This window comes from Microcaecilia unicolor, chromosome 1 (genome assembly GCF_901765095.1).
Source record: "Microcaecilia unicolor chromosome 1, aMicUni1.1, whole genome shotgun sequence".
Lineage (NCBI taxonomy): Eukaryota > Metazoa > Chordata > Amphibia > Gymnophiona > Siphonopidae > Microcaecilia > Microcaecilia unicolor.
In genome coordinates, this window is record NC_044031.1 from 692,201,165 (window position 1) to 692,273,253 (window position 72,089).

Sequence of the window (72,089 nt, forward strand, 5' to 3'; positions counted from 1 at the left end):
ACTCCTTTGTTGCCTTGGCTGTATGTTTTGGGTCATTGTCGTGCTGGAAGACCCAGCCACGACCCATTTTTAAGGCCCTGGCGGAGGGAAGGAGGTTGTCACTCAGAATTGTACGGTACATGGCCCCATCCATTCTCCCATTGATGCGGTGAAGTAGTCCTGTGCCCTTAGCAGAGAAACACCCCCAAAACATAACATTTCCACCTCCATGCTTGACAGTGGGGACGGTGTTCTTTGGGTCATAGGCAGCATTTCTCTTCCTCCAAACACGGCGAGTTGAGTTCATGCCAAAGAGCTCAATTTTTGTCTCATCTGACCACAGCACCTTCTCCCAATCACTCTCGGCATCATCCAGGTGTTCACTGGCAAACTTCAGACGGGCCGTCACATGTGCCTTCCGGAGCAGGGGGACCTTGCGGGCACTGCAGGATTGCAATCCGTTATGTCGTAATGTGTTACCAATGGTTTTCGTGGTGACAGTGGTCCCAGCTGCCTTGAGATCATTGACAAGTTCCCCCCTTGTAGTTGTAGGCTGATTTCTAACCTTCCTCATGATCAAGGATACCCCACGAGGTGAGATTTTGCGTGGAGCCCAAGATCTTTGTCGATTGACAGTCATTTTGTACTTCTTCCATTTTCTTACTATGGCACCAACAGTTGTCTCCTTCTCGCCCAGCGTCTTACTGATGGTTTTGTAGCCCATTCCAGCCTTGTGCAGGTGTATGATCTTGTCCCTGACATCCTTAGACAGCTCCTTGCTCTTGGCCATTTTGTAGAGGTTAGAGTCTGACTGATTCACTGAGTCTGTGGACAGGTGTCTTTCATACAGGTGACCATTGCCGACAGCTGTCTGTCATGCAGGTAACGAGTTGATTTGGAGCATCTACCTGGTCTGTAGGGGCCAGATCTCTTACTGGTTGGTGGGGGATCAAATACTTATTTCCCTCTGCAGAATGCAAATAAATTCATATACTTTCCACAATGTGATTTTCCGGATTTAATTTGTGATGTGCTATCTCTCACTGTTACCAATAACCTACCCTTCAATTATGGGCTGCTCATGTCTTTGTCAGTGGGCAAACTTACAAAATGAGCAAGGGATCAAATACTTATTTCCCCCACTGTAGCTCCCTTACCTTGTGTGCTGAGCCCCCTAACCCCCCCCAAAACCCACTACCCACAACTGTACACCACTACCATAGCCCTTACAAGTGAAGGGGGGCACCTAGATGTGGGTACAATGGGTTTTGGAGGGCTCACATTTACCACCATAAGTGTAACAGGTAGGAGGGGATCAGCCTGGGTCCGCCTGCTTGAAGTGCACTGCACCCACTAAAACTGCTCCAGGGACCTGCATACTGCTGTGATGGACCTGAGTATGACATTTGAGACTGGCATAGAGGCTGGCACAAAAGATTTTTAAAGATGTTTTTTTGAGGGTGGGAGGGGGGTTAGTGACCACTGGGGGAGTAAAGGGAGGTCATCCCCAATTCTCTCCAGTGGTCATCTGGTCAGTTTGTGCACCTTTTTGTGCCTTGGTCGTAAGCAAAACAGGACCAGGTAAAGTCGTCGAAGTGCTCGTCAGGGACGCCCTTTTTTTCCATTATGGGTCGAGGACGCCCATGTGTTAGGCACGCCCATGTCCTGCCTTCGCTACGCCTCCGACATGCCCCCATGAACTTTAGTCGTCCCCTTGACGGAAAGCAGTTGGGGATGCCCAAAATTGTCTTTCGATTATGCTGATTTGAGCGACCTTGTGAGAAGGATGCCCATCTTCCGATTTGTGTCGAAAGATGGGCGTCCTTCTCTTTCGAAAATGAGCCTGAAAGTTTCCCAAGTGTCATAATAATAGAGCCTGATTCTCATAACATCTCTAGGTATTGCACTGCATCTTTTTGGATGAATTTTTAAAAATGATAACACATTTCCAACTCTGTAAATTCTGCTCCAGTAATAACAAAACAGTAATCGTGACCAAGAGTAACAAATGTATGATGGTGCTTCCTCTTTCTGCTCAGTATTATAGGAAAGGCTTGAATTGGACCATCTCATTTTTCCTCTAGGCCTTGTGCAGTTTTCCTGTATTGTCCCTCCTTATTTGCTCAGCTCATCTCCTGAATTACCTCTTGACCTCATTTTTACCTTCCATTGTTACCTTTAACTGAGCCAGTTCACCTGAAAAATAACTAGTTCAGAAGATGAGTCATCTATCACTCCAGTTCCTCTCTGTCCATTAGCCTTCAAGATACAACATTTATATTCAACGTGAACTTAAAGAACATGCTTGCAATTTAGAAATGATTTTGCTGGATGCCTTATTAACTGTTCAATGAATGAACCAATTAAGAAAAACTGAACCCTTTCATACTGAACCAGAATATTACAGGGTTTTGTTTACATTTCAATTTAACTCAATTTTTTTTCTTTCTAGCAGTTGCAGTGAAACTCTCTTTAATGGGATGATATCTAGCTTCATGTTTACATATATTAAGGGCCCAATTTGCAGCAGTTTGTAAGCCACTAACAACTGTGAGCTGAATTAACCTGGATATTATGTTTTGACGTGCTGATTTAATGTATTTTTATTGTGTTTGTTTCTTGTAACCTGCCTAGTTCATTTTATAAATGAAAATAAATAAAATATTCAATGCCAGGGATGTCCAGCCTCTGGCACCACTATTCCCTCTAAGCTGAGTGGGAGTTCTCCATCTACAGTCCTACCAGTGAGGGGCACTGTTTCACTATCACATTTTCAATAGTGAGGGAGAGGGAATCTGCAGGACTCCAGGGATCCCACCTGTCTCTAGAGATTGAAAACACAGTATTGAAGCACCATCCCCTACTTATATCAAGGACAGCCGCTCAGCTTAGAGGGAACAGTGTCTGGCACTGACTATCTGGGTTAGTGCAGTAACCTGGGCAATATTCAAACTGGTGCCCAGTTAACTTGGCAGGTAAAGTTAGGACAAACATTTTTTTAATTTTTTTTTATTTATTGAATTTGTAAAACATTCCACAAAACAAAGTAAACTGACAAATTAAAAGGTCCAACAATCCAACAAGGATTAGATGACTAAACATTACATTCTATATGAAATCAGAAATACAAAATCAGAAAACCACCCCTGTCCCCATCCCCCACCCCTAACACAAAAGAAAAGCCATTCTCCCAAGCAAGCACATCCTATATAATAAAACTCACCTCCAACGTTCTAAAGTGCTTGGGACGTGGCTCCCTCAGCACGGAGGTGGTCTGCTAGGCAGCATCGAACTCAATGACGTCAACAAACAAAGCTGAACGCAGGAACTGGCCCTCCGGTCCCCCGCACTAACCAAAAAAAAAAAAAGTGAACACACAGGCTCCGGGCACCTCAGCAAGCAGCAGGAAGCTGAACAGCCCTCTGGACCTGCACTAACAAAACAAAAACAAAGGTGAAGACACAGCCTCCAGGCGCCTCAGCAGGGGATGTCAACTACAAAGCAAGCTGCATAAAGCTTAGCAGAGGACCAACTTTCCTAACAGCAGGTACAGGGCAGGAAAAAGAGAGCACAATCGCGAGATTTAAAAAAAAAAACCAAACACGGAGGGGCAAACACACACGGAGGGGGGGGGGGGGGGGGAACGGGACGACCCTGCACCTCAGACAGAAGGAAGGGGTCATATACACACACACACAACACAACACATGGAGAGGGGGGGAGAGAACAGAACCGGAGGGAAAGGGGAGAGGACAAATGTTAAACAAGGATGGATGGAGGGCATGGGCAAAAGAACACAATCACAGGATTAAAACAAGGGAAAGTTACTGAAAATCCAAACACATGGGCGGGAGGGGTCGACCCTGCAACTCGGACAGAAGGAAGGGGTCATGCACACACAAAAACACACACACAGACAGACACACTCTCTCTCTCTCTCTCACACACACACACACACACAGTCTTTCACTCTTTGTGTGTCCCTGTGACACACTCTATCAAACTCACACACTCTGTCTGTCTGTCTGTCTGTCAGACACACACTTTCACACATACTCGCACTCTCTCAAACATACACTGCACCTGGAAAGACAGTGGCTTCACATGATAGTACAACACAGCAACAGATGATTTACAAATGTAACAATTATTCCTTCTCATTATACCGTAATACTTTACTAACAACTCTACAGTTACCAAAAAAAAAAAAAAAACATTGCTAGCACCCGTTTCCTTACAAACAGAAACGGGCTTTTTTTACTAGTAAAGAAATAAAAGGGGAATAAGGTTGAATAAAGTTGAGGACAGCAAACCCACCATCATAACCAAGTGAAACCCATAAGCTACCATTCTCAAAGGGACACTGTTTGATACCATTCAAGAAAAGGCTTCCAAAGACACTGGAAAGTAACCACATGCCCTCTCCTCTGTGCAGTAAGTTTACTGAGATAATAAGCATCCCACAATGCTCTCTGGATCTGCAACATTGTCGGAACTGCCTCAGATCTCCAGCGTTTCGCTATTTCACAGCGTATTATCACTATGCAGGGAAGAAAACCCCCCTTACTGTATCCAGGAACAAAGTCTTAGGTGGGATCTGCAGTAAGAAGAATGCAGAATCTGCTACAATATGAGTAGAGAATATCGTGGAACACCCCCCCCCCCCCCCCGCCCCCATAGTCCAGAATGGTTTAATAGAAGAATAGTCCCACCATTCATGAAAAACATCCCCTCTCCCCCACACCCTCTCTAACATTCCTTCACAGCTCCGGGGAAGAAACGGGCAATCATTACAGGTGCTCTATACCAGCAGTATAACAACTTATCCTCATTCTCCTGTAAATTTGCTGAGATAGAGACATGAGATAAGTTGGCATACGCACACTCCCATTCTTGTGGGGTCAATGCCCTCCCCACATGAGTCTCCCACTGACTAACAGCTGGGGCTGAGGGAGATACAAAAAATCATATAGGGATGATATCATTTTCGGTTGATGGAGGACTTAGTTATGAACTCCTCAAAGAAGGTCACCTGTCTCGCAATCCCTCCCTGTAGAGCTCACTACCTAGCAGATATCTAAGTTGCAAGTACAGATAAAAATCTCTCCCATCCACTTGGGAAATATGCTGCAGCTCTGAGAACGCTTTCAATACCCCATCGTCCCTAAAGATGTTGCTCAGAGGTGCCAAGCTTCTCCAATCCCACTGATAGAGCACACGTTTAGACCAACCCTCAGAGAGGAGCTAGAACAGATAGAAAAGCACAACGTGGAATATGACCCCCACACACACACACAAGATACGATACCACCACACCCATAGAGCCAATGAGCCATGAATAATGGAGTTTAAAATGTGCTATCTACCAGATACCTCAAAGGGAGTCCAAAAGAGCTGCTGGCACAAACTCGTCCCCAACATTGCTTCCTCAATGCGTACCCAAGGCGTAGGGGCCCGCATACCCCAGGCAAACGAAGTTGGGCTGCCCGGTAGTAGTGCCTCAAGTCTGGAACTTCCAAACTTCCGTCACTCCGCCTTCTTGTTAATACCCACTTAGCAACTCAAGAAGGTCTCTTCTTCCAGATATATTGAAAAAATTTACGTTGAAGATTGCCCAATACTCACTGTGGGACCGGCACTGGGAGAGTTTGGCATAAATACAAAAAGCTGGATATTCAATGCTGGTCACTGAAAACAGCCCGGCATTGAGTATCTGGGCTCAGTGCCAACCGTAGGAGTTAGCTGGGCTCCCACAGTCTGAATATCAGGCCCATTGTCTTTAAAAAAATAATAATAATAATTTGCTTTCACACCAATCTGGCAGATTAAATACTACAATTTTTGAGGTAGCAATGCATGCAGTATTCTCTTTGACCATAAAGATATGCTGAAGCAGGTTAAGATATTAGTTAAAGATGAGTTCATGAATTTGCACACTATTTGCAAAGAAGGTTCAGTCTTAATGATGTTGCTCCTGTAATGACAAAATGACCACAAAATAAAATAAAATGAAAATCCCTGTAAATGACATGGGAAGTGACACAAAATGAAAAATTTCCAGCTGCCCATTCCTAGTATCCAGTCTAAAAGAAAGACTGTGGAGTTGGTCAAATTCCAGACTCACTGCTAAAGGCCACGGCCCTCTAGGTCTTCTCCTGAGGTAAACTATAGCTAGTCTGAGAAACAAGATGGGTTCTTTGGACCAGAATTTCCTACAAGAACCTGTTACCCTGACTGGGCTAAGAATAAGTAAGAAGTAAGCTAACTCCAGCTAAAGTCCCATTTTTAGGAAATTGCCTGTTGCCCACTTAGCCTCAGACAGACAGTGCTGCACACCAAGGGGTCCTTTTACAAAGGCACACTATCAGTTTTAAGGTGTGCTAATCATTAGCGTGCGCTAAATGCTAGCAACGCCCACAGAAATATATGGGCGACTCTAACGTTTAGCGCATTCTTATTTGTATCGCACCTTTGTAAAAGGACCCCCTAGTGATTTACCATCCATGGTAAACTGAGTCTTGTTTCATTAATTTGGAAAACTGAAGTGAAGCTCCTGTTGGCTGTTTGGTTTTTTGATGTTGAAAAGCTGCTTTCTTTTTCCTGTTGAAGACTGTCTAACCTAAGCCCATTTTGCACTGTTTCCTGTTGTGGTTGAGCTGTCCTGCTAGCTCACTCCCCCCAGTCTATCACACACACACACACACACACACACACACACACACACACACACACACACACACACACACACACACACACACTTTCATCTGGTTCACTTATCAACTCATTAAGGCAGAGAACATCTTTGCTTACAGTACTGCTTACTGTACATGTATCTCTTGTATTAATCATTCATTGTTTGGGTCTGATCTAGTGGTCAGTAGCAGTATTGCTGTCTCCCAATCATAAGGTTTCCAGTAGCTGCTTCTGTGAAATGTGACATAAAAGCAAAAGTTAGCACTAGGTAATCATTCAGAATATTATTTCCCTGGATTGCTGCATTTCTTAAGAAAGCACTGTAAAGCTTTAAGTGCACTATAAAGCCTTCAGTTTCAGAGCCCCCTAAATTATCCTTTAGGCCTTTAGGCCCACCTGAGCTTTTGATAATTAAACTTAATCATGGTTACTCTACTACTACTATTACTATTTAGCATGTTTTATAGCGCTACAAAGCATAAGCAGCGCTGCACAAACTAAAACTACCCTTCCTAGAATGATTGAGTAAAAATTTGTAACTTAACATCATGCTTTAAGTTGTATGTGTATATATGTAGATAGATAGATAGATAGATAGATAGATAGATATGTGACCACCTCTAGGAAAACATGACTAAAGTCATCAGAAAGAAAAAACGAGGCTTAATGAATTCTATTACAGCAATTTGTAACAGTCCAAACCCCATCCTTTTCTGTGAAAAAAAGTTACAGAAGTTCAAATATGTGACTACTTTTGGACCCATGATGTGAAAATCAGCCATTCTCAACATTATAGATCCACAACTTAACTCAGATTTTCCGAGGCACAGATAGATATAGCTATAGAAATGGATATAGATATATGGGGATAATTTGCTGTGCATAACTCATCTTTTACATGAGATAAGGGCTCTTATAAAAATAGCTGAATAGAAGTATGCACCAACAAGATGGTCTGTGCTCTTATGCACACTACTGGGTGCATAATTTATATTTGATAACATATTTTTTATATAACATATATGAGAACACACTAAGCATACTTTACTTCTGGGGAAGATGATTGGTGCTCGGTGTAGAACCAAGGTAAGCTGCATTTTGACATCCTCTGTCCTCTTTCCACCTCATCTGTCCATGTGTACCCCTCGGGTACTCCGTTCTGTAGTTAAATCTCTCTTATCCGTCCCCTTCTCCTCTACTGCTAATTCTAGACTCCATTCCTTTTGTCTTGCAGCGCCTCAAGCCTGGAATAGACTTCCCGAGCCTGTGCGTCTAGCCCCATCTTTGGCCGTTTTCAAGTCCAAACTTAAAGCCCACCTCTTTATCACTGCTTTTGACTCCTAACCACTACTCACTTGCCCTGTCCTTTAACCTCATCTTTTATTCCCTTACCCTTAATTGTTCTGTCTGTTTACCTGTCTTATCTGGATTGTAAGCTCTTTGAGCAGGGACTGTCTTTTTTGTGTATGGTATACAGCGCTACGTATGCCTTGTAGCGCTATAGAAATGATAAACAGTAGTAGTAGTAGTAGTAGTGTTATGCATCTACAAATGATGTGATGAGAAGGTCTATGGTACTGACCTGACTGCACTATTTGATGACACCTTCCCAATAGGTTCTATCGTTCAGGCAGAACATGAAACAAATTTTAATAAGAACTGAAAATTTCTTCTATTGCAGACCCTTGTATGTTTGTGAAATTCTCTAATGTTTTGAGAGAAGTTAGCAGTAAATTTAAGAGTTGACAACACATTTGAGATATGTATTTATTATTTCTTAGATTTTTATGAACAAAGCAGTCAATATGGTTTACAGAGCAAACAAAACAATTAAACAAATGTACAAAAAATTAAGATGAGAGATCATACTCCATATCCCCTGATTTAGGAGTAAGGTTCATCCCCCAGATTCTGTAGCGCACCTAGAGATCTGTGCTGAAATCCAAGTGGATTCTATAACAATGCGCATAACTTAACAAGCTTAGGGCCCTGTTTGCTAAGCCGCACTGTAGGCACGCTAGCTTTTTAGCGCTCATAAAAAATTAGCGCACGCTAATAGAGACACCCATTATATTTCTATGAATGTCTCTAGCATTAGCGTGCTCTAAAATGTTTGCGCACCTACAACGTGGCTTAGTAAACAGGGCTCTTAATAGGCTAATGAACGCTGATAACATAACATAAGAACAGATGGTTCACAGTAGGCTCAGGCAGACTTCGTCATGTGACACAGAAGCATCCGCCCGCACAAGTGTTGCCACTAAAGAATTCTTTTGCTCCATTACAGCACTGTAATGCTCCTGAAAATAGAACTGAAGCAGAGGAAAAAGCAATAAAGTTGGAACAAAAAGACATGAAGGTACCCAAAGTGAAAAGACACCCCCAAATCACTAATGTTGAAACACATACCAAGAAATATAGATGGAACGCGATGGCCACAAATGCTCGTAGTCTAAGCAATAAAGTTCATGACCTTCAAGCCCTGATGTTGAAGGCAGACTTAGATTTTGTTGCAATCACAGAGACATGGCTCAATGGTTCCCACGAATGGGATGCAAGCATACCAGGCTATAATCTATTTAGGAAGGATAGAGAGGGTCGTAAAGGTGGAGGAGTAGCTCTGTATGTGAGGAATGATATCATGGCAACTGAAACGACAGGGACCTGGGGAAAAGAAGAAGCGATATGGATCACCTTAAAAAGAGATGATAGAACCTCTGTCCACGTGGGTGTTGTCTACAGACCCCCCATGCAATTAGAGGAACTAGATAAAGATCTGATCGCAGATATTCAAAAATTAGGAAAGAAAAAAGAGGTTCTGTTGATGGGAGATTTCAATCTGCCGGATGTAGATTGGAAGGTTCCGTCTGCCAAATCGGAAAGAAGTAGAGAGATCGTGGATGCTTTCCAAAGTGCTCTGCTCAGACAGATGGTGACGGAACCCACGAGGGAGGGAGCGATGCTGGATCTGGTGCTCACAAATGGGGATAGTGTGTCAAATGTGCGAGTGTGTGCACACCTGGGAAGCAGTGACCATCAAACGGTTTGGTTTGATATAACAGCTGAAGTGGAGGGCGGCAACTCTAAACTCAAAGTCCTGGATTTCAAGTGTGCTGACTTTAGTAAAATGGGGGAATACCTGAGGAAGGAGATGATGGGCTGGGAGGACGAACATGAAGTGGAAGGGCAATGGTCCAGGCTGAAGGAAGTAATAAATAGGGCCACAGACCTTTATGTAAGGAGAGTATATAAAAGCAAGAGGAAAAGGAAACCGATATGGTTCTCCAAGCAAGTGGCTGAGAAAATAAAGGCTAAAGAGTTGGCGTTCCAGAAATATAGAAAATCTCAAGAAGAGGAACACGGGGAGGAATACCGGATGAAACTGAAAGAAGCCAAGAGAGAGGTACGTCTGGCGAAGGTGCAAGTGGAAGAACAAATGGCTAGAAATGTAAGGAGGGGCGACAAAAATTTCTTCAGGTATATTAGTGAAAGAAGAATGACTAAAAAGGGAATTGTGAGACTAAAAGATACAGCGAACCGCTTTGTAGATAATGATGAAGAAAAAGCCAATTTGCTAAATAGATACTTTTGTTCTGTTTTCACTGACGAAAATCCTGGAGAAGGACCGCAAGGGACTGGCAAAAGTACACCTGAGAATGGAATGGATATAGCACCGTTCACGGAAGAGAGTGTGTATCAACAACTTGGAAAGCTAAAGGTGGACAAAGCCATGGGACCGGACGGGATCCACCCCAGAATATTGAGGGAGCTCAGAGAGGTCCTGGCGGGTCCTCTTAAAGATTTGTTTAATAAATCCTTGGAGATGGGAGAGGTTCCGAGGGACTGGAGAACGGCGGAGGTGGTACCTCTTCACAAAAGTGGTGATAGGGAAGAAGCTGGAAACTACAGGCCGGTAAGCCTCACTTCGGTTATTGGAAAAGTAATGGAAGCCATGCTGAAGGAAAGGATAGTGAATTTCCTAGAAGCCAACAAGCTGCAAGATCCGAGACAACATGGTTTTACCAGAGGGAAATTGTGCCAGACGAATCTCATTGAATTCTTTGATTGGGTAACTGGAGAATTGATCATCGACGTGCTATAGACGTAATCTACTTAGATTTTAGCAAAGCTTTTGACATGGTTCCTCACAGGAGGCTCTTAAATAAACTAGATGGGCTGAATATTGGTCCCGAAGTGGTGAACTGGATTAGGAACTGGTTGACGGACAGACGACAGAGGGTGGTGGTAAATGGAGTTCGCTCGGAGGAGGGAAAGGTGAGTAGCGGAGTGCCTCAGGGATCGGTGCTGGGGCCGATTCTGTTCAATATATTTGTGAGTGACATTGCCGAAGGGTTAGAAGGTAAAGTTTGCCTATTTACGGATGATACTAAGATTTGCAACAGAGTGGACACCCGGGAGGGAGTGGAAAACATGAAAAGGGATCTGAGGAAGCTAGAAGAATGGTCTAAGGTTTGGCAATTAAAATTCAATGCGAAGAAATGCAAAGTGATGCATTTAGGGAGTAGAAACCCACGAGAGACTTATGTGTTAGGCGGTGAGAGTCTGGTAGGTACTGAGGGGGAGAGGGATCTTGGGGTGATAGTATCCGAGGATCTGAAGGCGACGAAACAGTGTGACAAGGCGGTGGCCGTAGCGAGAAGGTTGCTAGGCTGTATAGAGAGAGGTGTGATCAGCAGAAGAAAGGAAGTGTTGATGCCCCTGTACAAGTCGATGGTGAGGCCCCACCTGGAGTATTGTGTTCAATTTTGGAGGCCGTACCTTGCGAAGGATGTTAAAAAAATGGAAGAGGTGCAAAGAAAAGCTACGAGAATGGTATGCGATTTGCGTTCCAAGACGTATGAACAAAGACTTGCTGACCTGAACATGTATACCCTGGAGAAAAGGAGGAACAGGGGTGATATGATACAGACGTTCAAATACTTGAAAGGTATTAATCTGCAAAAAAATCTTTTCCGGAGATGGGACGGCGGTAGAACGAGAGGACATGAAATGAGATTGAAGGGGGGCAGACTCAAAAAAGATGTCAGGAAGTATTTTTTCACGGAGAGGGTGGTGGATGCTTAGAATGCCCTCCCGCGGGAGGTGGTGGAGATGAAAACGGTAACGGAATTCAAACATGCGTGGGATATGCATAAAGGAATCCTGTGCAGTAGGAATGGATCCTCAGAAGCTTAGCCGAAATTGGGTGGCGGAGCAGGTGGGGGAAGAGAGGTTGGTGGTTGGGAGGCGAGGAGAGTGGAGGGCAGACTTATACGGTCCGTGCCAGAGCCGGTGATGGGAGGTGGGACTGGTGGTTGGGAGGCGGGAAATACTGCTGGGCAGACTTGTACGGTCTGTGCCCTGAAAAAGGCAGGTACAAATCAAGGTAACGTATACACATATGAGTTTATCTTGTTGGGCAGACTGGATGGACCATGCAGGTTTTTTTCTGCCATCATCTACTATGTTACTATGTTACTATGTAAGCAATAATGAGCACTAATTGGCAATAATTAGAATTTACGTGCAGAACTCGCTAAGCGTATTCAGTAACAAAGTGTGCCAAACTAACACGCTGGAAAAAAGGGACATGGTTATGGGTGGGAAATTAGCGTTTTGTGGGCGTTCTGAAATTTATGCATTTAGGGGCCCTTTTACAAAGCACGCAAGGGGCTACATGCATGCAGTGCATGTCAAATCGGCTTTGCCACCTAGCTAGCATGTGCACCTGACGGTAATGCTGAGTTTGGTACACGCTGAAAACCTGCAGTAGAAAATAATTTTCTACTGCAGGGGTGTTCCCAGTGGAAATCAGCAATTGGCGCACACTGGACGGTTACCATGTGGGTAATGCATGAGCCCTTACTGCTAAGTCAATGGGTAGCATTAAGGGCTCAGGCTGGCATTAAGGGCTCAGGCTGTAAATAGACACGTGCTGGTTTTCATTTTGCTGCACATCCATTTCCCGCCCCCACCCCCACCCCTGAAAAAAACCTTTTTTCCATACACGCTGGAGAAATGGTCCAGTGCGCATCCAATACACACGCCCACACTACTGCAGGCTACATTTTGGTGCACTTTTGTAAAAGGGCCCCATAGTTATAGAATATGGCCCGGTGCACCTAAATCTACGCGTTGGGATTTACACCACATTTCCGTTGATGTAAATGGATGTGCGTAGTTTTAGATGCTGAGATATCAACTAAGCATAGTCTATTATACTGTGCCTAAATCTAGGCGCCGTCTATAGAATATGCTTAGTCAACACTATTTCTGCACCGATTTTTTAGGCACCATATATAGAATCTTCCCCCATGTGCACAAAACTCACTCATTTGGAGATCTTGCCCCCATACCTTGTCCATAGTACAATTGTATTATCCATTATGCAGGCAACTTTCACTCTAGTCAGATTTCCATGACCTCTACAAATTCTGTCTCATGAAATTTACCACAAGAAGAGTGTTAATAATTTGTATTACACTCTCTGTCATGCCATTGCACTTCATTATTATCTCTGCAGTAAATTTTCAGACTGCATCTCTTCCAACACCAAAAATATTCATATGGCACCCAGACAAAAAAAGGTTGTAGGGGTAAGGGATATAAGAGTATTCACAGCATCACTGAAAGAGACGAAATAGCAGGTTTCTCAATAGTTTGCACTTTTCTTCAGAAAAGAAACCTGCTAAGATGCCCTTCCTTGCAGAATTCAAGGTGTTGTTTTGTTGCACACAAAGGACATAAATGTGACAATTTTCAAAGGCATTTGCCTTGGTAAATAGATCTTTATCCAGGTAAAATGACCTGACTTGGAACTGCCCTGCACAACTGCTAAAGATATACATAGATTCCATCGAAAGATGTTTTATAAATTAATAAAACACCATCACCTTTTTTTGTCCAGTTGGGGTTGATGAGCAAAAATATAACCAACTGGATGGACTTGATTTAAAATCACTAAAAGAGTAATTCTGTAACTGTGTAGCTGCATTTACACATGCTTTATGCATATAACTTCATGGTTAACGGCACTTATACACATAGAGGGGCATTTTCGAAAGGGACGTCCAAGTTGCGATTTGGACGTCCTTGCAAAACAGCAAAATCCAGGGGCAGGGAAACCCATATTTTCGAAACAAGATGGATGTCCATCTTTCGTTTTAAAAAATACTGTCAGAGACGTCCAAATCCTTAAATTTGGACGTCCCTAGATTTGGTCGTCCCTAGATATGGACGTTTCTGACTTTTGGCAATTTTCAAAGCCAAAGACGTCCATGTCAAAAATATCCTAATGCAAACCATTTGGGCATGAGAGGAGCTAGCATTTGTAGTGCTCTGGTCTCCCTGACATGCCAGGACACCAACCAGGCACCTTAGGGGGCACTGCAGTGGACTTCAAAAATTGCTCCCAGGTACATAGCTCCCTTACCTTGTATGCTAAGTCCCCCAACCCCCCCCCCCCCAAACCCACTACTTGCAACTGTACACCACTACTATAGCCCTTACGGGTGAAGGGGGCACCTAGATGTGGGTACAGTGGGTTTGTGGTGGGGTTTGGAGAGCTCGCTCTTTCCTCCACTAATCTAACAGGTAGGGGGGTATGGGCCTGGGTCCACCTGTCTGAAGTGCACTGCAGTACCCACTAAAACTGCTCCAGGGACCTGCATGCGCTGTCATGGACATCTGAGGCTGGCATGACATATTTTAAATGGGTGGGAGGGGGTTAGTGACCACTGGGGGCGTAACAGGAGGTCATCCCCAATTCTCTCCAGTGGTCATCTGGTCATTTCGGGCACCTTTTTGTGCCTTAGTCGTAAGAAAAACATGTCCGGGTGAAAACATCCAAGTGTTCATCAGGGACATAGTTGTTTTTTTTTTCGATTATGGGTCAAGGACGTCCAAGTGTTAGGCACGCCCAAGTCCCGCCTTCGCTATGCCTCCAACACGCCCCCTTGTTCTTTGGCTGTCCTTTTGATGGAGTGCAGTTGGAGATGTCCTAAATCGGCTTTTGATTATACCGATTTGGACGTTCCTGGGAGAAGGACGTCCATCTTCCGATTTATGTTGAAAGATGGACATCCTTCTCTATCGGAAATGAGCCCAGTAATCACCCTAAGCGCTATTCTAGAAGGACACTTGGGGGCGGGACCTTGGGCAGCAGACCTCTTTAGCCGGCAGGACTTGGGCATCCCTGCCAGGAAAGGTATGATTTTTAACATGAAAGTTTCTTTTGGGGGGGGGGGGGGAATAGATGTGAAGAAAGGTGAGACCTCCCATCCACCCCTGGGCCACCCCCAAGAATGAATTGATGGCTATACTACTGGTTAGTTCAGGGTTTCTCAAATTTGTCCTGGGGGAACTGCAGACAATCAGGTTTTTAGGATATTCATAATGAATATGCATGGGATAGATTTGTATATCAAATAAGTAGTATATGCAAATCAATCGCATGAATATTCATTGTGGATATTCCAAAAAGCTGACTGACTGGGGTTCCCCCAGGACAGATTTGGGAATCACTGGGTTAGTTATTGAGATTTATTAACTGGTTTTAGGAAGAGATTCACCTAAGGCAGCAGGTACAGGTTGACTTAAAACTTACAATTTTGTTAACAGCATAAGAATAGAAAAAGGACCAAACATAGGCATAAATATAGTCAATGAGGTAGAGTTGGAGATGGTAAATTGAATCCTAGTAATAGAGCTAACATGATACAATATCAGAAACATAAAAACTTAACAGCACTACAACAATCATATAAAACAAATATGATAAATATCAGCAGAATACAAATAATACCATAATAGGCAGCACAGAAGAACTGTCTGAATATATAGATACTATACTCACTATGCCAACACAATAGCAATTAATGTACTTATATTTTTAATTTTACATGGTTGTGTCCCTTTATATATGCTACCTCTGGGTATGCTATTAGAGAAGAATTATTTGTACATTTCAAGACATTTTTGCTAGGGTTTATGTAATAGGCTGCAAAATGTTGGAACTTACTTCCAGCTTTTATTCCCCATGAATTCAATTACAGGACATTTCGCAAACTTTTAAAAACTTGGCTGTTTTTAAAATTTGAAAAATATTGATTGTGCAAGTTCTGTTATTTTGTCCTCCCTTATTTATTTAGTTAGCCGTGCTGAACTATTTTATGGTATGCGCAGTCTACAAGCCTTAACTGTAATGTAATGCAACCTTAGTAGGCACACATTAGAACATTCAAATATATAGATACGATGTTCTTAATATCAGTATAATGCAAGTGAAACACTCCAATAGAGACACATAAGAACATCCAAATAACATAGATATAATGCTAAATGCTGTTCACAATATCCACAGATCAGATTCACTAAGCAAAAATGTGAAAACCACAAAACATGTACTGGGAATCAAAATAGTAGCACACTTTACTGTTCAATAAGGAGGAAAAACCTCATTCTACTGTGGCAAATAACGGCTTATAAAACCGGACTACAACTACTAGTCAAGGTGCTTACAGTGAAAAAGCAATCATTGGTCAAAAAACCTCTTGTGAACCACAAAATTCATACCTCAATGTCATGTCATTCACCATAAAGCTCAAAACCGAGCACTAATCTCAAAACAATAAATGTGACAGTACACAGTCGCTCAGCTTACAACAAATTCACTTATCTTGAATCTTGCAGTAAATCAATCCTCGATCTGTCAACTCCGTTTAGCGGGATGATGAGAAGAAAACAACCCATTTCACTTCAGCTTCCTCTGGAGACCTTCACTACACCCTCACATGAGATACCAGCGAGCGCAAAAACAACAAAATGGCGCCGGCAATTGAAAGTGACACCAACGTCCCACAGCCAATCAAAACTGAAGATGTCAAACCAGCTAAAGCTGTTCATACAATACAATGAAACAGTTGAGGGGGCAACTGCAATTGATATTATTGGGATAAATAGATGGGTACCTAAAGACAAATTATATGTACAGTTGAATAAGGTCTAGGTTACAGGATGTGCAGCAAGCTAGTCCGAGTGTGTGGAGTGAGTGGATAGTCAGTCACCAAGGGGCCTTTTTACTAAGCCGCATAAGCATCTACGTGCACCCAACATGCGCCAAAATGGAGTTACTGCCCGACTATCGCGTGGCTTTTGTGGTAATTTCATTTTTGGTGCGCGTTCAATACGCACGTCTGAAAAATGTTTTTTATTTTTGGGCACGCGTAACGGATGTGCGCTAAGTGGCATTTGATGTGTACAGTTATTATCGCAAGGATTCTTTACCACTAGGTCAGTGGCTGGCGGTAAGGTCTCAGACCCAAAATGGACGCGCAGCAATTTTGATTTTGCCGTACATCCATTTTCGGGAAAAAACAAAAAGGCGGTTTTTACAGGCACGCTAAAAATGGATCGACAAAACCCACGCCTACACTACCGCAAGATATTTTTCAGTGTGTCTTTTTAAAAGGGCCCCCAAATGTATTAAAGGCTTCGGAGAAGAGCCAGGCTTTCACTTGCTTCCTGAAGTAGAGGTAGTCTTGAGTTATGCATAGCCCCTCAGGGAATGAGTTCCAGAGTGTAGAGGCTTGCTGATGGGTGTCACACCATGCAATTCCTTTTGACACCTAAGAATAGAAACACTAGATATAATATTAATAAAACATCCCTCAAATTTCCCCTTGTCTCCCAATTCAAATGATAAAATAATCCATCTTCGGTGAACTCTGTTTCCTAATTGAGCAAGTTATACAATAATATTTTCCTAAAGTGTCATATGTATGTAGTTATATGCACAACACACAGGAAAAGCAAGGATGATTAAGAAGACAAGCGTGAGGAGACTGAAGTTCCAGAGAACCATGAGCTGCGAGGTTTGGTTCTTCTCCTTTGTTTGCCTTGTAGCATATGCACAGCATACAAGACAGTCACTGAGTGGGTTTAAAGAGGTGTATTTATTTCTTGATTTGTTCTCAAAAGATGAGTGCAATTGGTTCAGTCATATTAGACAGCAGTATTATTGATAAAAATAGTTAATGCTGAGAAGAGATATTGCATCTTTAAAAGGTAATGGACAGAATCATGCCCTCGGGATAGAAAAGTACTATAGCAGTCACTCTCCAATAAATTATACCCATCTTTATGGGAAAATCATGCTCATGGTTAACTGTCCCTTTGGCATGCCTGTGAAATGAGTTCCTAGTAGCTATAGCTGCTAAAAATATAAACCAATTTATTTCTTCATTTAAATGAAGTGCTTAAGAAAATGTGGCTCGTACATTGTAATCGATCCTGGGCTCAGTATCGTTAGCAAGCAATGCACAGTATGAGATATCTCCCTGCTTTCCTTGTTAAACCATGGTATTAAAATCACAGAGGCCATGCATTTATACCTGTCAAATGCACAATAGTACAACAACCAAGAGGGACTTTGCCTGTATGCTAACCTCACAGAGTCCTCCCTGTGGTAAATGTTAGGTAAAGAAGGTATCATATTGTGTCTGCTGGTGGTATCCTGGGAGCTCTAGAATTTCCAGTTGGAAAGGCAAAATATACTAGAACCTACCTATTAGGAAAACACTCAAAGGATTTTTCTATGCAGACACCCTGGTGTAATATACAGTATATATCAATTACACCAGAATATCCAATACACAACAAAACGGTGTATTTAATCAATTATTATTTTTATTTTTTAACTTGCAGTGCTCAGTAATGCTGTAGTGCCTTTTCAACCATATATTATGGATTAGGTACTCAGCCGCCAAACATCACAGCACATACCCTTTCTTCCTATCCAAGCTCAGCAGTTATAACATATCTTGTGCTGACTCAGCTAAATAAATTATGTCTTATGCTGATAATCTTCAAATCATGTTAAAAACATAATTATGTAAGCCACATTGAGCCTGCAAATCGGTGGGAAAATGTGGAATACAAATGCAATAAATAAATAAGTAAACTACCTTCACTTATCTTGGCTGAATAGATGTGCGGTCTGAGTATACTCCATATCACCCTGTGACTAGTGCATTGTGTTTAAAATCAAATTTTCTTTCGTTATCCCGGACGTGGAGCCACGTTTCACTCTCGGAGCTTTTTCAAGGGAATATATTGCCAATCTATGAAATAAGCTACAGACATACTTCTATTAATGCATGTAGTCATTAATATGTACATACTCTTAAACATTTTTCATTATATACTTTATCCATTAAAAGCTTTATCTCAGCTCACCAGGGGAGATCACTGTGCTCGCTCCTCCCTGCTATAGTAAACCAGAAACATTGTAACTCTCTGCTATTTATACATCATTACTATCACTTTCTGGCCCAGATGGAAATGCATGATCATAAACCCCTCCCCTCTCTTAAAGGGTCAACCACTCTATTTCTTTATTTAATCCCTTGGGGTGTACCCAGTGGCGTACCAAGGTGGGGGCAGTCCGCCACGGGTGCACGCCGCTGGGGGGAGGGGCTGCGCGCCGGTCAGCTTCCTTCGTTTCCATGCTCCCTCTGCCCGGAACAGGAAGTAACCTGTTCCGGGGCAGAGGGAGCATGGAAACGAAGGAAGCTGACCGGTGCGCGGCACCCCCCCCAGCGGCGTGCACCGGGGGGGGTTCTTTCGCCGGGGTGGTCGCGCTGCACCCGGGGGGCGGGGCACATTGGCGATCCGCCCCGGGTGTCAGCCCCCCTAGGAACGCCACTGGGTGTACCATGTCCCAAGTATATATGAATCTTTGTTCTTGTTGGGTTAGAGCAGTTGTAATATCTCCACCCCACCGTAATTGTAACCGAGTTAGCACCACAAATTTCAGTTCTGACTCTAAATGACCCTCAGTATGCCAGTGTTTTACTAGTGGAGCTTCAGCTTTATTAGTCCGTATATTGCTAAGATGCTCTCCTATGCGTAATTTCACCTTTCTGCACGTTTGACCGATGTACCACTTTAATATGGAGAGAAACTCCCCCATATTTCTGCTTCTTTTGTAGGCTGTTGTCTATCTTTAAACTGCGGATACAGCTGTAAAACCAGCCAGTGTTTTTGTATAATTTTAGATATAGCTATATCTGTTAGCGTGAACGGTAAAACGCACTGAAGAGTCTTTACTGTTGCAATGTTGTTTGGGCGAGGGCCAATTAGCCAGTCTCTATGACATTTTGTGCTCTTTTCCGTGCTTGTTTTATCACTTTAGTTGGATAACCTCTTTGTTTAAATTTAGTTGTCATCTGTTTAACTTGATGGGTGAATGACTCTTTTTCACTGCATAAACGTTTTGCTCGAAGAAACTGACCAATGGGGATACCCCTCTTGAGTGGAGTGGGATGATGACTTGTGTAATGCAATATTGTTGTCACGCTTTCCACAAAGCAGGAACTAGGTTTGTGAGCCCTTGGGCCACTGCCGAGGAGCAGCAGTGGCAGGCAAAACCACCCCTCACAGGGGTAAGGCAGAACTCTGACAGGCAGGGCCGGTCTTAGCAAGTGTGGGGCCCTATGCAGACCAATTTGGTGGGGCCCCATCCTAGCCCCACCCCACAGTAGCCCCGCCCCACCATAGCCCCACCCCTACGCTAGCTCCACCCTATTGATAAGATTATTCCATTTTTAGAACCTTTTTTTTTTAATTATGAAATTTCAAATAAAGACACATGAAGCTAAACTTGTACAAAAAAACTGATTGAAATAATAAGCACAATGCTATCATGAAACCTCCCCTCCTCAGAAATTATTCAGTTCAAGTCCACTACAATTAGTAGTTCCAATTCTCATAACAAAGGAGAATAAAGGAAAAATATTAAGAAAAGATTCAGTACTTTCAAATTCCCCTATTACTCTGTAACCCATATATGCAATAAAATAAAAATGAAATGAAAAGATATACAATAAAATAAAGTGATGTGTGAAATATAATGTACAATATAAAAACATATAGACCACCAAGGTATTAAAATTGTTTTAAAATATATACCACAGCTCTCTGACTCAAGAAGACTCCGACTCTGTCTGTCATCCATAACTGTCTGACAACACACAGTAAAAAAATAAGTAAAAATAAAATAGTCACAATTAATACCTTATACACCAATATACCAGCCATACGGAAAATGCAGACCGTCAACAATATGAAGCTAGCAAGGGATCATAATATCACAAGTCTCATGTAGAGCCACAAAACACCTTTTAGAGGTAGTGTGTCATGATTTAGGCTGTACACCTTTTCTGATGTTTGGTGCCACCTTAGTAAGGCCAACACACAATCTCTCCACTGCAAAACACTATACACAAACTTGTGCAAAACACACTCATAACCTTAACAAACCATAAACAGTATTAATTCCAAGGACAGAATGAGCTACAACCTTATGCGTGGCGTGGAAAGGCAACTGTAATTACACCTGGCTCTAAAACACCAGTGCACAACCTAGTGAAAAAAAAAAAAAAAAAGGGCTGCAAACTATACGCTAGCCTGCACCTTCCTTGATCACACCTGAAAAACACATGAAGGCAAAATACTGAACTGGAAAGTTACCTCAAGAAGTCAGACTCAGCATGCTGCAATACTACAAAAATTGAAACTTACATGAAAAATATCACAGATGCACATTTCCAAAAACTGGCATATTCCAATTAATAAATCCTGAATAAAATAGTTTTTTCTACCTTTGTTGTCTGGTGACTTTGCTTTTCTGATCATGCTGGCTCAGTATCCGATTGTGCTTCTATCTGACCTCTTAACTCTGTATCCAGGGCTTCCTTTTCATTTATTTCTTTACTTTCCGCCTTTCTTCTTCATTTCTTGCCCTACATCCGTAAGTAAAAGCTGGGTCCTCCGCAGACTTGACTGTCCAGTGGATCCAGCTTCTGCCTATTTTCTATATCCATGTGCACTTTTTCCTTTTCCCTCACCTCATCTCCTTCCTCACTCTTCCCTCGCCTCCATCCATGTCCAGTATTTCTTCTCTCTCCTCCATCCACCCATGTCCAGTGACCCTCCTGTCCCTCCTGCCATCCATCTATGTCCAGCAACACCCCCCCCCCGTCCCCTCTGCCATCCCCTGCCATCCACCTATGTCCAGAAACCCCCTCCCATGCCATCTACCCATGTCCAGAATACCCCTCCCCTGCCATCCACCCATGTCCAGAAACCCCCTCCCCTGCCATCCATCCATGCCCAGCCACCCTCCTGTGCCCCCTGCCCTTCTCTGCCATCCACCTATGTCCAGAAACCCCTTCCCCTGCCATCCACCCATGTCCAGCGACCCTCCTGTGCCCCCTGCCCTCAACCTATGTCCAGAAACCCCCTCCCATGCCATCTACCCATGTCCAGAAAACCCCTCCCCTGCCATCCACCCATGTCCAGAAACCCCCCTCCCCTGCTATCCCCCCATTTCCAGCGACCCTCCTGTGCCCCCTGCCCTCCCCCCATGTCCAGCAATGCGACTCTCCTCATTCCCCTGCTCCCCCTCCCTCCAGCCACCTGAGCCCCCCTCCCGTCTGAGCCCCCCCCCGACCCACCAAACGACCCTCTTCTGCCACCCAACCCGCCGGCACCTCACCTGACCCAGCATTTTTAAAAAATCTACAAGCAGCAGTGCCTCGTGTCTGTAAAAGAAAAATCGCTTCGTCCATTGGCTGGCCTTCCCTCATGTCCCGCCCTCTGATGTAACTTCCGCAGGGGAGGGGGTTTTCTGGAAATAGGTGGATGGCAGGGGAGGGCAGGGGGCGCAGGAGGGTCGCTGGACATAGGTGGATGGCAGGGGAGCGGGTCTCTGGACATAGGTTGAGGGCAGGGGGCACAGGAGGGTTGCTGGACATGGGTGGATGGCAGGGGAGGTGGGCTTCTGGACATAGGTGGAGGGCAGGGGAGGGCAGGGGCACAGGAGGGGCACTGGACATGGGTGGATGGCAGGGGAAGGGGTTTCTGGACATAGGTGGATGGCAGAGAAGGGCAGGGTACAGGAGGGTCGCTGGACATGGATGGATGTACCTTGGCTGAGTGAGCAGCAAATGTAGCTATGCGCACCTCTCCCCAGGCTCTGCTTCGCCGCATGATCGTCGCTCCCTGCACTCTTCCTCTCGCCTGCCACGCTGCACGCAGCGCCGTCATTCACACAGGCAGCCGCGCTCCCCCCCGCCGCATCCATCCGGTCCTCTGATGCACTTCCTGTTAGGACCGGATAGACGCGGCAGGGGAGAGCGCAGCCGCCTGCATGAATGGCAGCACCGCGCGACAGGCGAGAAGAAGAATGCAGAGTGATGCAGCGAAGCGGAGCCTGGGGAGAAGCAGCGAGTGAAGAAGGATGTGAATGGGCGCCTGGGCGGGCCTGGACAGAAAGTGGGTCCAGGCCCACCTGTGGCTACGCCCCTGCTCTGAAGTACAAGCACAGAGTAAGCTGTTTTAAAGAGGTGCCAATAAAGCAAATGCAAGCTTCCAAATGGGAAGAGCAGCTGTGGACGTTTATTATTATCACCCTTAATCGAAGTGAGGACACCCAAAACACAGAGCAGCTGGGGCCACCAATATGTTCCCAACCTATAATCGAAATTAAGCCGGACATCTTTTGTTTCGATAATACGGTCAGGGCTGGCCAAATCTCAGCATTTTGGCCGGCTTTAGAGATGGCCGGCATTGATTTCTGCCGATAATGGAAACTAATGCCGGCGATCTCAAACCTGGCCAAATGCAAGGTATTTGGTCGTGGGAGGAGCCAGCATTTGTAGTGCACTGGTCCCCCTGATATGCCAGGACACCAACCGGGCACCCTAGGGGGGCACTTCTAAAAAGTAAAAAAAAAAAAAAAATTAAAATAGCTCCCAGGTGCATAGCTCCCTTACCTTGGGTGCTGAGCCCCCCAAATCCCCCCCCCCAAACCCACTCCCCACAACTCTACACCATTACCATAGCCCTTATGGGTGAAGTGGGGCACCTACATGTGGGTACAGTGGGTTTGGGGGGGGTTGGAAGGCTCCCATTTACCACCACCACAAGTGTAACAGGTAGGGGGGGGATGGGCCTGCATCTGCCTGCCTGAAGTGCACTGCACCCACTAACACTGCTCCAGGGATCTGTATACTGCTGCGATGGACCTGAGTATGACATTTGAGGCTGGCATAGAGGCTGGCAAAAAAGTTTTTAAAGTTGTATTTTTGAGGGTGAGAGTACTGGGGGAGTCGGGGGAGGTGATCCCTGATTCCCTTCAGTGGTCATCTGGTCAGTTGGGGCACTTTTTGGGAGTTGGACCTGAAAAAAAAATTAACAAATAAAGTGGACCAAATTCTCGTCAAGGCCGGCTTTCTTTTTTCGATTATCGGGCGAAGCCGGCCATCTCAACGCATGCCCCCATCCCGCCTTCGCTACCATGCCGACACGCCCCCTTGAACTTTCGCTGGCCCCGCGACGGAAAGCAGTTGGAGCTGGCCAAAATCAGCTCTCGATTATACCGATTTGGCCGGATTCAGGAGATCGCCAGCCATCTCCCGATTCGAAAATAAGCTGGATACCAGCACTGAATATCCAGATATAAACAACTTTAAATAAAATTTAAATAAATTTTAAATAAAATGCTGGCTTTCACATCTGAATATTGCTAGAGGTCAGAGAACAATAGTTTACTAGTTTGAACATTTTCAAGGTACATTTTTCGAAATGGAGGCAGTCACTCATTAAAATCACTAATCCCAGCTCTATGGTTTGTTGCTCAACTTCAGTTTCTTGTTCTAGCTGAAGATGTCCATGGCAAGACCACAGCAAGACCTCTGTCTCCTCCCACTACCTGCAGTGTTCAGACCCTCCCCATTTATAAAATATTTGGACACGTTCCTGGAGCAAAAGTCCACTAAACTGCCATTAAGGTAGACTTAGGAAAAGCCACTACTTATCTCCAGGGTCGGTAGCATGGAATCTTGCTATTCTTTGGGAGTGTGCCAGGTAGTTGTTATCTGGATTGGTCACTGTTGGAAGCTAGATGAATCTTCAGTCTGACCCAGTAGGGCAACTCTTACGTTCTTATACCTATATAAAATAGCATCTAATTAGGTACATATTTGCCTTCTTAAATCAGGTGCCCCTTTATAAAATTACCCCACTCAAGACAATAAAAAATAATATAAAGTGGGAAAGCTGGAACTGGAAAATTCTCATCTAAGGGTTATCAGTTTAGTGCTTGCTTTATTTTATTTTTTATTACTTGGGTCTATTACTTGGAGATAGTGTGCAAAGCCTGCAATAATACGCTGCTTTTCAGACTCTGATTTATAGAAATTATAGAAAAGACAATCTTCATTTGAGGAGAATATCACTGACTCCCTGAAGACCTTCTGGATATCATGGCAACAATTTCAGAAGCAACTTTCTGTATCAAACTCCATTCTGGTCTTTTAATTGAATATTTTGGATAATGCATCCCATGAGGTTGTGTATAAGAGAAGGGCTGAAATATACTATTACTACTACTACTATAAATCATTTCTATAGCGCTACCAGTTGTACGCAGCGCTTTACAATTGAACATGAAGAAAAGACAGTCCCTGCTCAAAAGAGCTTACAATCTAAATCAGGACAGACAGACAGGACCAATAAGGATAAGGGTAGGACAGACAGAAGGACACATAGGGAAAGGGACTATTGAAGAGAGGAAGACAAGATAGTGAAAAGGAGATGTTTTTGCAGAAGGGGGATGCTGTCTTGAGCTGATGATTTTGAGTGTAGGCATGGCAGAATTTATTGCAAAAGAATTGCAGGCACAAGTTGCAGAGGTAGTAGCTCAACTCAAAATTGTATTGGCAACAGATCTTTTAAGGTACAGTTTGAAGAATTCCAGGTCAAAGTGTTGTCTTTATCTTCATTCTAACTTGCATAGATTCCAGGGAACAAACAGGATTACTCATGACGATCTATGCATCACTAGTGGAGTAGAAACACATTTAATTTTGAAACTCCTAGAGATGACTCGTGGAGGGGCTTAATCGAAAGGGATGCCCAAGTTTTGTTGAGGACGTCCTCGCAAAACGGCCTGATGGAGGGGCAGGGAAACCCATATTATCAAAACAAGATGGACGTCCAGTGCTTTTTTTGTAGAAAAAAAGGTGCCGGTACTCATTATGGGCGGGGGTCACCACATATGGCCCCACCCCTATGATAGCCACACCCACATTGACCACACCCCCTATACCAGCCATGGCGCATATAAACAGACATCATTGAAAATATTATAGTACTATAGGAGGAAAAAAAATAACGTGATTTTTTTTCATTATAAATAATCTCTGTAAGCTCTTACAGTTCCAGTATACTCAGTGCAAAATAAGACAGCCAATGTAAATTCTCAAATTGGACATATTACAAACACTAAAATGAAAATAAAATGATTTTTTTCTACCTTTGTTGTCTGGTGACTGTTTTTCTTTCCATGTTGGTCCCAGTCTATGATTCTGCTTTCCTTTATTTTCGCTTAACTCTTCTGTGCCATTTGTCATTTTTGTCTCCTTTTTCTTTGCTTTCTTCAATATTTTTCAGGCTCTCTCTCTCTGTCCAGATTTAATTCATTCTTACTATCCATTCTTTAATTTCCTTCATCTACCTGTGGCTTTTCATCTTTTCCTCACCCTTGTTCTCCCCATGCCCCTTCCTCTTATTCTCCAGTCTTTCTGTATTCCCCTTTTCCATTCAGCAGCTCTGCTTTCTCTCCCCATCCTTCCAGTGTCTCCCCTATTTCTTTCTGCATTCTTCCATCCAGCGTCTTCCCTCTCTCTCTCCCCATCCTTCCATCTGTTTCCCCCCTCTCTCTCCCCATCCTTCCATCTGTTTCCCCCCTCTCTCTCCCCATCCTTCCATCTGTTTTCCCTCTCTCTCTCCCCAATCCTTCCATCTGTTTTTCCCCTCTCTCCCCAATCCTTCCATCTGTTTTTCCCTCTCTCTCCCCCCAATCCTTCCATCTGTTTTCCCCTCTCTCTCCCCATCCTTCCATCTGTTTTCCCCTTTCTCCCCAATCCTTCCCTCTGTTGTTTTCCCTCTTCCTCTCTCTCCCCAATCCTTCCCTCTGTTGTTTTTCCTCTCTCTCTCCCCAATCCTTCCCTCTGTTGGTTTCCCTCTTTCTCTCTCTCCCCAATCCTTCCCTCTGTTGGTTTTCCTCTTTCTCTCTCTCCCCAATCCTTCCCTCTGTTGTTTTCCCTCTTTCTCTCTCTCCCCAATCCTTCCCTCTGTTGGTTTCCCTCTTCCTCTCTCTCCACAATCCTTCCCTCTGTTGTTTTCTCTCTCTCTCTCTCCCCAATCCTTCTCTCTGTTGGTTTCCCTCTTTCTCTCTCCCCAATCCTTCCCTCTGTTGGTTTCCCTCTTTCTTTCTCTCTCTCCCCCCAATCCTTCCCTCTGTTGGTTTCCCTCTTTCTCTCTCTCCCCCAATCCTTCCCTCTGTTGGTTTCCCTGTTTCTCTCTCGCCCCCCAATCCTTCCCTCTGTTGGTTTCCCTCTTTCTCTCCCCCCCAATCCTTCCCTCTGTTGGTTTCCCTCTTTCTCTCTCTCCCCAATCCTTCCCTCTGTTGGTTTCCCTCTTCCTCTCTCTCCCCAATCCTTCCCTCTGTTGGTTTCCCTCTTTCTCTCTCTCCCCAATCCTTTCCTCTGTTGGTTTCCCTCTTCCTCTCTCTCCCCAATCCTTCCCTCTGTTGTTTTCCCTCTCTCTCTCCCCAATCCTTCCCTCTGTTGGTTTTCTTCTTTCTCTCCTCTCCCCAATCCTTTCCTCTGTTGGTTTCCCTCTTTCTCTCTCTCCCCAATCCTTCCCTCTGTTGTTTTCCCTCTTTCTCTCTCTCCCCAATCCTTCCCTCTCTCTCTCCCCAATCCTTCCCTCTGTTGTTTTCCCTCTCTCTCCACAATCCTTCCCTCTGTTGTTTTCCCTCTCTCTCTCCCCAATCCTTCCCTCTGTTGGTTTCCCTCTTTCTCTCTCCCCAATCCTTCCCTCTGTTGGTTTCCCTCTTTCTTTCTTTCTTTCTCTCTCTCCCCCCAATCCTTCCCTCTGTTGGTTTCCCTCTTTCTCTCTCTCCCCCCAATCCTTCCCTCTGTTGGTTTCCCTCTTTCTCTCTCTCCCCAATCCTTCCCTCTGTTGGTTTCCCTCTTTCTCTCTCTCTCCCCAATCCTTCCCTCTGTTGGTTTCCCTCTTTCTCTCTCTCCCCAATCCTTCCCTCTGTTGGATTCCCTCTCCCTGCCAAGTTTCCCGCGAACGGCGCGAAGTCACGACGCACGCGGCACCAGCCCCTATTTCCGGCAGCTGCTGCTTCTCCTGTTGTTGAGCAGCAGCGGCCGCTACACAAAGAAAAAGAAGATTAAAAAAAAAATTGAAACCTGGTTGAAACGCGGCACCCCGGCACTGTAGACAGCCATTAGGCATTGGCTGTTGCCCCGCAGCCACTCCTCCTCTTGCCTCTACGTCACTGCCCCTGGAGGAAGACCCCGGAGGAGCGCAGTGACGTTGAGGCAAGAGGAGGAGCGGCTGCGGGCCAACAACCAATGCCTAATGGCTGTCTACAGTGCTGGGGTGCTGCGTTTCAGCCAGGTTTGAATTTAAAAAAAAATCTTTTTCTTTGTGTAGCGGCCGCTGCTGCTCAACAGGAGAAGCAGCAGCGGCCGGAAATGGGGGCTGGCACTGCGTGCGGGACATGGACTCACGGTGCGGGGAGAGCAAAAAAAAAAGTGCTGGTACGCCGTACCGTTGCGTACCGGCACAAAAAAAGCACTGTGGACGTCCATCTTTTGTTTCGATAATACGATCAGGGACATCCAAATCTTGAAATTTAGGTCGTCCTTAGAGAAGGTCGTCCCTAGACTTGGTCGTTTCTGATTTTCAGCGATAATGGAAACCAAGGACGACCATCTTAGAAATGACCAAATGCAAGCCCTTTGGTCGTGGGAGGAGCCAGTATTTGTAGTGCATTGGTCCCCCTGACATGCCAGGACACCAACCGGTCACCCTAGTGGACACTGCAGTGAACTTCATAAATTGCTCCCAGGTACATAGCTCCCTTACCTTATGTGCTGAGCCCCCCAAAAACCCCTCAAAACCCACTACCCACAATTGAACACCACTACCATAGCCCTTAGGGATGAAGGGGGCACCTAGATGTGGGTACAGCGGGTTTATGGTGAGTTTTGGAGGGCTCGCTGTTTCCTCCACCAACATAACAGGTAGGGAGGGGGATGGGCTCGGGTCTGCCAGCCTGAAGTGCACTGCACCCACTAAAACTGCTCCAGGTACCTGCATACTGATGTCATGGACCTGAGTATGACATCTGAGGCTGGCAAAAAATATATTTTAAGATGTTTTTTCAGGGTGGTAGGGGGTTAGTGACCACTGGGGGAGTAAGGGGAGGTCATCCCTGATTCTCTCCAGTGGTCATCTGGTCATTTCAGCCACCTTTTTGTGCCTTGGTCGTAAGAAAAACAGGACCAGGTAAAGTCGTCCAAGTGCTCGTCTGGGACGCCCTTTTTTTTCCATTATGGGTCGAGGACGTCCATGTGTTAGGCCTCCGATACGCCCCCTTGAACTTTGGCTGTCCCTGCGACGGAAAGCAGTTGGGGACGTCCAAAATCGGCTTTCGATTATACCGATTTGGACGACCCTGGGAGAAGGATGCCCATCTTCCGATTTGTGTCAAAAGATGGGCGTCCTTCTCTTTCGAAATTTGAATCTAGCTGTGTATAAAATGGAGGCAGAGCTCAGAGTCTCTTGCATTGCCGACAACAACTGCTATCAATTGATTCAAAGACATGCTTGTAATTTTTCTGAAAGAAGCTACAACTTCTATCCCTTTATTTGGAATTCTTCTGCCAGATTGCTAGAGATACAAGTAAATAGGGATATATATGCCACAGTGCCATGGTCTAGAAGCCCCTTTCTTCTTCTGTATATTTTATTTATTTATTGGGATTTATTAATCACCTTTATAAAGAGGTTCACCCAAGGCGGTGTACAGTTTAACATAAAACTTACAATTTAGTTAAAAGCATAACAATAGTAAAATGACCAAGTACAATAAGGGACCCTTTTACGAAGTGGCTTACTGCTCGCTAAAAGGGAAGTACCGCCAGGCTACCGCAGCAGCCCGGCAGTAGTTCCTTCCCCCAGCACATGCCATTTCCAATGCTGCAAAAATATTTCAATTTTTGTAGCACTGGTGTGTACCCAGTGGTAATTGGGCAGTGCCGCGCGTTGCCCAGTTACTTCCGGGTTAGCGCGGGAGCCCTTACCACAGTGGTGTGCTGGAGCCGGCTCGCACCGGCTCTGCAGAGCCGGTTGTTAATTTGTGAACAATTTTGCGAGCCGGTTGATCAGCTCAGCTGTCAGCAGGGACGGGATAAAGTTTTTTCCCCCCCCCCGGCTGGAGGCACACATCGCATGCCCGCACACACCAGCTGTCACCTGATATTGGTAGCAGGCTGGCAGCCCTGCCTCCTTGTGTTGGTTCCAGTTGCGTACCGAGGGCGGGGTGGGGGGGCGGACCGCCCGGGTGCAAACCAATAACTTCTGAGGTCCTCTTGCAGTCTTGTTCTCTCTCCGCCTCGCCAATGCGCCCTTCCTACTAGCGGCTCCTTCCAGCGGCTCCTGTCGCTCTCTCTCCGCCTCTCCGATCGAGTCCTGCCCGTCTGCTACATCATGACGCCTTCCTCCCCCTGCGTGCCAGTGAGTGCACCATTCGCTTGTATAACGGCTCCTGCAGCAGGTGTTTGGCTCCTCTGGCTCTGTCCGTGACCGCACATAGCGCCTTGCCGTCTTCCCTTCTGCTTCCTGCACTGCTAGTACACTGCTAGTGCACAGTCCTCCACACGATCACACCCCTGCCGGCCACCAGCTATCGTCGTCCAGTCCTCCTCGTCAGCAGAAGAAGGATCACTTAAGTTCCAGCCAGCCAGGTAAAGGCCCCGCGGCGCAATCTAATATTTATTTATTTAAATAGACAAAAAAAACATAAAATGTGAAAAGGAAGGACGGGGGGGGGGGGGGAGGCAAGATAGCTTAATAATAATAACAAAGAACACTACTCTGGATGGGAGAGAAAGGGCAATGGCAAAATGGGCATGAATGGCTAAATTTCAGTGAGGATATCCTGTTTCCTGATGCCTGGATTCGTCTTAACTATTGTTGTTGTAATCTACCATGGGAAGCCTGGTGTTATAAAGTTGATGGAATATTGAAATTAAATGGAAGTAGAATTAAACTCTCCTTTCATTGGGGCACACATGGAATCAGATCTTCATCTGTTTTGTAGAAGTTTACCTTTTTACACAAATGGATTATTCTGTTTTGAACATGTTTCAGGGGGAAGTGGTTTTATTAGTCAAAATAAATATTTTGTTTCATGCAGATTTATTTTGTTTATACATAAATGGGCTATATAAGCCCCTAATGCAGCCCATATTGGTTTTCTTATATATTTTTCTTGTGATAACTTATACTGTGCCAAAACTGAAAACTCTTATCTCTGTCTGGTCGGTAATAAAAGGAGCTCATTGTGAGTAGGGCAGGCTATGCCTGCAGAGAGAGCCTGTTGTTAATACTTTACCAGATAACTCTCTCCCTGGGAATAGCCAGCTCTGCAATTTGTGTGTGTGTGGGGGGGGGGGGGGGGCACAGAGGTGGATGGAGGAGAGAGCCTGTTGTTAAAAATTTACCAGCACACCACTGCCTTACCACCACCTAAATGGGTGGCGGTAAGTGCTCCCCCCCCCCCCCCCGAAATGGCTGCATGGAAAGTGATTCACCTCCACACAGCCATTTCTTTAAGAAAAGGGAAACCTGCCTTTTATCCACTGCGGTAAAAAGGGACCTTGATGCACGTCAAAAACATCTCAAAAAAGATATAGTGGAATTAGAAAAGGTGCAGAGAAGAGCGACGGAAATGATAAAGGGGATGGGATGACTTTCCTATGAGGAAAGGCTAAAGCAGCTAGGGCTCCAGCTTGGAGAAAAGGCGGCTGAGAGGAGATATGATAGAGGTCTATAAAATAATGAGTGGAGTGGAACGGGTAGATGCAAATCATTTGTTTACTCTTTCTAAAAATACTAGGACTAGGGGGCATGTGATGAAACTACAATGTAGTAAATTTAAAACAAATTGGAGAAACGTTTTCTTCACTCAACGTGTAATTAAACTCTGGAATTCATTGCCAGAGAATGTGGTAAAGGTGGTTAGCTTAATAGAGTTTAAAAAAAGGTTTAGATGGCTTCCTAAAAGAAAAGTCCATGGACCATTATTAAATTGGATTTGGGGAAAATCCACTATTACTGGGATAAGCAGTATAAAATGTTTTGTACTTTTTTGGGATCTTGCCAGGTATTTGTGACCTGGATTGACCACTGTTGGAGACAGGATGCTGGGCTTGATGGACCTTTGGTCTGTCCCAGTATGTCAATACTTATGTACACGCCAATGTCAGCGAAGGCCCTCTTTTGCCACAGCTTTGTAAAAGGACCCCTAAATGAGGTAAACTTGAAAACAGCAAAATGGAATGCCCTCCTGCGGGAGGTGGTGGAGATGAAAACGGTAACGGAATTCAAACATGCGTGGGATAAACATAAAGGAATCCTGTTCAGAAGGAATGGATCCTAAGGAGCTTAGTCGAGATTGGGTGGCAGAGCCGGTGGCGGGAGGCGGGGATGGTGCTGGGCAGACTTATACGGTCTGTGCCAGAACCGGTGGTGGGAGGCGGGGCTGGTGGTTGGGAGGCGGGGATAGTGCTGGGAAGACTTATACGGTCTGTGCCCTGAAAAGGACAGGTACAAATCAAGGTAAGGTATACACAAAAAGTAGCACATATGAGTTTATCTTGTTGGGCAGACTGGATGGACCGTACAGGTCTTTTTCTGCTGTCATCTACTATGTTACTATGTTATAATAGGACTACCATGAAACAGGATAAAAAATATACACATTTGACAGCACTGAAATTCAAATAACAGAGATATAATACAGTATCAGCATAATACTAATGAAACTTCTAATAGACACACATTAAAATGTTCAAATAACATAGTTACGATACTAATGCATTTCAACAATACAGCTTACTATATGGCTAAGGGGCCAAGTACAGATATATAGATGGAGACATGGTTGTCAGGCCTGTACCACGATCTGTGAGCCCCTGTGCCAAACAACGTCTGGCGGCCAGACAATCCTGATCTTACCTGGAGAATCAGGACAGGAACTTCCTATGGAAGGCAGGACTGGACACAGGGTGGACAGCAGACAGATGGCAAAAGGCAAGTCCAGGTCCAAACAGAGGTTCTAGGCCGGTAAGCAATCCAACAATACAGTACTCAGGAAACCACACAAGCAGAAGCCGAAGCAAGGTGTTCTGCCAGCGTCTGTTCTTAAATAGCCCCCTCCATCAGGGAGACAAACATCAGCTGTCCTGGGGGTGGAGCCATCAACCAGCCCAAGGGCTCTGGATAGGCTGGTCACAGAGAGAGGGCGGAGTCCAGCCGCGACCAGCCAATCCGGACCCAGAAGGGGCGTTCTCCATGCTTCCGGGTCCAGCGCCCGGAAGAGACTCTCCAGCTCGTGAGCGCCGGCGCTGCCAAAATGGCCGGCGCTCTCCAGCCGCCACTGACCCATAGCGGCGAACCGGCACCGTCCAGGAGGCAGGTAAGATTCCCCTAACACGCCGCCCGTAGCCTGCGGTACCCCGCTCTCTCCTGCTCGCGGAGCGAGGCATCGCTGCGGGCAGAGCGGCACAGGTAAGGGACGTGACAATGGTGTATGGTACAGAGTCATTTGGGATGGATGGTTAGCTAAACTCAAGGCAATCTCTTTGTTCAGTTAAACAAGATATAAGGAACTGATCTAATTTACAGTGTGTGTAGCAAGCTAATTCAGGTACAGAATAAGTGTATAGTCAATCACCCTATCTATTAAAGGCTTGGGAGAAGAGCTAGGCTTTCACCTGCTTCCTGAAGTCTCCAGTTAGACGTAGACCCTCTGGGAGTAAATTCCAGAGCGTGGGGATTATTCCTGAGAAGGCTTGCTGGCAGGTATTAAATCATACAATTTTTTTCATGAGGGACAGATAGTGATGATCCTGTGCATGGTGGGGAAGAAGGAGTGTTCTCTTCTTTAGTTGGTAGGAGCTTTTATGGGACTGCTGGAGGTCCTGACGGAGACCTCTAATTTTGTTGGCAAAGTATGTGTCAAAATCATCGCTAGTTAGTTGTGACTGGGAAGGTTGGTTCTGTTGTGGAGTTTGAAGTAGGCTACTTACTATTTTAAATAGTTGCTTGGTTGAATTTTCAGCTTATTCTGTGTGTTGAGAGAAATAGTATTTTTTTGACTGTTGTTAAAGCTTGGCAGTACATTGCCATGTGTTTCTTACAGTTGAGCTTGACTTCATCTAGGTGAGATCACCATTTTCTTTCCAGTTGATGTCCTTTATTCTTAAGGACCTGTAGTTTGGGGAGAACATTGGGGAATATTTGTTTGTAGAGCATAGAACCTTCTTAATGGGGCCATTTTTTTCTAATGCCATTGCAAAGCATGCATTCCAGATATCAACCTGTTCTGACACTGTTATCATCTTTTCATCCACATGGGGATAGGACAAGGCCTCCAGGAGTTATCAGCAATCAGATTTCTTATTTCTTGGATTTCCTTCCAAACTTTGATGGGGCCCATCTGTTTTATGTAGTCCTTAATAAAAAATTTGATTAGAAAATGTTAGAGGTGTTATCTTGATGCCACCAGCCTTGTGTTCAAAGATGTCAACCCCTTTGCAGAACACCAATCTACCATATGGTCCTTTTCATGGGTTGGAGATCTGATCACCTAAATGAATCCTAGAGCTGCCATCATATCAAGGAAATGGCTGCGGCCATTTTGTTTATACAAACAAGTGAAGTTTTAAATGGTATATCACATAAATCATATCAAGGAAGGCATCAGTAATGATGTCTGGAACTTCGACATGTAGGTTAAAGTCTCCCATGATCAGTAACTTAGGGTATCTCAGGGATACCTCAGTCACCAGATTCAACAGTTCTTGTACAGATGATGTGCTGTTGTAAGGTGCTCTGTAGACCTTGAGCAGCCACACTGGTTCCTTATCTTCCAGCTGGATTATGAGGCATTCTGACTCAGACAGGTGAGAAGAATCGCTAACAAAAAAGCTGTTTTTTCATTGCTGCAGTTGTATGAGATCTTTTTTCCTCCTTGAAACGTCATTCCTTCACTGGTTGGGTTACTTGTAATGATAACAAAAGGTATTTGACCACCATCCCATGTAGCTGACCATCCAAAATAGTATTCCTATATGTGTACATTACAGTACACTGGAATACAAACGTCATGCAACCACACAAAAATCTGATGAAATTTATCAATAAATTATCATAACCATGATATGCTGACAAAATTCAAGTACCAGTATAAATAAACAGAATGAAGTGTTGGGGTCTGTTTAATTTTTATGTCCCCCAGAGAAGGAAATCTAGAATAATTGAGTATCAACTCAGTGCAGTCAGGAACCAGATAATGATCTGCGCTGTAGGAGCTGGCTGCAGGGAAACCTGCTATGGTTACTACCCATTAATTGATGCCAACATGTGCATCTTGATAATGAAGAATCCTAGAAAGAAGACAACAGTGTGTGTGTGTGCAGAAAAATATATGGATTCCCCTCTACTTCTATACTCTTGTTCTGTGCTGCAAGTACCAAAAAAACAATGTTAGGAATTACATAAAAAGGAAAGCTGAGACTATCATTATGCCCCTGTAAAGGTTTCTGGAGAGACTGCACCTTGAGCATTGTGTGCAATTCTGGTTGTCCCATCTAAAAAAAAAAAGGATATAATGGAACTAGAAAAGGTTCAAAGAAAGGCGATAAAGATGATAAAAGGGATGGAACCACTCTCTCATGAAAAAAGGCTAAATAGGTTAGGACTTTTCCGCTTGGAAAAAAGATGACTGAGAGGGGATATAAGCTTAGAAAATGATAAGTGGGTCGAAATAGTTTATTTATTTGTTACATTTGTATCCCACATTTTCCCACCTATTTGCAGGCTCAATGTGGCTTACATAGTACCGTTGAGGTGATCGCCAATACCGTTTATAACAAATACAAAGTGAGGTTGTGGTAAAGTAAAGTTCATGTGTGATGGACACATTGGAGAATCGTAAGAAGAAGAGTTAGGTAATGTCCAGTATGTCCAGTATGAGCTTTGGTTTTGTTGTGTTGCTGGATTAAGACATTTAAGTTGGATCATTAGGGTATGCCTTTTTGAACAAGTTAAATAGGATACAGTTATTTAACTTTTCAAATAACAAAAAACTAAGAGGACATGCTATGAAATTAATAACCAGAATACTGTAAGCAAACTGTAGAAACTATTTTTTTACACAGTGCATAATTAAGCAGTTTGTTACTGGAGGACATGGTCAAGGTGACTAATGGGATTCAAAAGAGGTTTGGACAAGAAAGAGGAAAAGTCCATAAAAAAGTATTTTTCCAGGTTTATTATTTATTTATGACATTTATACCCCACATTTTCCCGCACAAATTCGAGTTCAATGTGGCTAACAAACTACAAGAAGGCAGTACAAAATATGAAATAAAAACTATAATTAAAGGAAAGTATCGTAAATGCATATCCAATGGGGAGGGGGGAAGAAAAAACTAGGTATCAGCATCAATTAGCAGAAATTTTTTAAAAAAGAAAGATTTCAAAAACTTGCAAAAAATTAAGTAATCATGCTGGGATCTAATTTGGGCAAGGAATTCCACCACTTAGTACCTTGGTAAGAAAAAGTAGCAGAATAAATTGACCTACTTTCTTACAGGTAGGAAAATGAAGACGCAAGTAGTCTCTCGCACCATAGGTAGCACTGTGAGAAGGCAAAGAGACAAGGGGCAACATATAATCATTGGCAGTGCCATATAAAGTCTGAAATATGAGAGCACAGAGCTTACAAGCAACCATGTCCTTAATAGGAAGCCAATGCAATTGAATCAGCAGTGGAGTAGCCCTTCCAAAGCAGGGCACGTGCAGGACTAACCTGGCCATAGTATTCTGGGAAGTTTGAAGCTTCCTTAAAACACATTCTTTGCAACCAGTGTAAATAGAATTACAATAATCAGATTTGGTCAAGATTAGAGACTGGACAAGTAACCTGAAGATATCTATTACAAAAAAGCGCCTGATTCGCTTTAGCTTCCAAATTACCTTACAAGATTTAGGGGCCCTTTTACTAAGCGGTGGTAAGCCCAATCTGGAGCTACCACTGGCCCAACGCGGGCGCCGTAAGTAGCTTCATCCTCAGTGCATGGCATTTCTGATGCTAGTGGAAATATTTAAAAAAATATTTCCACAGGCGCTAACCTGGTGGTAATCGGTTACCGCTGGGTTAACGCAGGAGCCCTTACCGCCACCTTAATGGGTGGCGGTAAGTGCTCCCACCCCGCATGGCCATGTAGTAAGTGAAATTTTACCGCATGGACATTTCTTTTTTCTACTTTTTTACCCGCTGTGGTAAAAAGGGCCTCAGCGCATGGCAAAAATGGACCCCACGGCTAATGCAGGGCCCTTTTTACTGCAGCTTAGTAAAATGGCCCCTTAGTGACTACAGAGGACACAAAAATTTAGGTTGACTTGGGAGAGTCGTTTAAAGTGAGCTATAAGAAACAGATCTTTTTGGGATCTGCCAGGTGCATTTGACCTGGTCCGACGAATGTTGGAGACAGGATGCAGGCCTCAGTGGGCCTTGGAATGACTCAACATGGTTTATTGTATGTTGTTATGTAGGTAGAAATCTGTTAGTTTCACACAGACTGTGACTTGGGAGAGTCCTTTAAAGTAAGCTATAAGAAATAGATATTTTTTGGATCTGTCAGGTGCATGTGACCTGGACCAACAAATGTTAGTGACAAGATGCAGGCCTCAGTGGGACTTGGTCTGACTCAACTTGGTTTATTGTATGTTCTTACATGGGTATAAATCTGTTACTTTCAAACAGACTGAGTCAGTGGATAGAATAATTACACATAAATTGTCATACATTATTGCTGAAATTTCATTTTTTTCTTTCTGACCTGTCAGTTTGCTTCTGCTTCATTGGTCTTCCAGCTCAGTTTGGAGCTATGGCTCTGCGGGCTTTCATTTCAACTACTTGGGATATTTCTCCCATTTTAAAACAAACACTTCCCTTACAAGATAAGAAAAAAGGGACGGAATTGTGTCAGTCCCCATCTGCTAGTCAAACAACTTTATCCAATAACTTAACAGAAGTCCTATCAGAAAAAGAATTCACACAGTAAGACATGATTTGCAATTTGCATTTATCTAGAACAGAAGGCTTAGAATGCTGATCATTCAGAATGAAAAGATAATATTCAGAATGACATTTACTAAGGAGACGTCTGTATTATTCTATTTTTTTTAAATTTTCAGTTTATCTCTAGACTCAAGACGTGAGTACTAAGAAGCAGGTAACACAATGTGAAAATGGACATGGGGGGGAGGGTAAATTCTATAACAGGGCACCTATGCCAGGTGGTACCTATGTGGAGCTTATTGTAGAAAGGAAAGTAGGTGCTTATTTTCCCTTTATAGAATACTAGCATAATAAGTGAAATATGTGCTTATAATGTAGGCATGAGCAGTTGTAGGCACAGCAAACAGGAAGAACCTCTATGACAAAACAACACTAAAAGGAGTGACGACATATGTGTTAAAAGAGACATGTTGATAAAAAACAAAAAATAAAAATGGGGTGCCAGAACAATAAACTGTATGTAACAATGGAATGCCAGTAAAGTAAAAAATGGTTAGATAATTAATTGTTTAAGTAAAAAGCCGGTGAAATACTTGAACGGTTAATTATCTGTTTTTTTACTTTACTGGCATTTCATTGTTACAAATATTTTATTGTTCTGGCACTCCATTTTTGTTTTTCATCAGCATGTCTCTACATAATTTAACACATACCGTATTTTTCGGACTATAAGACGCACCGGACCATAAGACGCACCTAGGTTTTAGAGGAGGGAAATAGTAAAAAAAAAATTTTCCTTTTTCCCTCCCCTAAAACCTAGGTGCTCCGGTGCGTCTTGTCCGAATTCGGGATCGCCCTCCCCCCGGCCCTGTCACCATTTCTCCCTACTTACGTCACGCGATCTTCCCTGGTGGTCTAGTGACGTTGGGGCAGGAAAGAGCCCCCTCTTTCCTGCCCAGCGCGCTGCTCTCCGTCCTCCTGTATGCTGCCTGACGGTCTCGGCGAGATTCAAAATGGCCGCCGAGAATTGAAGTCTCGGCAGCCATTTTGAATCTTGCCGAGACCATCAGGCTGCATACAGGAGGACGGAGAGCAGCACGCTGGGCAGGAAAGAGGGGGCTCTTTCCTGCCCCGACGTCACTAGACCACCAGGGAAGATCATGTGACGTGAGTAGGGAGAAGTGGTGACAGGGCTGGGGGGAGGACGATCCCGAACTCGGGGGGAGGGCGGGCGATCCCGAACTCGGGGGGAGGGCGGGAGGGAGGGAAATCACTACCTTCGGACTATAAGATGCACCCCCCATTTTCCTCCCAAATTTTTGGGGAAAAAAGTGCGTCTTATGGTCCGAAAAATATGGTATGTCTTCACTTCTTTTAGTTTTTCCTGTTTCTCATGTGAGAGTGCTCTGTCAGCACTTCAATACATTGTTTTAGTTACAAGGTATGTCCTCCTTTTTTTACATTATGCACATCACATGCACATTTGTTTTAGTGATCTTAAATTTAAAGTAGAAGTCCATTTACATTTTAGTCCATTGTTCTTTTTAAGGTTCTGTTTTTGATTCATTTTGTCTATTTTTTTATTTTTTATTTTAGTCCTCATATATTGGTTACATGCTATTTTTACTTTTTAATCTTTGCTGCTTTTATCTTTGATTTTAAGTGTTTGTACCAAGATATTCTTTTATGTATCTCACACACACATACACATACACACACACACACACACACACACACACATACATATATATATATATAATTTTTTTCAAACGTTATTGTGACCCCTGAAGGAGATGGTTTGTACAGCTGAAATACGGACCATGTCGGGTACTCCCTTTCAAGCTGCGAATAAAGCAGTTTTAAGCAACATTTCCTGTGTTGGATCGTCCTTTGGCCAGCCTCTACTTTCCTCTGCTTGTTATGAGCAGTTACGCCAGCCAGCCAGCCATAGAGCTGAAGAAAGTGTTTCTGCCTAAATACTGGAGATATGTGTGTAGCTTTATTTATTTATTGTCATATTTAACCAGTCCTCCCAATAGAACACAGAACAAGATGCAAAAAAAACATACATAATCAAATAGCAAAACAATACAAAACATAAAATCTTAAAATTGAAAAGCAGAATTTGATTTAAAAAATGTCATCATTAAAGTACAATATCACCTTATTTTCCTAGAAATCTATAACTCTTAATTAAAAAGTACAGTTTTAACAACTTTCCTAAACCAGCTTGCTATACAGGAAGTACCACTGGAGCACCGGAGTGTACCCTGTAGGAAAGTGAGACTTCCCTTTTACCAGCTGCTGTAAAAAGGGGCCTCAGTGCATTTGTAAAACACACGCCAGCACCAGCCCCCTTAGGTAGGCCGGCGAGGGACATGCCGAGCAGCCGCACATAACATGGCGGCTGCTGCCCAGCAGCTCCTGCGTCAGAGCGACCCTTCCTTTCTAGCTTCCCCATCGGTGATTGAGATGACGCGGCAGGAGACCCCCTTGCCGTTGGTTGGGAAGCCGGAAGGGGCAGGGCTATAGGGGAAAGCATAAAAGCTGCCAACGAGGGCTAGGGAGCCTCTTGTTGGCAGCGAGCGGCGCGGGAGTTTCAATCGCAGTATTAGCCGGCTATCAGATCAGCTGATTTCTGTCCCTTTTTTTTATTTTCTCCATTTCTCACAAAAGTCAGCCATTTCCCTTTCCTTGTTCGCAATCGCGGTGTAGCGGTGTTGCGGTGTCACGCCTTTTTTAAAATTTTGCTTTTTCCACAAAGCCGGCCATCTTGCAATCATCACGGGCAGAGAGCGGCGCGGGAGTTTCCAACATGGTTCCCCACACGGTAAAACCTGCTTTTCTTTGTTTCCCTATCATGTTTCTAGCCGGCTTTCAGATCAGCTGATTCCTTTTGTTTTCCCTATCGCGTTACTAGCCGGCTATCTAATCAATGCCTTTTGAAACTCCAGATACACTAGCAGACTTATTTTTGAAAGAGAAGGGCGCCCATCTTTCACACAAATTGGGAGATGGGCATCCTTCTCCCAGGGTCGCCCAAATCGGCATAATCGAAAGCCGATTTTGGGTGCCCTCAACTGCTTTGTGTCACGAGAACGACCAAAGTTCACGGGGGCGTGTCGGAAGCATAGCAAAGGCGGGACTGGGGCGTGCCTAACACATGGGCATCCTTGACCGATAATGGAAAAAAGAAGGGCGTCCCTGATGAGCACTTGGGCGACGTTACTTGGTCCATTTTTTGTTACGACCAAGCCTCAAAAAGGTGCCCGAACTGACCAGATGACCACCAGAGGGCATCGGGGATGACCTCCCCTTACTCCCCCAGTGGTCACCAACCCCCTCGCACCCTAAAAAAAAACTTTTAAAATATTTTTTTTCCAGCCTCAAATGTCATACCCAGCTCCAAGACAGCAGTATGCAGGTCCCCGGAGAGTTTTAGTGGGTACAGTGCACTTCAGACAGGCGGACCCAGGCCCATCCCCCCCTACCTGTTACACTTGCGGTGGTAAATGTGAGCCCTTCAAAACCCACTGTACCAACATTTAGGTGCCCCCCTTCACCCCTTAGGGCTATGGTAGTGGTGTACAGTTGTGGGGAGTGGGTTTTAGGGGGGGTTGGGGGGCTCAGCACACAAGGTAAGGGAGCTATGCCCTTGTGAGCAATTTGTGAAGTCCACTGCAGTGCCCTCTAGGGTTCCCGGTTGGTGTCCTGGCATGTCAGGGGGACCAGTGCACTATGAATGCTGGCTCCTCCCATGACCAAATGGCTTGGATTTGGTCGTTTGTGAGATGGGCGTCCTCGGTTTCCATTATCGGCGAAAATCAGGGACGACCACCTCTAAGGTCGACCTAAAATTTGCGATTTGGGCATCCCCAACCTTATTATCGCGATGAAAGATGGATGCTCATCTTGTTTCAATAATACTGGTTTCTCCGCCCCTTCGCCGGGACATCCTGCGAGGATGTCCTCAGGAAAACTTGGGCGCCTTTTTTGATTATGTCCCTCGATATCAACCAACTGACCTTTACCCACATGTTTGTTCACCTCTTCAAAGAAATGTAGTAGATTGATGAGGCAAGATTTCCCTTCACTAATTCCAGGTTGGCTGTCTCTCATTAATCCCTGCTTATGTATATGCTCTGAAATTTTGTGTAAGATATGCATTTACTACTACTACTACTTATCATTTCTATAGCGCTATATTAACAGAATTGCTCTTAAATGGAATTTTAGCACATATGAGCACATCTACAAGTGCATATTCCATTATTCAAAACATGTATATAATCAGAGCATGCTAGTGCCCACTTTATAAAATTACCCCTTCTGTGTAACATTGTCCCCCTCCCCCAAGCTAGCTCTGTTCCCTAGCCCACTCAGATGCAAATTTAGCCATTTGATGCAATTTAGAAGGCAAACTTTAGCCCATCAACCTGACTGTTGAACTTTATGGCTAAGCTGCTCTTTAAAAAGAAATAAAAGCTACTTCTGTAATCCCCTCCCCAGCAGCCCAAGCTGTATTCAGATTTTACTTGTGTCAGAGTGATGCCTGCAGTGCCTTGATTTTACTGAAACTCTTAATAGTAGCAACAACTCGGTTGGTGGAGGGTTCTAAAGCTACAAGCACTAATCTCTCTGCAGGTGTGAAATACCAGGCTAAGAAAACAGAGCAATCTGAGCTATAATGATTTTGCCATTACTACTTTTTAAAAGGAACGTATATTTTCTTCATTTCAAAACATACAGAAATATACTGACACATACTAAGAAGGATTTTAGAAACTACATACAAATCACAATTGAGACATCCGGGTTGGTACGTGTCAATTTCTGGGTACTAATTTAGAAAAGGATCTGCCGGCATGCAGTCTTTTCTAAAATATATACATGGATGGATATGTATGTGTTAGCTATGTGTAGCAGCAGCACTCATTTTGCAACTATCAATGTCTGAAATAACGGGGTCAACATGGTAATGTACAAATGATTGTGCCAACACATATATGCCTACTATTTTAGAAACATGAGTGTGTTTTTATCTAGTGAAAAAGGTGCCGGCACTCAAATGCCAGGCCACCTTTCAGGGTTGGGGTGATCATTGAGGGACCCACCTCACAATAGCCAGGCCCCCTGCAAACAGTCACAATTTATGACAAGGCAGAATTGGTGTGTAAAGCCCGAGCTCTTTCATTAAAACTTGGGGTCCGTGAGACAATTTTAGCAGACAATGGAAAAGGTGCCAGTACTCAGTACCCCCAAGTACCCCCTCAAAAAAATCCAAAGAGAAACATACATATCTATGTTTCCCCAACCTCTCACAGAGCCCAATATCATTTGCTAGCTTCGCTTTTGGGAGGGTCAAAAGACACTGGGGGTTAAAAGGCCATCCCTTTCTATTCCCTCCAGTAGAGCTCTGTACAGCATGAGCAACTTTATATCACTGAAAAATAGCTGGGAGCAGACAGACATCCAGACACTGATCTTGGGGGAAAATAAATGTGCATTTCCTTTCTGAAATGGTTAGTGTGGTGGGCTTTGATCCTGGCACCCTGGGTTCAATTCCCACTGCAAGCACCTTTTGACCATTGGCAAGTCACTTAACCCTCCATTGCCCCAGGTATAAAAACTTAGGGGCCCTTTTACAAAGCGCCGGTAAGCCCAACGCGGGCTTACCGCTTGCTAAAAGGGAATTACTGCCGGGCTACCCCAGCAGCCCAGCGGTAGCTCCCACCCCTCTGTGCGCGCCATATCTTCTGCTACACAAATATTTTAATTTTTGTAGTGCCAGTGTGTACCTGGCAGTAATTACCACCGGGGTAGAGCGGGTGCCCATACCGCCACCTCAATGGGTTGCCGTAAGTGCTCCCACCCGAAATGGTCACCCGGCAAGTGCAGTCTGCTTTCCACGGTGATGATATGTTTGAGTTTGATTTTACTTGATATGTTCTTGTGGTTAGGAAACCCTTGATCCAGCTAAGTATGTTTCCAACAATCCCAAACTTATCTAGTAATCTTATTAATATATTATGGTTTACCATGTCGAATGCACTGGACATGTCAAATTGGAGGAGGAGGATGTTTTTGCCTATTGCTATTTCCTGCTTGAATTTAGCTAGGAGAGTGAGTAGTACTGTTTCTGGTCAGTGGAGGGGGCGAAAACTTGACGGTGATTCATGTAATATTGAGAATTTGTTTATATAATCTGTAAGTTGTTTGGCTACCATGCTTTCCATCAGTTTGACTGACAATGGAATGGAAGCTACTGGATGGTAGTTAGTGATTTCATTTGTTTTTTGTTTCTTGGTGTCTTTTGGTATCAGAGTGATCATATGTGATGATTTTTTTTTTAATAACATACATAGAGGGGCATAACTGAACGAAAACGCCTATCTCCATGGGCGTTTATCTCCGAGAACGGGTCAGTGAAGGGGCGGACCGAACCGTATTTTCGAAAAAAATAGACGCCCATGTTTTATTCAACAATGTGTGAGCTGGGCGTTTTTGTTTTTCAGCGATAATAGAAAATGAAAGCGCCCAGCTCAAAAACGAATAAATCCAAGACATTTATTCGTGGGAGGGGCCAGGATTCGTAGTGCACTGGTCCCCCTCACATGCCAGGACATCAACCGGGCACCCTAGGGGGCACTTTTACAAAAACAAAAAAAAAGGTCAAAGAGCTCCCAGGTGCATAGCACCCTTCCCTTGTGTGTTGAGCCCCCCAAATCCCCCTCAAAACCCACTGCCCACAAGTCTACACCATTACTATAGCCCTAAGGGGTGAAGGGGGGCACCTACATGTGGGTACAGTGGGTTTGGGGGGGTTGGACGACTAATAAGCATTAAGCAGCACAATTGTAACAGGTAGGGGGGGATGGGCCTGGGTCCACCTGCCTGAAGTCCACTGCACCCCCTAACAACTCCTCCAGTGACCTGCATACTGCTGCCAGGGAGCTGGGTATGACATTTGAGGGTGAAAATAAAAATGTGTGAAACATCATTTTTTTGTGGTGGGAGGGGGTTAGGTACCACTGGGGGAGTCAGGGGAGGTCATCCCCGATTCCCTCCAGTGGTCATCTGGTCATTTAGGGCACTTTTTGGGGCCTTATTCGTGAAAAAACAGGGTCCAGGAAAAGTGTCCTAAATTCTAGCTAAAAACGCATACTTTCTTCCCATTATCGCTGAAATGCGCCCATCTTTGTTCGGCAGATAACCACGCCCCAGTTCCGCCTTCGCCACACCTCTGACACGCCCCCATAAACTTTGTCCGCATCCGCGACGGAGTGCAGTTGAAAACGCCCAAAAATCGGCTTTCGATTATACCGCTTTATTCGTTTTTGTGAGATAAACGTCCATCTCCCGATTTAGGTCGGAACTTGGGCGTTTTTCTCGTTCGATTATAAGCTGGATAGTAACATAGTAGATGACGGCAGAAAAAGACCTGCATGGTCCATCTAGTCTGCCCAAGATAAACTCATATCTTGAATTTGTACCTGTCTTTTTCAGGGCACAGACTGTATAAGTCTGCCCAGTAGTATTTCCCGCCTCCCAACCACCAGTCCCGTCTCCCATCACCGGCTCTGGTACAGACCGTATAAGTCTGCCCTCCCCTATCCTAGCCTCCCAACCACCAACCCCTCTTCCCCCCACCTGCTCCGCCACCCAATTTCAGCTAAGCTTCTGAGGATCCATTCCTGCTGCACAGGATTCCTTTATGCATATCCCACGCATGTTTGAATTCCGTTACCGTTTTCATCTCCACCACCTCCCACGGGAGGGCATTCCAAGCATCCACCACCCTCTCCGTGAAAAAATACTTCCTGACATTATTAGAAGGATTGTAACAAATGATGATTTTAAGGAGGCCAAAGAAGTAGAAAAGGTGATGGTGAAAGTTAGAAGGATGCTTGAGTACATAGGGAAAGGAATTGCCAGTAGGAAAAAAGAGGTGACGATGCCCCTGTATAAGATTCTGGTGAGATCTCATTTAGAATATTGTGTACAATTCTGGAGACCGTACCTTCAAAAAGAGATAAACAGGATGGAGTCAGTACAGAAGGTGTCTACTAAAATGGTCAGTGTTCTTCATCATAAAGTGTATGGGGACAGACTTAGGGGACCTTTTACTAAGGTGCGCTGAAAAATGGGCTGCGCTAGTGTAGGCGCTTGTTTTGGGGACAAGCAGATCCATTTTTCAGCACGCCTGTAAAAAAAGGCCTTTTTATAATTTTTGCCAAAAATGGCCGTGCGGGAAAATAAAAATTGGCGCACATCCATTTTGGATCTGACACTTTACCACCAGCCATTGACTTAGCAGTTAACTGTGCGGTAATCATCTATGCATGTAGAATGACGATTACCACCCAGTTTCTGCTGTGCACCAGAAAATAAAAATTATTTTCCGGAGCACGTACTGGATGCACGTCAAAAATGAAATTACCGGAAGGGCCATGCGGTAGCCGGGCAGTAACTCAAAATTGACACACGGGCTAAACTTCCTGAGCCCTTACATCTTGCCCCATCCTTGGCCACCTTTAAATCTAGACTGAAAGCCCACCTCTTTAACATTGCTTTTGACTCGTAACCACTTGTAACCACTCGCCTCCCCCTACCCTCCTCTCCTCCTTCCTGTACACATTAATTAATTTGATTTGCTTACTTTATTTCTTGTCTATTAGATTGTAAGCTCTTGAGCAGGGACTGTCTTTCTTCTAGGTTTGTGCAGCGCTGCATACGCCTTGTAGCGCTATAGAAATGCTAAATAGTAGTAGTAGTAGTAGCTTGTGTAGGCATCTACGTGGCTTAGCCTGCAAAGAGGTGGGATAAGGTGGGATTCAAATGCAACAAATAAATAAATAAAAGGGCCCCTTAAAGATCTCAGTCTGTATTCTTTGGAAGAAAGGCAGAAGAGGGGAGATATGATAGAGACATTTAAATACCTATGTGGTATAAATACACAGGAGACGAGTCTCTTTCAGTTGAAAGGAAGCTCTGGAATAAGGGGACATAGGATGAAGGTGAAAGGGGGTAGACTCAGAAGTAACCTGAGGAAATGCTTCTTCACGGAAAGGACGATGAATGTATGGAACAACCTCCTGGTGGAAGTGGTGGAGGTGAAAACAGTATCTGAATTCAAGAGAGTTTGGGACAAGTACATAGGATCTCTAAGGGAGTGATAGGAAGAGTATTTGGAATGGATGGGCAGACTAGGTAGGCCATGTGGTCTTTATCTGCCTATATTTTTCTATGTTTCACTACATATCTAAATGTTGGTTTATGCCCTTCCATATTGCAAATAGGGCTTCTAAAGTAAACACCACTATCTCTTGCTTTGCAAACTATTTAAATGAATACTTTTTAAAGGTTTCAACCACATCTAAACACAAATAGTGAAAATTGATTAAACAAATATACAGGTGTCCAGAAAAAAAATGGGCTTCTAATATTTTTCCAAATAACCCCAAAACATCCTACTGGAGTAGAAACTTCTGCCTGAAATTTGAGGGCTTTATTTTTCAACACGATGGAGCTCAAGCACATCGAGTTCACTAAACAGTTCAACTCTCAATTAATGAAATCCCAGAATTCATTGAGCCAACAGCCCAGTGGCATCAAAGACTTCATGAATGTGTCAAGGTTGAGGGACAACACTTTGAACATAAATTATGAATTAACTAAGAAAAAAAATTATACTAATGTATTTTCAAACGTCATACTAACCCCCTGTTTACTAAGCCGCATGGAAATGCAGATACAGCCCATTCAAAGTGTTGGCATTAGCGTGCAGCTTACTAAACAGGGAAGTAAGTGTGTAAACAATTCCAAAGTATTTTGAAATTGTGTAAGGGTCCTGTTTTTCCCAGACACCGTGTAGAGCCTCTCCTATTATTTGTGCATAACAAAGGTAATTCTATAAAGTACAAGCTAAGAGTTACACGCTGATTGCATGTAATTCATTGGAATAGTGACATACTTGTACATATGTATGGACATATGTGAATATGTGCCTAAGTTCCACCTAAGTGCTGTTCTGCAATTTCTTACATAGTGCATATTTTACCTGTGATCTGACACACAGAGAGAACACTGATTTTGCTTATTTATAGTTAGATAAATCAGCATCAACCACCCAGGGAAAGTCACAAACTTTTACCATACACAATCTCAAAAGGGCTACTCTCATCAGCTTTGTGGTAAGCTACAAAAACAGCTACTACAAGAGGAGAAAAAAAACTGCTGGAAAAAAAGGCCACTCACAACTTTAGATTACTAACCAACTCATAGTGTCTTCTGTACTTAAATTAGCTCCACAGCCTTTATAAAAGTATTTTAGAAGTGAATTTTTGCGTTTTGGAATGAGAGCGCCGTAAAAGACAAGTGAAAGTTTTTTGGCATGCCAAGGTGTATCCTGTGGAACCTTTATGAGGCAAGTGCTGAAAATTGATGCTAAGCTCCTAAATTCTTTTCCTCACCCTAAATCCACCCCTATTACACCCACCTTTTATGCTCCTAAATTTAGGAATTTAGTGGAATTTTTAGAAAAAAGTTATACACTCAGCCCTAGTAAATTTTCAAAAGAACAAGCTAGTAGCATAAATCTCAAAGTTAGGAGCTTGCCCAACGTGCGCCAAAATGGAGTTACTACCCGACTACCACGTGGCTCTTGAGGTAATTTCATTTTCGGCACGTGTTCAATGTGAGCGTCTGAAAAATATTTTTTATTTTCCGACGTGCATAACGGATGCACGCCAAGTGGCACTTGACACGTGTAGGTCATTACCGCCCGGATTCTTTACCGCTAAGTCAATGGCTGGCAGTAAGATCTCAGACCCAAAATGGACACATGGCAATTTTGATTTTACCACACATCCATTTTCGGCAAAAAAAAAAAGAGGCCTTTTTTACAGGCGCGTGGAAAAATGGATTAGCGCATGCCTAAAACCCATGCTTATACAACTACAACCCATTTTTCAGCGTGCCTTTGTAAAAAGACTCCTTAATTTGTGTCAGTGCAACTCTGTAATATAGGGAGTAACAAATGGAATTCAATTGGAAGAAAGGTGAGTAGTAGAGTGGATTTTGAAGCCATGTCTACTCTATTCATTATCTTCTTGAGTGATATCACTAATGGGTTACAAGAAATAGTTTGCCATTTTGCAGAGCACATGAAGATCTGTCTCAGAGTGAACACCCTTGAGAAAGTACACAAAAGAAGTAATCTACAAAAATCAGAAGAACTGTCAAATACTTGACAGTTAAGCTTTGATGCAAAGAAGTATAGAATGATCATATGGGGAGAAGGAAATTCAACAGAGCTGCAGGTGATATGAAGGGAGAGAGTGATGTGCAGAGACCAGAAAAGAAATCTCAAAGTGATAATACCTGAGGATCTCAATAATGCAAAATAGTATGACAGGGTGGTGGCCAAAGACAGGAGGATACTTGGCTGCATAGAAAGAGGCATATCCAGTAGAAAGGAAGAGATGATAATGCTCCTGTACAGGTTGTTGGTAAGGTCTCACTTGGGGTACTATGTTCAGTTTTGGAGGACGTATCTCAGTAAGGATATAAAAAGCTTCTTCTAAAATCACAATGTATTCATAAAATGCTTTTTTGTACATGTAAATCTTCTAAAATTACCTCCATAATTTGTAAGATACAAATATATGCATTTTTTTTATAGTTGCTCACCTCGCTGTTGTACAATAATCCAATTTACTTAACAAAGACGCTTTTATGATGACAAGCCACTGAAACAATCTATTCAGCTATAATTAAGGAATAAAAAAAATTCACTATTGTTTTGACAAATAGTCATTAGATTTCTCAAAATTCTAATAAAAGGTTTTCCAACCATCACAAAACAGGTTCACAGTAAGCAGTTCTTCATGATTATTGACACGGAGCCAGTAGCACACGATCAACAAGATGTATTGGGGGCAATTTTCAAATAGCTCACATACCCCTGGATTCTATATATGGGCAGGATGTCATTTGTTTCTTACAACTGCCCCCCAAAAATATATATTGCATTTCCTTAAAACTTTACATCATCAGCACATCCTCAATACAAGCTTACTTCAAAGGATTCAGGACTCAGTTCCCACTACCATAGATGCCCCGTATAAGAGGCTTGGGGAGGCTAAGCCTCCCCAGCCCAATCTTGACGTTCCCCTGGCTGCTGCCCTCACAAACGCAGGGCTTGCGCAGCAGCCAGGGAGCTCTCACACACCGTTCCTCCTTCCTTTCTGCTCTCCCCAACCGGCAGCCCTCCTTGCCCCCCCACCCCACCCCTGCACGTAACCCCCGCCAGGGCCCACCCAACATCCCCTCGTAATTTGCCTTAATCGTGTCTTCCACGCCGCCCGTCGCCGTCAGCGCTGCCATTCATTCTCACAAGCAGCCTCGCTCCCGCTCCCCTATGCTGCGTCCACTCCTCCGGCTCTCTCTGATGCACTTCCTGTTAAACAGGAAGTGCATCAGAGAGAGCCGGAGGACGCGGCAAAGGGGAGCGGGAACAGAGCTGCCTGTAAGAATAAATGGCAGCGCTGACAGCGACGGGTACGGGTGAACACAAGAATGCTGCAGGGAAGAAGCAGCGCCGGCGGGGAAGACTGAGGCAGCATGCTGGCTGGTGGCAGGGAGACAGGGAGAGGCAGGAGCATTATTGGGGTGATGGGGTAATGCTAGGTAGAGGTGAGCGATGGAGGTGGGAAATGTTGGTGGTGGGGGGGAGATGCATGGGGAGAGAGAGGGAGAAATGCTGGATGTGAAGGAGGAGGGAGGGACAGATGCACAGCAAGAGAAAAGGAGAAATGTTGAACATGGAAATGGGAGGGAGGGAGGGAGACAGAGATAGAGATGCTGTATGGAGGGATGCTATAAGGGGAAGGAAGAGGAAGAAAGAGATAGATGTTGGGCCCAGGGTGGAAGGAAGGGAGATACTGAGAGTGATGTGGGCAGTGGGAGAGAAGAAGGAGGGAAGAGAGGTTGTACATGGGGATGGATGAGAGGGAGGGATAGATATACACTAGAGGGGAAAGAGAAAAAGAGGGAGATTGTGGATCCAGGGACAGAAGGGAGTGAGGAGACATGCTGGATATGGATGGAGGGGAAATTGCTGAATTTAAGGGTTGGATTGAAACACTTTGAGGGCAGATGTTTAAACTGGAGAAAGGATAGGGACAGGGCTATGGATGGTAGACAGGACGCATAAGGACACAGAAGGATGGTGGACATGGTGAGAGAAAAAATATCAAATGGAAAGAAGACACTGCATACAACAGAAGACCCTGGGACCAAAGCTAACAGAAAAACTAAATACTCAGACAGCAAAGGTAGAAAAACATTTTTTTATTCAGAATGTATTATTTGGAATATGTCAGCTTTTGGAAATGTGCATCTGTGATATTTTGCATGCAAGTTTAAATTTTTCTAGTATTGCTGCATGCTGAGTCTGACTTCTTGAGGTAACTTTCCAGTTCAGTATTTTGCCTTCATATCTGTTGTGTCATGTGTTTTTCATGTGTGATCAAGGTGCAGTATTCAGCTAGCGTGTAGTATTTGTAGCCCTTTTTATTTTTTTCACTAGCTTGTGTACTGGTGTTTTAGAGCCCAATGTAATTACAGTGCTGCCTTTCCACGCAAAAGGTTGTATCTCGTCCTGTCCTTGTAATTAATGCTGTTATGGTTTGGTAAGGTTATGAGTGTGTTTTCGTACAAGTTTGTGTATAGTGTTTTGCAGTGGAGAGATTGTGTGTTGGCCTTACTGAGGTGGCACCAAAACATCAGAAAGGGTGTAGAACCTAAATCATGACATTACCTCTTGAAGGATCTATATAAGGTTGTTAATAAAAGGAGCTCATTGTGAACACTATCCACCCTAAAAGGGTGTTTTGTGGCTCTACATGAGAATTGTGATATTATGATCCTTTGTTTCATATTCTTGATGGTCTGCATTTTCTGTATGGGTGGTATATTGGTATATTAGGTTCTGTCCAGTGTAATATTTATGGTACAGTAAGGTTCTGAGTGTGTTTTTGCACAAAGTTGTGCATAGTGTTTTGAAGTTGAGCGATTGTGGTTAGCTTATGCTTTGAGCAACCACTTTATTCTTTGACATATGATACATATCTAATATTATTATTATTATTAACATTTGTATAGCGCTACCAGATGCATGCAGTGCTGAACACCTGACACAAAGAGACAGTCCCTGCTCAATAGACCTTACAATCTAATATCTAAATTTAATAAAAGGTATTATTTGTGACTATTTTATTTTTACTTATTTTTTTTCTGTGTGTTGTCAGACAATTATGGAGGTAAGCACCACCCCTGGCCCTGCCCTCAACCCCACCCTAACCCCACCCCCTTTAGCTTCCCCAAACAGTTGGACCACCGACCGCCTATGCCCACTACCCCCCCTGCAATAGCATTTTCCTATCCCATCCTGACTGCAGGATTTCTTTCTCTGACCCTCTCTCCTCTGTCAGCCCCGCCCCCTTGTCACCTGGAACTTCCTTCTGCAGCCTAAAAGTCTCTCAAAGGCTAATTGAACAGCTCATCATAAACAGTGAATGGCAATGACTCATTGTCTTTCAATTGCCTGCTCAGAGGAAGGTAGGGAGGAGGTGGGGTACTTGTTCCACCTCTGGCGTGCTCAATATCATAGTAATTTACAGAAAAAAAAGAAGTCTCCACTTATCATCATCTGTATATTAATTCTTAGATATTAGATATTTAGCAATACTGGTCTAGGCCTTCATAAGTACAAAGTACATCTCCACCAACATGAGCAATTATAAAATGGAACTCCGTAACCAATAAGTCAAAATCTAACTTTCAAGTGAACTAAAATACTGGAAAACTCCGAATTCTTGTTTATCAAAACAGTCTGAAATTTCCAGCTCAAGGACTTACTCATTGCTAGGGGTACACAGGCCAAAGATTTTCATTCCTGTTAGTTTCCTATGCCATTTACAGGAATTTTCATTTGGTTTCCTTAATTTTATTCATTTCAGGGACAGTGTCATAAATAATGTGCACTCCACACTTTGTGGACCACTCTGTTTTTCAGTAGTGTTCACATGCAACCATGCGCTACTGAGAAAGAACGCATACTCCTTTTAAGACAGCACACTATTAATGACACAGAGAAAAATGAAATTTAGGGGATTTATGGTTTATTTTATCTGATATATTTCTCTTACTTAGAGCAATAGCAGAGTGATTTACAACATAAACAATATTAGGATTAAAATCAAAATAACAGAAAAGAAAGCCATATGGTGACAGGAAAGTACAAGTAAAAGAATAAACAGCAAAAAGAAAAAAATAAGAGCGAGAGAGAGAGAGAGAAACTGATATAAGTAATTATGGTTGCAATATTGACAGTATTGACACATGAGCAAAGGGACCTGTGGAGGTTAATGAATCCCAGGAGGAATCAACCCATCCAACTGGAGATTAAAGGTTTTCTGAAATAAGTGGGTTTTCAAAAGAGATCTGAATCTTAGGTAGGATGGCTCTAGTTGTAGATATTGGTGGGGGGTGGGGGGGGTATCCTGTCATATTATGAAAGTTAAATGTGTTGGATTTCCTGTGTGTACTTACCCTGGTTATAAAATCAAATCTGATCATGCTATGATCACTGTTTTCTGGTCGTAGTATTTTTATTAAATTTAAAAGAGAATAACAGAAGACAATTCAGTGTAACAGTACAACAGCATACAAATTGCAAAAATCATGTAAAGGACAGAAGAGAGAAAGAGTGGAGAGGAAGAAAAGAAAAAAGAAAAACAGAGATTGAAGGGGGGCAGATTCAAGTAAAATGTCAGGAAGTATTTTTTCACGGAGAGAGTAGTGGATGCTTGGAATGCCCTCCCGCGGGAGGTGGTGGAGATGAAAATGGTAACGGAATTCAAACATACGTGGGATAAACATAAAGGAATCCTGTTCAGAAGGAAGGGATCCTCAGGAGCTTAGCCGAGAATGGGTGGCAGAGCCGGTAGTGGGAGGCGGGGATAGTGCTAGGCAGACTTATACGGTCTGTGCCAGAGCCGGTGGTGGGAGGCGGCAATAGTGCTGGACAGACTTATACGGTCTGTGCCAGAGCAGGTGGTGGGAGGCGGGGCTGGTGGTTGGGGGGCGGGAATAGTGCTGGGTAGACTTATACGGTCTGTGCCCTGAAAAAGACAGGTACAAATCAAGGTAAGGTATACACAAAAAGTGACAATATGAGTTTATCTTGTTGGGCAGACTGGATGGACCATGCAGGTCTTTTTCTGCCGTCATCTACTATGTTACTATGTTACTTCTCATCAAGCACCTCTAAAGTAGGACAGTAACAAAGACCACTTCTCCTTATAAGTGATATAGAGGCGTATTTTCAAAGCACTTAGACTTACAAAGTTCCATAGGTTACTATGGAACTTTGTAAGTCTAAGTGCTTTGAAAATGAGCCCCATAGTGTCATGACATTTTAGCCAGAAAGGTATCATATTTATAAATCTGAAATACCAAATTTCACCATTCTTGATATGTGACTTGACCCAGGGTCTTCCAGTGCCCAAAAACTACTTTCAAGGCTAAAGTGAGCAAAGTATTAACAAGTAAGCATTCATTATGGCTTAACGAAGAGCGAAAACATTGGTCTCTGAGCAACATATATTCAGGAATAACATGTATAGAATGTTTATATGTTTGGGAAGCTCGCCAGGTGCCCTTGGCCTGGATTGGCCGCTGTCTTGGACAGGATGCTAGGCTCGATGGACCCTTGGTCTTTTCCCAGTGTGGCATTACTTATGTATACAGCATGGGACCATGGAAATGAAATATATCTGTTAAAGTGAACCAGACATCAGTCCAAAATGATTGAAGGCATACACAGTCAAAAACAAGATGTCTGATAGTACCCCATTGAGCATGACAAGACCAACATAAACTGGGAATGGATGGATTAATGGTATGCGACCTGAGGGGCGTCCATAAGGACCGGTGCATTAAAAAATAAAGGGACTGCGTGATGGCTGCAGGCCTGGAACACTGAAACACTGAGCGCCAGAGCTGCGTCCAACTGCTATCAGAAATGGGCTGCTGAATATCTTGTTCCCAACATCTATGCAAGCCCAGACATGTAATGGAAGATTTACTTAAAAAGAAAGTATAAATGTGCGATGCAACATGTCTTGTTGACTGAAGATGTGTGGCTACATCAACAAGGTCAGGGGAATGAAGCAGCATGGTAAGTTGCAAGTTGCCTTTTTTCAACATGGAGCTAAGTTGTAACCACAGATAGAAATGGGAGTTCAATAAGGGGAAGTCAGCCTGCATAGCTGAAAACGACTTCCAGGTATGAGTATTTAAATCAACAAAATGACCAAGTTGCCATATACTAATTCGTTGCCAGTGAGACAAGGAAACCTGCTTTTTACCAACTGTGAACTTAGGGTTATTCCAGATGGGCATGCTGAAAGTAGCTGACCAGGGGATGGGTAAGAGCTTGTCAAACGAGGTCAATAACTTTGTGAGTGGTATTGATGATGGGATTGGAGGCAATACGCTTTGGAAGTTGCATAACAACTAAAGAAGCAGGAAGTAAAGGGCTAAGTAAAGTCTGATCCAGCAGCATCCATCTGGGCGGAGGTTCTGCAGTAGAGGGAGGAGTGGCCTAGTGGTTAGGGTGGTGGACTTTGGTCCTGAGGAACTGAGTTCAATTCCCACTTCAGGCACAGACAGCTCCTTGTGACTCTGGGCAAGTCACTTAACCCTCCATTGCCCCATGTAAGCCACATTGAGCCTACCATGAGTGGGAAAGCGCAGGGTACAAATGTAACAAAAAAAAAAATCCATTCTAGACCCTGATGGATAATAAACACTTTATGATAAGATAAAAGATCAGGAAATTTTACATCACCCTGCAATTTAGATAATTTAAGTTTACCCAGAGAAATGCGGGGTGACTTGGAATTCCATAAGAAGTTAGAGAGTAGCCTTTCCATCTGTCTATAGAAAGCAGTGGGAAACAGGACAGGATCTTGGGGACCACCATCATTTTAATAGAGTCGAGCCGACCCCACCAAGTAAGATTAAGTGGAGACCAAGATGAAAGTGAATGTGTAACCATGACAGTAATTCTAGTGGAGTTAAGCTGGACAGTAGTCTGAAGATCTCTATCAAAAAGGACGCCCAAATACTTGAGGGAGGAGACCACCCACTTAAGGGGATAACCCGGGATTATAAAAGGGGTACAAGCATCATATAAAGGCATCAACTCAGTTTTGTCCCAATTAATTTTGTAGCCAGCTAGAGTGGAGAAATGACAAATCAGTTGAATGAGGGCATTCAGTGACACCACAGGATTGGTAAGATACAATAGGATATCATCATCATATGCCGAGAGTTTAAATTCCTCTGGTCCCAGCACCACACCAGTGATATTGTGTGATTTCCGGATAGCCACCAACAAAGGCTCAAGAGCTAAATTAAACAACAGAGGAGAGACAGGGCAGCCCTGTCTTGTACCCCTATGCAGTTCAAAGGGGGCAGAGAACTCACCATTCGCTAATACTGGTGTAGAAGGCCGAGAATATAATAGGTGTACCATATGCAGAAAGGAATCAGGGAACCCAAAATGCGCAAGCACACCAAATAAGTATGTCCACTCCACCCGATCAAAGGCTTTTTCAGCATCCAGAGAGACAGATAAAACAGGATGGTCCAGAGAGCGGGCGGAGTGGATAAGATGACTCAATAATCTAGTATTATCAGCACCATATCTGTGTTTAACAAAACCAGCTTGATCTCTATGTATGAGCAACGGGAGAATATTCTCCATTCTACAGCTTAATATTTTTGCATAGATTTTGTAATCAGCATTTAACAAAGAAATAGGCCTATAATTCTGTACAAGGGTACAGTCTCTATTAGGCTTCGGAATTACTACAATAGTAGCATCCAAAAAGTGTCCTGTTGATGATGAAGCCATCAGATCTTGATAATAAGGCAGCAAGTAGGGTGAGATAGAGTCCAAGAAGGAGGCATAATACTCCACAGGCAGCCCGTCAGGCTTTTAAACGAAGACAATGCCTTCATTGCAGATACTACCTCAGCAGGAGTAATGGGCTGACTTAGTTGATGGATCTGCTATTCAGAGAGCCGAGGTAGATTTAAAGAAGAGAGGAAAGCAGCGAGTCCAGAGTCACAGGCCACACATTCTGAAGAATACAACGAGGAATAAAAGGAATGGAATGCCTCTAGAATGTGAGAGGAGGAGGTCAGAGAAGCTCCTGTGGCGCCCGAATCAGCGCTATGATCACTGTTATTAAGTGGAGCCAGCACCGTTATCTCTTGCAGCAGATGTACCAGACTATGTGCTCCAGAAAGGACTAGGTCTAGAATTGTTCCCCCTCTTGTTGATTCCTGAACCAGATGCTCCATAAAGCAGTCCTTAATTTCATTTTGGAACTTTACCTCCCTAGCATGCCCTGATGTTACATTTACCCAGTCAGTACTGGAGTAATTGAAATCATCCATTGCTATTGTGTTACCCAGTTTGCTAGCATCCCTAATGTCTGCTAACATTTCTGTTTATTCATTCTGGCCAGTTAGACATTGGTATACTCCTATCACTTTCCTTTCCCCCTTTACACATTCAATTTCTATCCATGGTAATTTTTTTAGCAGAAAAAAGGCATAAGCAGACAAACAGGAAAGCTCTTACAAAATACACAATAAAAATATTTATTACCAAATATTTCAAACTGGGAATGCCCTAGGCTTGTGTCCACCTTGAAAGAGTCAATGTTTAAAGTGCAGTATGTGAAATACCTTACATAACTCATTCAGACTTATCTCGGGGGTGTTTCTCGCTACACTCTGCCAGGACTCATTTCATGGGTTTAAAACAACTTGTGGTGCAAAAGGAATGCATAATGAGCTGCCATGAGATACAATAGTTTCCCACTTGTGACCACAGATTTTCAAGGCTTATTAAAAATCACTCCTCAATTAAGCATACAGCGTATGCCTTAAAGGAGAACAGTAAATGATGCTGCATTGCAGTTTAAGTGAAAGTGATATGATAAAACCTCAGCTCTGTAAGGTATTGGTATTCTTTCTTCCTTTTTTACTTAGTAAGCCAAATGTATTGAAGTTTAAAAGACATCAGCTTGGTTGGATAAGAGTGTTGAATTAATTCCTTGCATGCACCCACCCTGCCACACAAGCCACTGTCATAGCTCAGAGTTTGGCTCTGGCACATGTGCTGATGCTGTCAAAGATTTTGTCTTGAAGAAAAGCAGCAATGTCAGAGCTGTCACAGCTGCAATAGTAATTCTTCAGTCTCTGCCAGTAGCGCTACATTTTTGAAGCTTCCACTGCGATGTACATATTATTCACCTTATTATCAGATATCAAAGAAAGCAACAATCTTATGGGTTCAGAAAACTGACTAAAGACATTAAGAGCAAATCTATATTACTGTATATATGAAAAGCTTAATTCAAGCAGTCTCAACCAGTGGCTTTCAAACCTGTGGGGCCCCCAGCCAGTTGGATTTTTTTTTTTGTTACAATTGTACCCCGCGCTTTCCCACACATGGCAGGCTCATTGCGGCAGGCAATGGAGGGTTAAGTGACTTGCCCAGAGTCACAAGGAGCTGCATGAGAAAGATTTTCACGCATGCTGAGGATACATTTAAAAGACTGGCTAGGGGACAGGGTTCCCCCAAGATAGGTTTGGGAACCACTGGACTAGAATTGTAACTCAAGCTGTAGTAGATTGACTCAGCACATTCGATAGAGGGTCAGAGTTTGACTCTTCAGTTTACATTCATGACCCTGTGATAGACATTCCCGTTAAAAAGGCTGGTTTGAGGTTATGTCACAATTTTGTTCATGCTTACCGCCATAGGCGCCCGGTATAAGAGGCTTGGACAGGCTAAGCCTCCCCTGCTGTGCTCTGAGGGGTTTAAATTGTTGATTCACCTCCATCCTCACAGCAGGAGCTGCAGTGAAAGCCCTCTAGCCTTGTCCAGTTGTAGAAATTGGTTTATGGTTTGTTTACCTTACTGCTGGGAGGGGGGGGGGGGGGGCTGAAGGTGTCCTGGGTTGCCAGGGAGATATTTAGGGAGGATGACTTCCTGACCTGCACTGAGGACAGATAGCAGCAGAATCATACTGGGCCAGCATAATCAGAAAAACTCACCAGACAACAAAGGTAGAAAAAATCATTTTATTTTTATTATAGTGTTTAGAATATGTCCACTTTGAGAATCAGGTGCTCAACATTAAAAGTTTATATTTATTTACTTATTTATGGCATTTTATCCCACATTAAACATGAATTAGGGTGTTTTGTGGCTCTACATGAGAATTGTGATGATATGATCCCTTGTTTCATATTGTTGACGGTCTGCATTTTCCGTATGGGTGGTATATTGGTGTATTAGGTTCTGCCCAGTGTAATATTTATGGTACAGTAAGGTTCTGAGTGTGTTTTTGCACAAAGTTGTGCATAGTGTTTTGCAGTTGAGCGATTGTGCTTAGAATATGCTTTGAGCAACCACTTTATTCTTTGACATATGATACATATCTAATATCTAAATTTAATAAAAGGTATTAATTGTGATTATTTTATTTTTATTTTTTTTTTCTGTGTTAGCAGACAATTATGTATATAAGCTCCACCCATGGCTCCACCCCCTGCCCCCTTTAGCCTCCCCAAACAGTTGGGCCACAGACCGCCTATGCTTACCGCAGCTGAAAGGGCTTACCATGGGACACACTGAGGTGTCCCATAGTAATTTTGCAATTAACGCATACAAGCCACACACTAAAAAATGTTTTTATTTTTTCGCCGAGGGGGCAGTCTGGGGGTGGAGAGTGGGCAGTTTGCATCAGTACAAGGCCATTAAAAACAATTAGCATGTGAGCCCTTACTGCTTACAAAAAAGATAGCAGTAAGGGGTCACGTGCTAATGTTTTTTAATGGCCATGCGCTAATGGCAGAATTAGTGTGTGGCCATTAATTCAGAAAATAGAAAATCAGCCATTTTCCGGGTGTGCTATAAATGAATGGCAGGTTGATTTTTAAAAGACAATACTTTGCACATAAACCCTTATTTGCATCTGTGTTTTGTTATTTTAAGTGAAAATATACATATAGAAGAAAAATATACCAAAAACAAAACCCAAAAGCGAGTGTTAGGGCCACTTCTTAGCACAGGATAGTAAAAGGATTCCTTAGTAATGTATCGCCTCCTATAAATTAAGGAGATCATTTTAGGAACATCTAAATATGGGAACGCTGGCTTTTTGAACTAGCTATTTGCACATGTATGCAATCCACACATGTAAATGTTGCTATTTCCACATGTAGATGCTCCAAGATGCAGAGATTTCAAGGAGACTTAGTTTAGGAAGGTGGAAAAATTGCATGTGTAGTTACATTACATTACACCAAGGTCTTATAATCTGCAGTTACCAACAACTTCATTGTGGATAACAGTCCAGAAAAGAAGCTTGATTGTTATGTTGTAAACGTTTCTGAAGTATTCTTCAGAAAAAATTTACAACAACAAACAACAATAATCTCAACAAATCATGAAATAAAGATCAGTTAGAATATACTACTAATCATTTCTATAGCGCTACTAGATGTATGCAGTGCTGTATACATTATATACAGGTACTTGCTCTGTCCCTAGAGAGCTCACAATCTAAGTTTTTATTTCTGGGGCAATGGAGGGTTACATGACTTGCCCAAGGTCACAAGGAGCTATAGTGGGAATCAAACGCAGATTACAAGGTTCAAAGCCCATATCACTAACCATTAGGCCGCTTTCTAAAATGGCAATAAGGGAGAAGGGTAAAAGATTCCAATTGGACGCTGCTTGATATGTCAAAGAAGATTTGAAAGGTTGCATTGCTTTCACCTTACAAAAGCCAAGCATGTAAAGATTCCTGGTGGACCTGGAATGACTTCTATTTAAAAAGACAAGATGGTCAATCAGGTAACCTGGAATATCTCCATGGAAAGCTTTAAAGATTAAAACTAAGATTTTAAATTGTAATCTGGCTTCTACTAGCATGTATTCCTATTTTACAATGGGTTTACATGCATGTATTGAAAGAAAAACATATTGTGTCAACTTTGGTACAACTTCTGAAGCACACACAAATGCCAGCAACTTGCTTATTTGGTCCTGGGGTCTCTGCCAGTAATTGGAGGGACAGTTGTAACTTCTGTGATGTCTAATTACCACTTCAAAAAAATCATTACAAAGAGTTTTCTCTCAGCTCCTTCATTCTGCAGCTTGAAATCCAGCACACCCACTTGAAAGAGTCAGGAAATGCACATATATGTTGCAGAATCAAAACCATGGCAAGCATGAATGAGTCGTACCAGGAGTAAAGAGAGTGAAGGGGTCTAAGCCTTGAAGCAGCCAGAGGTGAAACATGAATTCATAATGGCACATTATCCCCTAAGTGGCATACATGCTACTCATGCAAGCATGAATCTTTATAAAGATAACTAATTTATTTATGATAAAATGAAGACTAAGGAAGTCCAATATTAATGATGTGTCAAAAGAGTTAACAGCTTTGTAAAAAATATAAAATGTTAAAATATCAGTGATGGATTGATGATGAAATAAATTAGAGCATCAAGTGACACAAGAGAGGGTTCAAAATTACACAAACAGCAAAAAGAAACAAAGTACAACTTGACCTTCAAGACCATGATAAACGAGAGTCCTTTATTCTGAAACACCCGACATGGGCTGTGTTTCGGCATAACAGCACCTGCTTCAGGGTCTAAGTCCTCAAAATACTCTCAAAAATAGACACCGGCATTGATGTTGGCTTTGCACTGTGTGCAGGAGAAGTTCAGACTTTAAAGACATGCTACGGCGTTTTTCTAATCTCCAATTAAGTCTATTAGCACTATCTCAAGTATTTGCTTAGTTTTGGTGTCTAATTTTGAGAGTATTTTATGGACTTAGACCCCTGAGGTAGGCGTTGTTACACCGACGTGTCGGGTCTTTCAGAATAAAGGACTGTCATTTGTCACAGTCTTGAAGGCCCAATTATACTTTTTTCTTTTTGAAATAAGTTGGAGCCCATATGAAAGAAAAGGGCAAACACCTCTGATGGTCCAATACCTTCTCTTTAAAATAGAAGAAAATCAGTGGTAGCAAAAAAAGCAGAATTTAAATCTATATCTGTAGCTACCAGCACTTGCAATGTGTAAAGCTCTGAGTAATACTGCTCTTTGTTAGAACATATTTAATCCTGAAATGGCTGCTCCACTGTACGTGCTAGCATATACACAAGTATTCAGCAGTGTCCCAATATGTTAAACAGAGCCTTTTGTAAAATATCATGGGAATTGAGCATGTCTCAACTTGAATACTCCAGTTCTTACCTCAACATTCTCTATATCTGGCTTGTCCAACCTACAGCCTGTAGGCCAGAATCCGGCCCACCAAGTGCTTTTTCTGGCCCTCGGAAGCTTGGCAATTCCTGTGCTATTTACAACAGGATTCCTGTTTCCCCACTGCATCTCAGCTCTCTGTAAGCTTGAGCCAAGTGGTGCCAAATGTTTGGGTTTGTCTTGTGGTTTTTGAGTCTTGCGAGGCTTGAGTCCACGAGACAAACCCAAACTTCTGGCATGACATGGTCCAAGCTTCCAGAAAGTCATGTCACAATGGGGAAGCAGGAATCCTGCTCTTTCTTCCGTAGCTGAAGCCAGGTGAGGGGAAAGAGACGGCTGAAGACTTTAGGGAGGGGGGGACTGGGTGAAGGCTGGGGAGGGGACCATCGTGTTAAGCCACTGTTTGCCACTATTTGATGGTGCGTGTTTTGGCCCTCCAAATGTTACAGCATTTAAAATGTGGCCCCAATAGAAAAAGGTTGGACAAGCCTGTTCTATATCATGGGACTTCTCAGGTTGATTTTTAAAACACACAACTTTGCCTACATACCCTTATTTGCATCTGTGCTTTGTTATTTTAAGTGGAAATATACATGTAGAAGAAAGATATATCAAAAACAAAATAAAAAAAAGATGAGGATGGCATCTAAGTAACATTCATGAAATTGGCACTTTTAAAGTATGTTCATACTATCACAGTTGCCAGATTAGATCTGGAAGCATATTTATCATAGGGATTTCCAGCTTAGACCATGTACGTCAAATTTCACTCATCAAAAGATATTCTCATTATTTCATAAATCATTGATCTCAGATACGTCAATGGAGTCTTACTCATTAACCCTGAAATTGTATATAAATCTGTCATCTTTCCATTCAGTGCCTCCAAATCTAGCTTTGCTTACATAGGAAGTGAAATAGAAGTCTTTTTTTTCAGTTCTTAAACTATTCAACATGAGAGAAGCTTGAGGAAACCACCTCAATAAGTGGCTTGAGTCTTGGTGTAAAGAAGAAGGTTTTAGATACATAGGAGAATGGGGTAATACGTAGAAAAATAACAGGCTGTACTGTAATGATGGGCTACAGCTTTCTGTGATGGGAAAAGGATCCTTGGGGAGAAATTGGGCAAGTCACTTAACCCTCCATTGCCTCAGGTACAAACTTAGATTGTGAGCCCTCCTGGGACAGAGAAATATCCAGTGTACCTGAATGTAACTCACCTTGAGCTACTACTGAAAAAGATGTGAACAAAATCTAAATAAATAAATAAATTCAGACAGTATGTTTCTAGACATTTAAACTAGAGGGTGGGGGTGACAAAAGGAAATGGGATTTCGGAAAGTCAACCCCAGAATAAACATGATGGCAGAGGGAAAGGTCATGTAAATATAAAAAAAACACCCAAACTCACTAAGCACATGGAAAGCTATGTGCACAAATGCTCGTAGTCTAAGTAAAAAGGTTCAAGACTTGGAAGCCCTGATGTTTGAAGAAAACTTGGATACTGTTGCTATTACGGAGACGTGGTTCAACGATTCTCATGAATGGGATGTGAGCGTACCGGGCTATAATCTTTTTAGGAAGGATAGAGAGGGCTGAAGAGGTGGAGGAGCGGTTCTGTTTGTGAGAGAGAATATCAGAGCGGCTGAAATGCGGGGAACCTGGGGAAAAGGAGAAGCTTTATGGATCGTCCTGGAAAGAGAAGATGGAACCTCTATCCACATGGGAGTTATCTACAGACCTGCATAAACGGAGAAGTTAGACAGTAAACTGATAGAAGATATTCAAAAGATTGGTGTGAAAGGGGAAGTGCTACTGTTGGGAGATTTCAATTTGTCTGCGGAATCGGAAAGAAGTAGGGAGATTGTGGATGCCTGTCAAAGTGCCTTGCTCAGACAAATGGTGACAGAACCCACGAAGGAAGGCTCTCATGCTGGATCTAGTGCTCACTAATGGAGGTAGTGTTTCCGATATCCGGGTGGGTGCCCACCTATGTAATAGTGATCATCACATCGTATGGTTTGATATAAGGGCGAAGGTGGAGTGCGGATGCACAAAACTCAAAGTACTGGATTTCAGACATACTGATTTTGATAAAATGGGGGAATACCTAAAGAAGGAGTTGTTGGTGTGGGAAGGCGTAGGAGAAGTGGAAAAACAGTGGTCCAAGCTAAAGGCTGCTATAAATATGGCGACTGATCTTTTTGTGAGGAAAATAAACAAAAACAAGAGAAGCAGGAAGCCTATGTGGTTCTCCAAACAAGTAACTGAAAAAATAAGAGCAAAAGAGGCTTTGTTCAAGAAATAGAAAAGAATGCAACGAGAGGATCACGGAAAAGATTGTTGGATTAAACGGAAAGAAGCGAAGAGGGAAATACAGCTAGCGAAAGCCAAGAAGTGTACAGTGATGCACTTGGGGTGCAGAAACCCAAAAGAGAGATACCGGATAGGAGGGGAGAGATTAGTAAGCTCGACTCAGGAGAGAGACCTTGGGGTGTTGGTGTCGGAGGATCTGAAGGTGAAGAAACAATGTGACAAGGCGACGGCCTTGCCCAGAAGGATGCTAGGCTGCGTAGAGAGGGGCATAACCAGCAGAAGAAAAGAGGTGTTGATGCCCCTCTACAAGTCGTTGGTGAGGCCCCACTTGGAGTATTGTGTTCAGTTTTGGAGGCCATATCTTGCTAAAGATGTAAAAAGACTGGAAGCGGTGCAAAGAAAATCTACGGAAATGGTATGGAATTTGCGTTGCAAACCGTACGAGGAGAGACTTGCTGACCTGAACATGTACACCTTGGAGGAAAGGAGAAACAGGGGTGATATGATACAGATGTTCAAATATTTGAAAGGTATTAATCCGCAAGCGAACCTTTTCCGGAGACGGGAAAGCGGTAGAACTGGAGGACATGAATTGAGGTTGAAGGGGGGCAGACTCAGAACTAATGTCAGGAAGTATTTTTTCAGAGAGAGGGTGGTGAATATGTGGAATGCCCTCCCGTAGGAGGTGGTGGAGATGAAAACAGTAATGGAATTCAAACATGCGTGGGATAAACACAAAGGAATCCTGTTTAGATGGAATGGTTCCGTGGAATCTTAGCGGAGATTGGGTGGCGACGCTGGTAATTGGAAACAAAACGGGAGCTGGGCAGACTTCTACTGTCTACGCCCTGATTGTGACTGAATAGATAGGGATGGGCTGGAGTGTAAATTTTAAGGGGCTTTGATGTTAGCTTCAGAACTTAGTACAAGAACAGTACTGGGCAGACTTCTACGGTCTGTGCCCTGAGAAAGGCAAGGACAAATCAAACTCGGGTATACATATAAAGTATCACATACCATGTAAAATGAGTTTATCTTGTTGGGCAGACTGGATGGACCGTACAGGTCTTTATATGCCGTCATTTACTATGTTACTACGTTACCTCCAGAGAGAGAAAGAGAGAGAGAAAATACCCCTTGACTTCCTTGTTTGACATTATTTAATAGAAACCCCCATTGCTCAGACTGCTATCTTTGAAGTTAAGCTACAGCTAGCTATCTTTGAGGGATGCTAGCTAGTTTTTTTCAATAAATCTTCAGACTGGTGTTTAATTGATAAAGCTGTTTAACAGGAGAAGGAAGAATAGAGTTCACAGTCCTGTTGTAAATTAAGTTTAAGAAGGTTGAAAGAATGTGGATGGATGCAGTTTTTACAGGGACCAATCTACACCTGAGGCCATCAGAAAAGCTAAAAGGCAGATCTCAGTCTGCATTGCCTTTTTTTTTCAGTATCACACTTTGCACGTAGCCATAGTCTACCTTATGATTGGGTCGCAGAATACAGAGAAGGAAGTTCCCTTTCTGACCGACCACTGTAGCAGATAAAAACAACGAGCTAGTTAGTTCACTCAGAACACAGCTAACAATTTTCTTGGCTTTATTAATCTTCCCTTGTTCCTACTAATAGAGTCTTTAAAAAAAAATCTTTTTTTTGTTTGTTTCTTAACTTCTTGTATTTTAAACATTTATCTAGGATTTTCAACAGTTAGGGGGTGAGTCTTCAACTGGGTGCCTCCATTTGGATGCCCTGAAAATGCACTGTGAGAGTCTAATCTCTAGTGGAATCTAGGCACTCAGGTTTTATTATAGAATACTAGCAGAACCCAGTATCGACATGCCTAACAGTTATGCTGCTCCAGTTGCACCAACTGTAGAGCTGACTTAACTACAGACATGTAAATGCATCAGGAATGTACATAACTTACATTTTTCTGGAAGTTACTAGTATAAATGGGAGCTCCGCCCATGTATATGGCCCTTTGCATTTATTTATTTATTTGTTACATTTGTACCCCACATTTTCCCACTTATTTGCAGGCGCAGTGTGGCTTACATAGTACCGTAAGGTGTTCGCCAAGTCGGTTGATAACAAATACAAGGTTATATTGTGGTCGAATGAGGTAGGTGTGTGTCAGGCACCATAAGGGTCGAAGTTGGTCTTTAGTGATTTCCTGAAGTTTAGATGGTAGTGGATTGTTTTCACAGCTTTTGGCATACTATTACAGAATAGTGCTTAAGGGGAAAATTCTATATATAGTGCCTTAAAAATCGGTGCTATAAATTTTATAAATCACCTAAAGTTGGTAGTAGTTTATAGACTACGCTCACTTGCCATTCTTGCAACAAAAATTTAGGTGCACCCATTTAGGCCACCTAAAACCAGGCCTAAATACCTGCTCCTAAGTTAGGCACACATCGGATGTATTCTATAATAGTGTACATCAGTGGCGTAGCCAGAAGGCAGTTTTTGGGTGGGCCAGTGGGCAGGTTGGGTGGGCATGCTTTTCCTCTTCCCTTCTCTCCCCCCCCCCCCCCCCAACCATGAACTTACAAAAATGAAATACTTTAGCTGGTGAAGATCTCTAGCCCACAGACCCCTGTTTAGAAAAGCACAGCAGTCAAAGGCACTGCTCCATGTGACACTGGCTTCGGCACCATAGGCATGCTCAGTTCTCATGCATGACATATTCCAATCATTAAACAGAAAATAACATTTTTTTTCTACCTTTGTTGTCTGGTCATGTTATTTTTCTAATCATGTTGTCCCAGTCTCTGGTTTCTGTATTCCTCTGTCTTCTCTTCTCTTAACTTTTTTTCCAATATCCTCAGTCCATTTGACCTTTCTTCTCTCTCCATGTCCACCATCCATCTCCCTTCTGTGTCCATGTCTTTATCCTCCCTCTGTGTTTTTGCTCTTATCCTCCCCCATGTCAAGCACCTCACCTTTGTGACCCTGCTCTTATCCTTCCCTGTAGCCATAATCTGCCCCTATTCCTTATCTCATGTCCAACATGTCCCGCATCCTGTCCTTCCTTGTGTTCAGATTCTTCTCCCATTCTTTGACTCATATCCATCAACCCCTCTCTGTGTCCAGTCCTTCCCGGCATCCATTCTTCCCCCCTCCACCGTTCCTTCCCTCATTCCTTCACTTATCCAGCAACCCTTGTGAGCATTCATTCTGGGTATCCAAAATCTTCCACCATTCTTCCTTTATAACCAGCATGCCCTCTCTATGTCCTGTTTCTCCCTGTGTCCCCCCCCCCATTCCTTCTCTTATGAGTAGCATTCCTTCCCTATATCCCCGACCCCCAATTCTGCATCTCCTCTATTTTCTGTCCTCCTCTGTGTCCTTTTTCCTCACCCCCAATCCAGCATGTCTTCTATTTTTCAGTCCTCCTCAGTGTCCTTCCTTTTCCCAATTTTCCCCTTCTTGTTCTCTGGCACTCTCAAATCTTCCTGCCCCTAAAGCAGCTCTCTCCCCTTCAACCACCAACAGCTCCTCACCACTAAACCCAACGATGCAATCCTTGGAAGGCAGCGCGGGACCTCCCAGCCACGTCACACTGATGACTGCGGTGTCTCACCCCTAAGACACAGATTTCCTGTTTCTGTGAGGGCACACATTTGAATTTACACACACCATGTTATAGAATAAAGTTGTGCATGTAAATTCTAATTAATGTCAATTAGTGCCTCTAATTGGTTAAGTATCAATTATCAGCACTGATGGGCTTGTTAATTAAGTTGTGCACACAGGTTGGCCATGTGGCCAAATTAGTGTACACAACTTAAGGCGCCATATGTAGAATTTAGGCATGTAAGTTCTAGTGTTCTATATATTTACTCATGGGACGGGTGTATAAATGTGGACACTCACAGATATAGACTTGCCCCTTCGTGTGTTTAAAATAATACATACATTCAGTGTCACTATACATATAGTCAGTGGTAAACGATAATTACCACTGCTGCAATATGCTTAGTTTATCTGCATGAATTGTTGCTGCTGCCGCTGGTGGTCTCAAGGACAAGTTTACAGAGATTCAGTTGATACTGATACTATAAAGGAAGCACAGTGTTTTTTACTTAATCTTGATTCTATGCTCAAAAAATGACTCCTGATACAAGTGAGTTTGCTGAAACACAGCCCCATGTCGGGTCATTTAAGTAGCTCCACTATAGTTCTTCCTTCATCTCACTTTTGACTGACAGCATTGCTCTTGCTAGATTCCTCAATGTTGTGTTGCTCATTCTCTTTGTTCCTGTTTGTTTACCCAGAAAGCAGCTGAAAATTGCTTTTATGTGGATAATTTTGCCATGGTGCCCCTTCACTATATGGATAGTGTAAAGATAGTTAAAGAGATTTTCAGCCCTGTATTACCTGTATGTTGCTATACGAAACAGGGCCTCCTGCCATGGTCTATAGTCAAGGATTAAAAAAAAAAAAGTGGGGGGCAGACCAATGTGGTTCCGAAACAGGTGGTTTATTGAAGGATGATAACTAAAATGACTCAAAAGACTTGATGCAGTCCTGCATTTCGACGCCATATGCGTCACCTTGAGGAGTCAAACAATTTGTTCAGCCATCGATGACAAATTGCAAATGTAAGGGCAAAAACATCCAATAATTCAGCATCCAAAGAGCTGAAAAGCAAAATGAAAAGGCAAAAAATGCTTTTCAGCTCTTTAAATGCTGAATTATTGGATGTTTTTCCCCATACATTTGCAATTTGTCATCTGTGGCTGAAGAAAGTTTTTGACTCCTGAAGCAAGTGCAAGTGGTGCGAAAATGCAGGACTGCGTTGAATCTTTTGAGTCGTTTTAGTTGTCATCCTTCAATAAACCACCTATTTTGGAACCACATTGGTCTGCTCCCTCTTTTGCTTTTGGTTCTGTATTGTGGACTGTTACTAGAGGGACACTTCTGCTGTCTTTTTGTTCTATAGTCAGGGATAGCAGACTGTTAAACTCAAAAATATGTGGTATATATATTTTTAATAGGATAGGAGTGTCTACCACAAAACGTGGAGGAACACAGGATCCTACGGAAGTAGTAGGAGCAGTCTAAAAGAATAGGGTAAAGAAATGGTGCTTCCAAAAACTCAAGGGAGTCACCAGTTCTTCACACACTGTTTATTCCAACAGATAGACCATAAAGACTCAACATGGAACTGTGTTTCGGTGCCTGCCTCATGAGTCTTCACACACAGTGTTTATTCCAACAAATAGATCATGAAAACTCGACATTGAACCATGGTTTGGTGCCTAGCTGTGCTTAAAATGAACAAAGGTGGCATTCAGCTAGTTAGCAGTCAACTCAGTAAACAGCAGAAAATCTGATAGTAGTCAATCAACTCAGTGTTTGGTGAAAAAGCTATACACCGAGTTGATTGACTACTATCAGATTTTCTGCTGCATACTAAGTTGACTGATAACTAGCTGCACTCCAGGTTTGATGGTTCATTTTAAGCACAGCGCGTTCTTGATATCATGTATTCCAATACAGACTCCTGAGGCAGATGCTAGGCGCTGAAACAAGGTTCCATGTTGAGTCTTCATGGTCTATTTGTTGAAATAAACACTGTGTGTGAAGAACTGTTGACTCCCTCAAGTTTTTGGAAGTGCCATTTCTTTACCCTACTCTTTTAGACTGCTCCTTTTAATAGGATGGGACATATTAGTTTTAAGGCTGGATTATGCATTTGTATTGCAAGTGGTGTTCCATGCTCTTTGTTCTGTTTTATTAATAAAACAGATTTCAACTAAAAAGCATTCAAAGACTTAGAACAAAATCAGAGATCCTTCATCTCATCCCTAAGAGTTCAGGAGGAAGAGAAAAGAAAACTGCTACAGTACTAGTGAATGAAGGCTAGGGACTGGATTGAGGGTTGGATTTTTCTGATTGTTGATTACACATTGCTAGGATATGTGGAGGGGTATTTTCGATATGACATCTAAATCCGATTTTGAACATTTTGCAAAAAATGTGCAAAAATTCAGCAGCGAACATGCTCATTTTCAATCCAGAAAACTTCCAACTTTTTGTTTCAAAAATGGCCATTTGTTAAAAGTTTTTGTGCTCAGTTTGTCTACCTTTTAGGACCATTTTCAAAATAAAAACATCCAAGGTAAAATGCATAAAAACAAGCCATTGGGATGTATGGGGGCTCTGTATTCTTAATAGTCTGGCCACACAGACATCCCAGTAGAGCAGTGGGGCACCCTAGGAGGACTGCAATGGAATTCACATAAAAGGTCCCTTATATTGTATAGTGAGCTCTCCTGTACCCAACTATTCACCACTACAATAGCCCTTATACCTGTAGGTGTCACCTATATGTAGATATAATCCACCCCGTTATGCAGCCGGCGGTAGGCAGCATGATTGGTTGCCGTCGCCAACATGACACCGGATATTCAATGTCGGGCTGTTTCCATTGACTGTTATTGAATATTTGGGGAGGAGAGGGGTTGGCTGGCTGGCTCTAACTTAACTGACTGTTTCCAGTGACCATCATTGAATACCTGGGGAGGGGAAGGGTTGGCTGGCTCTAACTTAACTGGCTATGTGAATATTCAGCACTGGCTGGTTAAGTTAATAATGGGCAAAGATAGGACTGCTAATATGCGGTCTGATTTGCCTGTTCAACTTAGCTGGCCAGTGCTTGAATATTTGCAGATAGCTGGTTTTATCATGCACAGGTTCCATTTTATGCAACGAGACCTAGTTACTAACTGGGGTAATCAGTAAATAACACATCTTAATGGCCCACATTGATAACTCCCTCTTTAGTTTCTTCTGAGTACTGACTGGGACAAGGCATGGTTCAGTTGTTGGATCATTGAGCTGGGGCTTAATTGAAGTCCAAATTTACCTGATCCCCTATACCAGTGATCCTGGACAAACCACTTAAGCCCTGATTGATTCTGGTATTGCAGGTCAACAATAATGCGAATATTCGTTCATTATATTCATTGGAGTAGCTGGTTATCTCTGCTGAATATGTGCTAGGCACTAATATTCAGCAGAGATAACCGGCTATCTCATGCTGAATATTAACACTTAGCCTACTAAGCACTATTTTACCGGCCTGGAGCCATTCCTGGCCGGTTAAATAGAGCAGAATATTAGGCCCAATGGGTTTTTGGTGGGTTTTGGAGGGCTGACACTTTCCACCACAAGTGTACCAGTTAGAATGCGAATGGGCCTGGGACCACTTCTCTATAGTCCACTGAACTGATCACTAGGCTACTCCAGGGACCTGCTCGCTGCTCTAATAGGACTGACCATAATAGTTGAAGCTGTCATAGAGGCTGGTACGTACTGTTTCTTTCACATCTTTGTGTGCGTTTGGGGGGTGGGAAGAGGGTCAGTGACCATTGGGAGTGTAAGGGTGTCATGCCTTAATCCCTCCAGTGG